Source organism: Mixophyes fleayi, chromosome 8 (genome assembly GCF_038048845.1).
Source record: "Mixophyes fleayi isolate aMixFle1 chromosome 8, aMixFle1.hap1, whole genome shotgun sequence".
NCBI lineage: Eukaryota > Metazoa > Chordata > Amphibia > Anura > Limnodynastidae > Mixophyes > Mixophyes fleayi.
The window spans coordinates 17,701,776-17,773,864 of NC_134409.1; the positions used below are offsets into that span (position 1 = coordinate 17,701,776).

The following is a 72,089-nucleotide window of genomic DNA, read 5'->3' on the forward strand; positions in this document are numbered from 1 at the left end:
CCTGTTAGATTTAAATATGTTTCTAATAAGTTGTTCTAAGAGAAAACTAGAAGATACACAGGGATAACATGATGGTATTTAAAATGAACCACTCACCTTGTAATTATAAAAAGGTGCTTTCTGCACATCATCCCACAATCTGCCGCTCATGGAACCGTTGACCTGCTTCATAATTGCGCTGTACGATGCCTGGAAGCTCCCAACAATACTGCGTTCAGCCCCTCGGAAGGCCCAGTTCTCCAGTTTGCATCGGTTATCCTGAAGGGAAAGCGACGGAGACATCATAAGTCCAAAATGACAAATTCACTTTTAACCATAACTGTTGGTGAGATGTCAAAGTGTGTATGAAGAATACATGTTTGCTTCTAAAAGAATGAAACAACTTTCTTACAGTGGCGAAAAAAAGTTTTTGCCCCCCTTTCTGATTTCTTCTATTTTTGCATATTGGTCACACTTATTTGTTTCAGATCTTCAAACAAACATGAATACAAGACAAAGACAACTTGAGTAAAAACAAGATACAGTTTTGGAATGGTCATTTAATTTATTAAAAGGAAAATAGTTATCCAACACCAACTGGTCCTGTGTGAGATAGTAATTGACCCCTTAAATAGGTGATGATGATTACCTCTGACAAATGTACACAGGTATAATCATAGCCGTACCAGGGGACACCCATTACAAGCTTCTTAGGATTGATCTTCAAGTTAATGAACTGCTCATAACCTGAAAAATAAATTAGGTTTATTTTAAAAAAATAAATGAAAATCACAGAAGAAACGTAATGATGTTACATTATATCTAAGTTGTTAGTAGTGGGTGAAGAGTGATAGAAATAGAGACACAAAACCTAAAACACACTATTTTTTTTTAACCTTATTAGCAATTCTCTTAAATCCACATTTCCCCACTTATTACATTTACTCCTTATTTTCTGATTGTTTTTACAACGTTTTTATAACGTCTGCATTAATATATGTAATGAATAGTTATGCCACTAGATGGCAATAAAATCACATTCCACCAATGCTCCCATAAGACAGTGTTATTCTTGCACTTATCACTGGCGGATCCACTATTCATCGGATGCTGCATACTCACTGATCAGTGGATGGTCATTGATCTAGACTAGTAGTTAGCATTCCGTTTTTGAATTGCACAGTGATTTGTAAACATTTCGATTTGAAAATGCAGAGATTCAGAAATGTTTTGCAAACTGACCAGTTATGGTGTTATTAAACGGTGCATTTGCTCCAGCAAATCCATCTGTCCACATATGGGATGGTTCGTCATAGGACATAACAAACAGGAAGTCACACAGGTCTGCTATACCAGTGTAGTTATAGCAACGATGATAGATGCAGTTGGGAGAAAAGGGAGCATCAAATGTAACCTAAAAGTGATACAGTGTGGAATGATCAGATTATCAGTCAATAAAATGAAAAAAATATATATTCCTAGACATCTTTAAAATAAATAGTATTGCATCTGGTAAGATTATTGTGCTCAAGAAAATTGATGCTTCAGACAGGTATTCATGATTTATAATTCTGTTTAGTGTCAGAGATTACCATGGCAACCACAGTCACATATCACATAATGTTAAGAGCAGAAAGACGTTGGAACATCTGTCTGCACTGTGACATCCTCCTACTCCCTCCTCTCCCATCACATGCTGATAGCTCTGAGCCTGCGTAGCAACCTGACTGTGTCTGCAACCTGCTCTCCAGAGAGATTTTGAAAAGGAGATAATGATGTTGAAGAACAGCTAAGAAAAATGCCCATCAGATACATGCTAAAAGGAAAAAAAATGTGGGATTGCATCTTTAACATTATTTTCTTGTGTATCACGTAAGCCATTTCTGTGCAGATGATCCAATATGATTCCTTCCAACACTCCTGCTCCTGAATTTCCCACTTCATGTACTATTGCAGCCAGGGGCATTTCACGAAATCACTGGGTCCCATAGCAAATATTTTTTGAGGGCTCGGCGATACAGGTCAATACCCCTGCTCTGCTCTTTTACAGTTGAAAGCCCCAACGTGGCTTCACTGTGCAAGCTCTATCCTCAGAGAGAGACCGGCTTAGTGGCTGGACTCTGCAGCGCTAGGCCCCATCACCATCAGCTACATCAATAGTTCTGACCCTGTGTGCAGTAACATTTCTGAATTAACAAATGGATGAGAAGGGTTTTCTTTTAACATTAACATATTCAACACAGGTATCTGCAATAATAAATGAAGTGGGAAATTTGATAGCAAATCCTTTAGTAGCCGATGGAAGGCACCATGTCGGAACGACACCATCGTTTTATATATTAAACGAGTGTCTGATTTTAAGAAAATTCTATGATTTTTATTATTCCACCATATATAAATATACAAGGTACCTATTTGTGGAATTAAGAAGCACCTGAATCACAGAACCCCCCCCCCCCCCCCCGCCACCACAGACCCCCTGCAGTCTGACCGGTCTATGGGGCCGACTCAATTAAAAGCGATGAGCTGGAAGACGTCACCGCTATGTCCAGCTGTGCACATTTCCGAGTACTACGGTACCCCAAAATCTCTATGGGGTGCGAGGGGAAATCTGCCATGTTGCTTAGCCACGGAGTGCCCTCGCGATCATTCCAGAGGCAACGACAAATCACCGACAATTGTAAATGTGCTCAAATGAAATTGTTATCGTGTAGTAAAAGTCTAGCCCTATTCAATGCTCGGCAAAATATGATTAAATGCTTAAATATTGACTCGAAGTATATGGATAATTTATTTATCTAATGTAACCGATAGGATTGTGCTCGTTAACTCCCCTTCATGGTCCTCTATTGTACCAATCTGGCTTCCTTTGGAATGCACTGTTTATTGTGGCCAATAATTGAATCGGATCCTTAGGCAATGTCATGCCTTGTATGTTACCTATAAACAGCTACAGCCTTCCCCTTAGGGAATACTAATGCAAACTGACCATCTAGTCAATTTTCTTTTTCACACCCTAGTGTCTGGGTCTCTGGAAGAAAGGACTTACTGTGTCCTGTCTTCTCTGTTCTTATTTATCAGAGCTCTCAGTATCAACTAGACACAGGGCCGTAACTAGGGCTGTGCCATAGGGGCGACCGCCCAGGGCGCAGCGCTGAAGGGGGGCGCAATTTAGGAATATTTTAGGTTAATTTGGTCAAAATTGAGGGCTAGGGGGGCGGCATTTGTCTTTCTCGCCCAGGGCACTAGAATTCTAAGTTACGGCTCTGACTAGACACAATTATAATTTAAACCCTAGACCAAGCTCCCTGTTCTTGTTATGTGAGCAGGACTCTACACACTGCATTCACAAGGGTAATAGGCAGAAATCTTTTGATCCTAGGGTATACAAAGACTGTTCCTGGGAATGGACATTAGGTATACTCAACGCTGACAGCCAGCTGTGCGCTGATTAGGAGTCCTGTGGTGGCGATTGTATCTCTGCCATTTCATGTTTATCTTACTAAAATCTCTATCAACCTTATTTGACCTTCTGGACATTGGAATTACTTTACCATTATTTATTTTCTACTTTATTAAAATGCACAAGGAATTCCAACTGCAAAAAAAACATCCATTTTTGACATGTCCATCTCCGACCATTGGATCTCTGCAAATAGATTGCATCTAACTAATGGTACTAGATAGGCATAGTGTTCTATTCGCTAAATAGATCCACGTGGTCACTAGCATTTATTTACTTTAAAACAAGGTCCACAAAGGTGGACTGTGCCTTTAAAATTGGCTTCAGTATCATTTCTATTTGGTCAAACAGAAGAGAACTTGATGCCAGGTTAAAAATGAGGTTATCATGTATTTTTCATTGTTAATAACCTTGTTACTGTATTGTAGAATCTGAACACTGGAAGCTGGGACATATTTATCTGGATTTGTGGCAAAAATGACACATTCTTGACCAGCTGTGAATGGGCACAAGTAAGACTTTTGTTCAATCTGCGGTTTGGCAAGAGCGAAGGACTGTACGTTCAGACGTTGTATCTCACCTGAGACCCGGGGATCTCCCTATGGAAAGCCTCTGCAGTTTCCTGCACCAAAGCAGTTAGAGCGTAATACTCTTCACTGTACTGACGCACCGACTCCTCAATGTCCAAATTAATTCCATCCATATATTGACTCTTTGCCAAATTCACATGCTGGGTCACCCATGCAGATCTCTTCTTTGGATCCACAATTTCCTTCAGTTGGACGTCTCCTAAAAAAAAAAAAGAGGAAGTTTTGTACAACTTAAATTGCACTTTCCAATTGCACACATAATTACACCTCTTACAGGTTACAAAAGGGGCAATTGGGGTATTTTATAACAAGCTGTATGGGCGATACCTTCAAGGTGTGATAATTATTAATGCACCACAAAGGGTCTGTGAAATGAGATAAAGTCTATTGGGTCATATTCAATTGTTGGCGTTTTCTGTTACTATGGTAATACTAAGCCGGTTTCAGCTCGAAGCTCCCTGAGCCGCGAGCTGAAATCCAGCGTGAAATGTATCATAATAACTGTATTTACGCGCACTATTACTGTAATGACAGTATTAGTGCGTGCGCTGCGTTACTTTAGGCAGTAACGCCAACAATTGAATATGGGTCATATTCAATTCACTGTGATGTCCGTCTGTTACGGTATCATCATCATCAATTTATATAGCGCCACTAATTCCGTAGCGCTGTACAGAGAACTCACTCACATCATTCCCTGCCCCATTGGAGCTTACAGTCTAAATTCCCTAACACACACACACAGACAGAGAGGCTAGGCTCAATTTTTGATAGCAGCCAATTTACCTACCAGTAAGCTTTTGGAGTGTGGGAGGAAACCAGAGCACCCGGAGGAAACCCACGCAAACACAGGGAGAACACACAAACTCCACACATATAAAGCCATGTTTGAGAAATTGAACTCATGACCCCAGTGCTGTGAGGCAGAAGTGCTAACCACTGAGCCACCGTGCTGCCCAACGGTAAGCAATCTTCGCTCATTGTTCTACGCACGCCTCCTTATGTTTCTGTGAACTGTTCCAGAGAAACAATCGCATTGAATTGAATCTCCGCCTCTGAGTACAAATATCTTACATGCATTACATCTGCTGTCAGTACAATAAGATAGCACATGGCTCATCACACAAACCCCTGGGTGGAGCTAAGAGCTGAGGGGCAAGTAAAATTGTCATATATTTGCCCTGTCACGGTGACTGTACTATAACTTGGTGGCAGTTTGAGACAGGTTTTGTTAATATCTCCGTAGTTGCTCTCCCTTTTCCAAGCAGTATTTCCTGGTCAAAATATTTTAGGAAGTTTGGTTTGCATTACTTTGGGAAATCCATACCTCCCAACATTTAGGTATCCTAAATTTGGATACGGCCACGTGTCCTCTGAAAAGGGTATGTTGGCATGTCACAATGGGCAAAGCCACATACCCTGGGGGCAAGTCCAGCGCCTCTGAAGCTCTAGGCCACCCATAACCATCCTCCCCTTACCTCCAAAACACCCTAGAATTGCTACAAGCACCCAAGACACCTGACATGGTGAGCAGGTGCCACCAAACTTCCCGAGAGTCGAACGAACATTGTTGGGACTAAATTAGAACAGTTGGGAGGTATGGGAAGCATCTCTTAGATTGTACGCTCCTTTGAGCAGGGTCACCCCTCCTCCTGTCTCACCACTGTTAACTCTGCTCTCCAGCTACCTGGTCGTCCTCCTCGAGGACCCTCTTCCCCCTGTCCCCTCCCTCCTCTCCCCCCCGGGGGTCTCCCTATTATCCGTGCCCTCCCTCTTGGGCTCCGTCGTACGAAGACCTTCCCCTCTCCCCTCCCCCGCCCTTGCTGTGCTTTGAGCTCACTGAGTTACTGTGCTTATTGTTTACTGTACTGTGCTGTCTCTCCTTGTATTGTAATTTCGTTTGTCCCTGTACGGCGCTACGGACACCTAGTGGCGCCTTATAAATAAAAAATAATAATAATAATAATAATCTCTTATGTCTTTCTGCTGTCACATTAGTTGCTCAACTAGTTTTTGAGACAATATCCTATATGGAATTCTTTAATTCCCTCCATTAATAACCATTCATGAATGGGGAAGGTTGACCGGAACGATGAGGAAGTATTGGTGTTTGGCGTTAGTGTTGCAGTCCAGAGTTTGTTTGTTTTGGTAATTACAGCTACTGGAGGAAGTCCATAAAATACATTTTATTTCCCTCAAGAAGCCCCCCAGTCCCCTCAATTATTAGAACCGTGGGTGTTCCCCCTGTCTGTGCCATGGCTCGTCCAATCAATTTCCAACTAACAACCTGGCACAAGTCAGAATATAAAACGTCTTAAGGTTCTAAATAGAGGCCGCGTATCTCATGTCCCACGGTTCTATTACTTGGGTAGTTGTTGGTGGGTTTTTATATTATATATATTTAGATTTATTTGAGAACATTTAACAGTGTTTATCTAGTGGCGATTCAGTATCTTAGATTAAGATCTACTTGCACTGTATAAAATGTATGAATTTTGTGTGAGCTTAACCACTTGCTGAAAGTGGTGGAACTACAGGGGGCACTCTTATTGTGGCTTGAATCACACAAGGATATTGTCTTTTCTTTAAATAGCAAAGTTAAGTAACTTTAAATAATGTATCATTTTATAGCTATCCTCCTACAATTCATTATCTCCTTTTCAAAAGATCTCTGGTTGGCAAACAAAATTGGCTGCTACAGAGACACAGGCTCACAGCTCTCAGCATGACATGTGATGCCGGAGGGGAGAAAAGAAGGATGTCACAGTGCAGACAGAGCTCAGGGGGCGTTCCAAAGCCTCTCTGCTTACATCATGTGCCATGTGACTGTGGTTGTTATGGTAGTCCAGAATACAAAACCATTAATAGCAGTCTGAAAAAAAAAACAAACAAACAAACAAGGGATCATCTGCCACACTGATTTATATAAACAAAAAAAGCCAAAACAGAAAAAAAAACACACAACACATCATGGGATTGCTGATTTAATGAAACTTGCTAATAGTCTTTATACATTCCCTGTATCCATCTAGCCACACTTTTACTCTGTGTAGTATGATGTGATGTGTATGTCACACCAGCAAAGCAGACTTACCTGTCAGAACGAATCTTACGCCTTTAGCGTGTGCAAAGCACATGAGCTCTGAGTCATAAGGCGCAAACAGCGCAATTGTCGTGACCTGGGACCAATCATAGTTCTTCCAGTTCTTGTCTCTGACATGAAAGACGTAGACCTGGAAACAACAATATCACAGTTCTAATCAGTTCTGTGGCATCAAATGGTTGTTACACAGGAATGCTAAACTACCAGCATTGTATGCTATCTGCAGGATACTAATGTGTAACATACAAAGAGATTATATATTTACATAATTATTTCTATTAACACACAATGTATTAGATAAATGATAGCTAGAACCTCATTGGTTGCTATGGGCGACGAAAAGAAACGAATATCCAGAAATTCAGGATATCAATTGTGCGCTAACCAAAAAAAATGCTCAAATCTCTCTTAAATGTTTATAATCATATATTATAAATAATATTAATAGTAATAATAATTCAATGCTGCTTCATACTGAGTGTTTGTGTACCACCCACCAATTATAAAGCAACCTTCATATATTCTAAAAAGCGCAGACAATCATTATAAAACACCACCATATATATACTCAGATAATAATAATATTTATTTTATTCACATAATAAAAGTATTAAAATTGCATATAGATCACCAAAAAACTAGTATTGCACAATGTGGACACTTGTAAACAAGATAACGTACTAGATCTATTGCTCTTTCCCTTTTGTGTGTACATGGGGAAATTAAACCAGCAGAAACCTGACATTCAGTCCTTCAGTCGTATGTCTGATCAAATTATTGATGACAGTAGCTGGTCACAAGCATAAAAATTAGAGGAAGTTAATTGTTCTTTAGCAGGGTTGTTCAGTGTTTAGCACTTCTGCCTCACAGCATTGGGGTCATGAGTTCAAGGACTTATCTGTGTGGAGTTTGTATGTTCTCCCTGTGTTTGCGTGGGTTTCCTCTGGGTGCTCCGGTTTCCTCCCACACTCCAAAAACATACTGGTAGGTTAATTGGCTGCTATCAAATTGACCCTAGTCTCTCTCTTTCTCTCTCTGTGTTAGAGAATTTAGACTGTAAGCTCCAATGGGGCAGGGACTGATGTGAGAGAGTTCTCTGTACAGCGATACGGAATTAGTGGCGCTATATGAATAAATGGTGATGATGATAAAAAGGCCACTCCTCAGGAGACCCGTTTATGATCGGGGTTTATACACTCTGTTTCAGTGGTTTGTTTCACCACTGACTACAGACAGATAGAGACTCCCCTCCAAAGTTACACTTATTTTGTAAGAAGATCAAGGACCAGCATACACTGAACTAAATAAGGAATACCAATGTAGATGAATGAAAGATTTCCATGTAGTGGTGTTACCATGCAGTGGTCTCCCAGACCGCTATGCAACTCTTGTTGTGATCGAAACTGCTGCTAGACCAAGCGAGGACCGCACGTTACAGTATGCCACGGGCAAGCTTGTAGGTGAATGCAGGAACAGAGAGTGCAAGTAATGTGGCCAGAAGACGGTAATACCAAAAAGCTAAATCTATGTGTTCAGCTTTGTACCAGACAAACAATAGGGCAGCACGGTGGCGTAGTGGTTAGCACACTTGCCTTACAGCACTGGGGTCATGAGTTCAATTCCCGACCATGGCCTTATCTGTGAGGAGTTTGTATGTTCTCCCTGTGTTTGCGTGGGTTTCCTCCGGGTGCTCCGGTTTCCTCCCACACTCCAAAAACATACTGGTAGGTTAATTGGCTGCTAACAAATTGACCCTAGACTGTGTGTGTGTGTGTGTGTGTGTTAGGGAATTTAGACTGTGAGCCCCAATGGGGCAGGGACTGATGTGAGTGCGTTCTCTGTACAGCGCTGCGGAATTAGTGGCGCTATATAAATAAATGATGATGATGATGATGATGAAGTACATCCAATAACTGGAATTTTTTGTTTTACTAGGTAAGATTCTATAGACAGATAGCTGTTACTTAGTAACCTGTCCTGTGTGTGCACTTCCTGATGACAGCAATAGTGATTGTTGATTCCAGAAGTTACATAGAGGGGTGAGAAGACATCAGACATAATATCATCACAGTCACACGGTGTTAGATCACTCATTTCCACCCTCCCCCGGATAAACTGTGTATGTATATAAGAAGAATGTTGATCCCTTCACTAACCCCTATAATGAAATTATTCACAAACAAGAAGTTACAAAGGAAAATAAAAATATACTCGAAACACATATTTGCAACATAAATATATATACACAAATACAAGCAAAGCTCTGCAATGTGACTCTACCACTAATGTACCCATACAGGATCACACACACACTTACACTCAGTCTGTACCTCAAAGTCCCGGGTGTCTCTGATTGGCTCACAGAGAGCAGGGTCTGAGCAGGGACAGGCAGCCGAAGAAACAATAATCCTGATTAACAGGAGGAGACCTAGGACCCAGCAGCCAGCACCAGAGACCTCCATCCTCTCTGCAGCGCAGCCAGCAGAAGACTGCAGCCCACACTCCCAGCTGGGAAGAGCATGAAGAGGAGGTGGGCGGGGTTATACATAAGATTGACAGCCCAGCTCTGATGCACAGGTTAGACAGGTAATGAAGACTTTCATGTTCAGAGCAAAGATCAGTAACAATCATAATAGACGAAGCTGAATTTAGCTTATTCACTTCTTACTTAGAAAACTTTCTCATCCAACTATACGTCGAGAAAGGGGATGCACCCAAACTTGAAAGCCAGCTACCCACCAAGGGCAAGACTCTAAAAAGGGACTCCCAAAATTAAGCTTTAAGAAGACAGTACTAAAGAACAGCACTAGTTTTATCATTCCCAGGTCACCTTCATGCTTTGGTTTGTATGTCACATTTCTCTTGATGACGTTCAACGTTTCCCTCATAACAACTGAAAGAGCAAGGAACTGACCTTGACACTTAGTTATTCTGGCAATAGACATACACTATATGAACTAAAGTATTTGGCCACACCTGTTAATTATTGAATTGAGGTGTTTCAATCAGACCCGTTGCCAGAGATGTATAAAATCAAGCACCTAGCCATGCAGTCTCCATTTGCAAACATTTGTGATACAATATGGGTCATTCTGAAGAGCTCAGTGACTTCAGGTGTGGTACTGTGATAGGATGCCACCTTTGCAATAAGATGGTTTGTGACATTTCATCCTTTCTGGATATTCCACGGTCAACTGTAAGTGATATTATTAGAAAGAAGAAGTGTTTAGGAACAACAGCAACTCAGTCATGAAGCGGAAGACCACGTAAAATCACAGACTAGGGTCAACGACTGCTAAGGCGCATGGTGCATAAAAGTTTCCAATGCTCTGCTGATTCCATAGCTGAAGAGTTCAGAACTTCCACTGGTATTAATGTAAGCACAAAAACTGTGCAGCGGGAGCTTAATAGAATGTGTTTCCTTGGTCAAGCAGATGCATGCAAGATTCACATCACCAAGACCAATGCCAAGCGTTGGATGGAGTGGTGTAAAGCACACAGACACTGGACTGTGGAGCATTGGAAACGTTTTCTGTTGAGTGACGAATTACACTTCTCTGTTTGACAGTCAGATGGGCTGGTCTGGGTTTGGCGAATCCCAGGAGAACATTGCCTACCTGCCCCCATTATGTCACTTGTGAAGTTTGGTGGAAGAGGGATAATGGTATGGGGCTGTTTTTTAGGGTTTGGGCTAGGACCCTTAACTCCAGTGAAGGGCAAACTTAATGCTTCAGCATACTAAGTCATTTTGGACAATGCAATGCTTCCAACTTTGTGGCAACAGTTTGGGGAAGGCCCTTTTCTATTACCACATGACTGTGCTCCAGTGCACAAAGCAAGGACTACAAAGACATGGTTTGATGAGTTTGGTGTGTAAGAACTTGACTGGCCCACACAGAGCCCTGACCTCAACCCCATCGACCTTTGGGATGAACTGAAACAGAGAATGCGAGCCAGGCCTTCTCGTCCAACATCAGGGCCTGACCTTATAAATGCTCTACAGAATGAATGGGCACAAATCCAACATCTTGTGGAAAGCCTTCCAAGAAGAGTGGAAGCTGTTATGGCTGCAAAAAAGGGACCAACTCCATATTAAAGTATATGTATTTGAATACAATGTCATTACAGTCCCTGTTGGTGTAATGGTCAAGCGTCTGAATACAGTTGTCCATATAGTGTATGCAACAGACATATAAAAAAAAAACCAAAAAACTGGGATCAAGTAAGTCTTGATCAAATCAACCCATTCTCTGTAGCACAGCTTCCACTTCTTCCAATTCTCCATCTTAGAGGAAGCATCTGCCAGTTTAAGAGTTTAACCTCTTGCCTGGCCTGAGGGAGGACATCTTGAAGGATAAACTACCAACCCTCGTCCCTAAACAAAGGTTTATCTCTGACCCTAAAGCTTTAGAATATTTGCAGATCACACTTTCAATGTTGTGCATGTGAGACAGGACGTCCAGGACATCATCAGCATACTTGCGTATCGGCTACCTTCAAGGGAACATCCACAGCCAGGTGCACTCCCCTCACTATACCGCTCTCAACCTTTCTGATAAAAAGGTCAAATCATGAATACATCGAAGAGGGGGCTCAAGGGGCAACCTTGTCTGACTCCAGATGACACCTGAAAAGTACGCCCAACCATTCACTAGAAGAAAGCTCTCGGCCTGTTTATAAATGGTATATTGCAAATCAACCACCCTCACTGGCAGACCATGCCTCTCAAGAAGGATCCTCAGGTATTCATGACTGACACCATCAAATGCCTTACATTGATCCAGCAACAAAAGGTACTGCTACATGGATGGAGGGAGTAATCCTCTACCCAAGCTCTCACTAAACACCTCCACCAGGTGTGAGGGAAGGAGGTCCACAAAGGTTTTATAAAACTTGAAGGTTAAACCATGCAGGCCTGGGGATTTCTTATTTGATAAACTATCAATTGCCCTCCTGTTATCTCCTTCATTATCTCAAAATCCAAGAGAAGCCTGACGGCCACCAAGCCCAGGCACACCAATCAGAAACCGCTCCATCTCAGACAAAGGGCCAGAATAGAAGGAGTGCCAAACTCACAAGATACCTCCTTGGTCTTTCTGGTGCAATTCTCTGTCACTGGGCAGTTTCCTCACCTTCTTTGCATTAAAGACCGACCTGATCAATGATGTCCTTCGAGAGTTCTAAGGCTGTTTTGTCATGGTATATCTGGATGACATCCTGATCTATTCATCATCTTTAGATCTGCATCACCTTCATGTTAAACAAGTCCTTTTGAAGCTCTGAGAGCATCAACTTTTTGCTAAATTGAAGAAGTGTGAATTTGAGGTCCAGAGGGTCTCGTTTTTAGGGAACATGATCTCAATGGATCCTAGCAAAGTCCAACCAATCTGAAGGCCATCCAAAGATTTCTGGGCTTTGCGAACTACTACCGGAGATTTATACATACCTTCTCAGACTTTGTAGCTCCGATTACTGCTCTAACCCACAAAGGAGCGGATACGGCCAACTGGACTCCTGAAGCGATAATTTCTTTCGAGGCCCTGAAGTGTTTGGCCCTGCTCCCGTCCTGAAACATCCTAATCCTGAGTTGCCTTTCATGGTTGAAGTGGATGCCTCCAATGTGGGTGCAGACGCTGTTCTATCTCAGAAGTATCTTATGGATCGCAAGATGCATCCATGTGCCTATTTCTCGCACAAATTCTCTTCTGCTGAAATTAATTATGACGTTGGTAACTGCGAACTCCAGGCCATAAAATGGGCATTTGAAGAGTGGCAACAATGGTTGGAAGGGGCAATGCATACTATTTCTGTCATTACAGATCACAAAAATTTGTCATTTATTGAGTCTGCCAAACGTCTGAATGCCAGACAGGCATGCTGGGCATTGTTTTCCACTCGTTTCAGATTCATTATCTCCTATAGACCTGGTTCAAAAAATATTAAAGCTGATGCTCTCTCTCGAAGCTTTGTTTCCTGCCATATTCCACCAGCTGATCCTCTGCCCATTATTCCTCCTTCCTCAATTCACACTGGTATACCTCAAGACCTTGGGGTCACACTCCGTCAATTTCAAAGAATTGCTCATTTTGAGACCCCTATGAATAGATTGTTTGTTCTTGTTTATCCTTGCTGAATGCCATGAAAACAAACTCGCTGGACATCAAGGGATCTCTAAGACCACGAGTTACTTTCACGCTGCACAAGCCGCAACTAAAGAAAGAAGCAGTCACAGGTGGTGAAAGTGAGAAAAACAGGTAGGAGAGAACAGCAGAGTGTGTGAAATGTTGTGATTCTAGTAGGGACAATGGCAATTTTTGGTGAGTGTTGTGCCCAATGTAATGTGCGGGCAAAGACTGAACTCTTTGTTTACACACTGCATTCTTTGTATACTACACTGTGGTGCTAGATGTCTTAAAAGTCAGGAGTGCTGGGACATATGTGACGCTCTGGTGAATTCAGGATGTAGTGATTATGATGTGCTAGCCACGCCCCAACTGTGCATTGCCACACCCCCAAATGTATGACCACACCCCAGTAATTTTTTGCGCCGCTGTTAGGCTAGCCATGCCCCAACGGCGCATTGCCATGCCCCTGAATGTATAACCACACCCCTGAATTTTTTTGCGGTGCAAATCTTTTTGGGGGCTTACTCGACTATGAGGGGGGGCCCATGAATTTGTTGTACCCGGGCCCTGAATTCCTCTTGGCAGCCCTGGGTACATGTTATTGGTGACCAGAACCCCGACATGCTTGACACCTACAAAAAAAAAATTACAATTTGAGAAAAAAAAATGAATACAATATACACAGACTTATCTGAAAACCAAAGATTCAGATTTCCGTTGGCAGCGGCATGCTGACAGGCTAAAGCTGGGTACACACTACACAGTTTTTCATAATCGGCTAAATCAGCCGACATACAACCGCTCGTTCAAAAGTTGTGTCAGTGTGTGCAGTGACACGATGGTCGAAAGTCTGCCCAAATGGACGATTGTCGCCTCATTTAGTTGGTCGTACCGTTTAATATTTTCGTTCCAATCTCGTTTCCGCTGTGTAGTGTGTATAAACTTCCAACCGATGCACAACAGTGAGTACGAAATTACAGTCATTGCTCACGACAACATGGCTGTAAAAAGTCGCTAAAGGGACGTCCGCTCTTCCCTTTATCATCCTAAACAAGGCTAGTGTGTATGCAGTCCATGGACCTAGCGATCGGACCATCGGTCGCATGTAAAATCGCTCGGCATAAAAAGTTGGTAGAAATTTCTGTAGTGTGTACCCAGCTTAAGTCTTTAAACACTTAACCTGCGGGGTCCAGACATTGCCGGTTTGAATTAACATTAATGTAGGGCGCACTAAGGTCAAACTGAAGAGCCAGACATCTGGGTCTTCGGAATGACTGCCTGTCAGCATGCAGCTGCCATCGGAAATCTGGATCTTCGATTTTCAGGTAAGTCTGTTTATATTGTATTTTTTAGTAGTTGTAGTTTTTTTCTTAAATCGTTATTGTTTTTTTTTATAGGTGTCAGGGTTGTCGTTACCGTTAAGACGATTACCACCGTTACTGCCAGCGCTAATTCAGGTTGGCAATAGAGAATCCACTAGAATAGTGACAAACATTTTGTTTCATTTTCTATACTAGAATATAAAAACGATAGAAAATGGTTACTAGTAAATCCACGTATACGGGTCTGAGGATGAAACTTATTGGTTACAATGATCTTATACCCACTTGCGTCTTTTGAAGACTACCTGCTCTATTTACTCACAGTAACTGCCTGTTAAATAGCTAAAATTCTGAAAAAGCATGGAAAAATTAATTTTATATATAGTTGGGAGACGGAACCTTCAGATCTGGGAGAACTGGAGCAGTTTGTACAAGAAGAGTGGACCAGACTGTCTGTAGAGAGGGGCAGGATGCTCATTCACGGCTATAGGAAGAGATTGTTTGCAGTTATTTTGATCAAAAGACTGCGCTATCAAATATTAAGCCCCAAGAAAACATAGTGAAAGAGGAGATGGGTATAGGTTTGGAATATAAAAGGGAAAAAATGCAAAATTTTGCCATCATTTGTGGGAAAATCAGGAGATTCTGGGACACTAACCAGAGAGTCTAGAATAGAGTTAAAAAGCACATTACCCGTAATTTCAAGAATTTAAAAAAAATGTAAAAAAAATGCCCCAAAACAAATTCGACGCTCATCCCAAAAATGCACCCACGTTTCAAAAGGTCACTACATGCCAGACCTGCCACTTGCTCCAAAATAAACACATATGTCCCTCACAGGCCTTAGAGGAAAGAGGGAGAGCATGTGGTCCAGAATGCGCTGCACAAACTCCTCCCCCTTCTCTGATTGGTTGTGCTGAGTGACCTCCCTGCAGAGATCACATGACACAGAAGCCAGCTGCTCCGTCCCATTCAGTCCTACTCTCCACTTTATAACAGAGGTAGAATGAAGCAGATCAGGAGCAGCTGGATGGAGGCCGAGGTGAAGGCTCCCCTGTTGCCCACCACTGAATGACTTGCACTAGTTGAATTTAGGTAACTTGTTATTGTTCTTGCAATATAACAATAGCTCATTAAATCTGTTAATTATACATAGTGATACTGGACCTGTGTGCAGTATTTGTATTAATGCAGTGGCTATATTCTGCTATCTGGTCAGTGAGTAATATATACAAACAGTATATACGATTGTTATATAAAAAACAACAACTTTATTTAATGGGGTTGAAAAAATGCAAAATAGATGAAAAAAAAAAAATCTTGCTCATGTTAATTCAATTTCCAGGCTGCCCAGCACAACTAAGACCTATGAGCAGAAAAATTATAGTCCGCAGTCTTCCTTCCAAATACCACCTCAGAAATCGTCTTGGACACCGGACCTAGAGAGTGGTCGTGGTATTAATGCCTTCCACATGTCTTTGGTTTGCTGCTGGGCTATAGTGTCGTTGGAGTAATCCAAGAGGTCTCCATTCCACATACCAATTCCCCTAAGAGCAAATGTCCTGATGTAGGCCGCCTTCAAAGCGATGCTCTCCGGGTCATCGTACCAGACCTGATGGATTTGCCCTTTTGAGTCCTGTTGCAATGATTTAGAAAAAATAAAATAAAAAAGTGTTTAATTCTACTAAGGGAAAACCAGACGCTAGACAGTGGTAACAAAAAATAGTTAAAAAGAACCACTAACCTTATAATTATAGTAAGGCGACTTCTGCACATCATCCCATAACCTCCCAGTCATTGAACTGTTGACCTGCTTCATAATGACACGGTATGGTACCTGTCTGCCCACGGCGTCACTACATTCAGCCCCTCGGAATGGACGTTTTTCAATTTTACATTGGTTAGTCTGAAGGAGATGAGATGGAGCCTTCATTAGTCCAAAAGGAACAACCAATTGCCTTTTAACCATAATTGTTGTTGAGGTGTCAACTTTTTTCTCATTGCAAGTATGAAGAATATTTGTATACCATTAAAACATCTTTCTTATATAACAATGTCAGCATGTACAAAACACATCTAGCACCAAAGATCAAAATAGTTGAACCTCAGACTATGAAATTCCATAAACCCCACTTTGCAAACTAACCCACCCACTACCATGGTCCAGTAAATGTTCCTTTAGCCCGGTTGTACTATTATACACATTGAATCAAAATGTGTGGGGAAAAAAACCCCACACACCACGTGTTTACTGTGTGAGAGTGTTGTACATAGAAGCCAATGTGTGTATGTGTAGCAAGATGATTACCTCCGACAACTGTAGACAGGTATAGTCATAGCCGTACCAGGGGACACCCATTACGAGCTTTTTAGGATCAATATTCAAATTAATGAACTGCATATAACCTGGAAAAAGAACGAGGTTTATTTATAAAGATGAATGAAAAAAAAAAATTTTTTTTATCACAAAAGAAGTTCCACAAAATGCTAGTTAAGAGTGGGTGAAGTGAGACAGCTTACTGCATGTGGTCTTCCTATTACGTAGTTTAAATAGCAATTCTTACAAATCCACATTTCCCCAATTATTACACTAATACCGGTTATTATTCCGCCCTCAGGAGTACGCAACTTCTGATTTAATACATGTAAATAGTTATTCAATTATAGGGCAATAAAATCACATTCTATCAATGCTTCCATAGACCAGTGTTGTTATTGCACTCATTAATGGTGGATCTATTACCATTTAGATGCTGCATGTTCACTCTTTAGTGGATGGTGATTGGTCTAGACCAGTAGTTAGCAATCTAGCAGAGCATGCTGGGAATTGCCAGAAAACCTCAAATGAAACCTGGGTCTTGTCCCTATAATATTGGTCATTAGAGCCTCAAAACACATGCGCTGCTGGTGAATCTTGTTAAGAGCACAGGAGGAATAGTTTTTAGCTTGGATTATATATCAAAGTGAACTGATTAATCGATCTGTGCCCCAGATAGGAGATCAGCAAAATATGCCCTACTAATAAAGCCTTAGGGGTATATTTACAAAACTGCGGGTTTGGTAAAGTAGAGATGTTGCCTATAGCAACCAATCAGATTCTAGATATCATTTATTTAATACACTCTAGAAAATGATAGCTAGAATCTGATTGGTTGCTATGGGCAACATCTCCACTTTTTCAAACCCGCAGTTTAGTAAATATACCCCTTTAGAGGAGAGGTCCTCAAACCTGCCTACCAAACTCAGGACAGCAGTTACAGCCATCTGAACATGGATTTCTTTGGGGAAGGACCACTGATTATTTATATGCTCTTATGACTTGAGATATATTTGGTTACCAGCAATGTACAAATACGCAGTAAGATGGATAGTATTGTTGCCTCACAGCACTGGGGTCATGGGTTTAATCCCGACCAGTGTCCTATCTGTGTGGATAGTCTTCCCAGGTTTGCATTGTTGTCTTCCTCTGTCCAAAAAAATACTGGTCGGTTAATTGGCTTCTGACAGCTTATCCCTAGTGTGGTTGTGTGTTAGGTCATTTAGTCTGCAAGTACCAATGTAGCAGGGACTGATTTAAATCATTAGATATTCTCTGTAGGCGCTATATAAAGAATAATAAATAAAAGTGACCATTAGCAGCCAATCAATAGTTTATATTTTTTGAATCGCAGGGAACAACGATTTGTACACACATTTAGTTTGAAATCTGCAGAGCCAAAAAAGATTTTGTAAACTGACCAGTTATGGTGGCGTTGAGCGCTGCGTTTGCTCCAGCGATACATTCACATTCTGTCCAGATCTGCGATCGTTCATCGTAGGACATAACGAACAGAAAGTCACACAGGTCTGCTATACCGGTGTAGTTATAGCAACGAAGATCAATGCAGTTGGGAGACCAGGCAACATCAAACGTAACCTACAAGCAAAGCAGTGTGGAATAATCAGATCATCAGTCTATAAAATTGAGGTACCCATTAGTCAGCCAATGGTTTTTGCTGGACACAATGACATTAATTATATCATCATCATCATCATCATCTATTTATATAGCGCCACTAATTCCACAGCGCTGTAGAGAGAACTCACATCAGTCCCTGCCTCATTGGAGCTTATAGTCTAAATTCCCTAACACACACAGACAGAGACTAGGGTCAATTTTTGTTGGCAGCCAATTAACCTACTGTATGTTTTTGGAGGGTGGGAGGAAACCGGAGCACCCGGAGGAAACCCACGCAAACACGGGGAAAACATACAAACTCCACACAGATAAGGCCATGGTCAGGAATTGAACTCATGACCCCAGTGCTGTAAGACAGAAGTGCTAACCACTTAGCCACCAGATTTATGATCTAATGAATAATTACTTTACAACACTGTCCACAAAGGACTAATAAATATTGACTTCAGTATAATTTCAGTCTATTTGGCACAACAGAATCCTCAATATCAGATTAAACTTAATGGTCCCATGTATTCTTCATGGTCAATAACCTTGTTGCACAATCTGAACACTGGAAGCTGAGCTGGAACAGATCTATTAGTATTTGAAACACAATGACACAAGGCGTTCTTTGACAACTGTGAATGTGTATCAAGTAAGACTTTTGTTCAAACAACAGCTTAGCAAAAGTGAAGAGTGAAGCTTAGGTTTTGTAACATTTGTACAAAGCAAAATTCAAATCAATAATAAAAAAAATAAAATATATTTAATAAGAGATAATTAGGAGGGCTGTTATAATAAAAGGAGAGCCACATGTATGTGCATTTTTCATGAGAACATTTCTTCTTTTGCATAAAATATGGACAGTGATATTTACAATTGATAGTTTATACAATCAGACGTTGTATCTCACCTGAGAGCCGGGGATTTCTCTATGAAAAGCTTCTGTAGTTTCCTGCACCAAAGCAGTTAGAGCTCGATACTCTTTAGTATGTTGGAGCACGGTCTCCTCAATATCCAAATTAATTCCATCCATATATTGACTCTTTGCCAAATTCACCTGCTGAGTTACCCATGCAGATCTCTGCTCTGGATCCACAATATCCTCCAGTTTGACAGCTCCTAAAATACAGAACAGAAGTAGCAGATTTATACCACTTAAAATGCACCTTCCACTTGCACACAATGGAGGAAGCCATTTTGCAGGCTGAACCAGTATTTATAAAAATGCAGCATAACAGTTTGCCAAGAACCAAGGGAGTCACTGAGACACTTCAAGACCAATATTCACAAAGCCTGACCTGGTTAATGGATAGACTACATGAATATTGGTTCGGCCCAAGATGGCTGCCTCCAGTGTAATTTTTGACACAAAACACATTGCATCAGATAACAGTACATGTAAAAAATGTTTTTGTTTTTTTTCAATGGAACCTGCTCCCCAATACAGTACACTCAGTGCCCATATCGGTCTAACCACAGTGCTGCATGACCGGACATGTGTGATCTTACCCTTCAGAACCAATCTTGCTCCTTTGGAATGTGCAAAGCACATGAGCTCTGGGTCATACTTCCCAAATAGCGCAACTGTCGTGACCTGGGTCCAATCATAGTTCTTCCAGTTACTGCCTCTGGTATAAAATACATAGACCTGGAAACAACAATTTCACAGTTATCAATAGTTCCATTGTATATATATATATATATATATATATGACTGCATTCACCGGCATGTCTACAACCGGGAACATTGAGTGCGTGCGGGACAAACTGCAGAGTTTTGCAAATGAAGAGTTGCCGGATAAGCCAGAGAGAGTTGACAATTGGGCCGGGACAAGAGATGGATTTTGAAACACTTGCAGGCGCTTGTGAGAGGTGCCAGTGGGAATAACAATGAGGCGACAGATCAGTGTTGGGGAAAGAGAGAGGGCAAGGGCCTACAGGCATCCTTCATACCATGCCGTGACTGAGCAACAGCCTAGTTGTCTGAGGACAGTGAGGTTCCCAGAAAGGAGTCTATCAGCAGAGGCCCAAGGAAGAAGAGAGACTTGTGTCGAAGTCAAATAATTGGATATGACAATATCTGTCAATATGATTGTCTATGTCTGAAATTATGCGAATAGCACGCTACGGCATGGAGGAGCGCAATTAACCGCAACACGTGCAGACACTAATACACGCACTTACACAAACACTTATTAGTTCATATTAAAATTAGTTGCAACACATAGTTATTTGTAATGAAATGTAGCAGAGTTTATGGTTAAATATTATAATGTTTTATACACATTAGTGAGATCTAAGGTTCAGGTCACAGGAAACATGTCATATCTGGTATCATTCTAATCCCCTATTTATCCGAAGACGTCTGGTTCAATCGCTTAAAGGATCACACCTTGCGTATGCTAGATATGGATTATAGGGAATAAATGATCATGTATGGTATTGTGTGTGTGTAATGTTAATAGACCAGTTTGAACTAATTCTTGGCGGGAAGATTAGCATGCATCTTCTGGAGAGTTGACACCCACCCTTGAATAACCTGCATTACATTGGACCTTTCTCAAGCCTGAACTTATGGAAACATGCCAAATCATCTGTATTGTTTTCACTGTATCACTCACTGTATATAAGCAGGGGCTCTGGGACCAGTAATCAGTCACTTTCACCACAGACATCTAGACTGAATGACTGTATGCTGGATCCAGGGCACCTGCAATAGTGACGGCTGTACTTATTTTATTTCAAATTGTTACTCTGCTGCTTTTCACTATTAAATCACATTGTGCTTTGGAACCACATAACTGGAAATGGCCAATCGTTATTGGATAGCGACTAGATGTACATAACACTGTTACAGACGCCCTTGTGTGGGAGCTTTATTAGGCAATATAAATTACCTAGTGCTATGGCCCCCGGACAACTGTGAAAGTCAGAAGCTTAAGAAAAATGATCGTCAATAGCAACTCAACGAAGTTCACATGGGCCAGCTTGACAAACCAGAACTACCAGTCACAGAAGTATAAAGAAAAGATATTACGAATAAGAGAAGGTATCTGGACAAAAGACCACATTATACCCCAAACAGGTGATTGGAATGAAAAAATCCCCCCAAAACATCCATGTGTCCAGTGATGATGAAATGATAGTACACATGTACAAATGTTGCTACAGAAAGTGCATACACTGTATCAGAAAACCTTATCAAACAAGCTGAATAAAAGCCAACATATACAGCACTACATAACAAATACCTTAGAAATGATAGAACACCGTGGGAATAAAACACTTCCATGTAGCAGTAGAAGTGGTCTCAAAGAGCTATTAAATGCTAACGACCACAAATGACAATAACTGACAGCAAGCTCAGGTTGGAATGTACCAAATATAAGCTGAAATTCGAGCACAAGCTATGTGCCTGGAGCAGAATCAGCACTAAAGACACAAGATTGGGTCTAAAAACTATAATCAGTGGTGCAATGTTTTGTATACAGGAAGTGTGGTCACTTTAAGGCGGATTGCAGACTTTGGCAATATATGAAATACTAAAAATTCTATAAAAGAGGATGACACTTCCAGTCTTGGGGCTGCCCTTAAAATCAGTGTGGGTGCATCACCAAAATCATGTACGGTGTACAGAATCTGGAACCAATGGCCCTATGACTAAAGTAAAATATTATTCTTTCACCTTGACGCCAGTAAGACTTCACAGACCATTCCCCATACACTATATAGAAAGATACCAGTAAACAGTGTACTCCACCTTGAAAGCAATCCAATACATTTTGAAAATGACATGTCCTTTATATGGTTGACCTGGATGTTCTACAAAATGTTTTATGTATTTCTGTGTAAGAGTGTAAAGTAGCTCATGTCACAATGCTTTAAAGAAAATAGTAATATCTATTTAGTAGTTGTATAGGTGACAATGGGAACGTGCATATAATAATTGTACATATTTGCTAGGTGAGGTGCTACAGACAGGTAGCTGTAAACACTGAATACTCTGCAATCTATTCTATGTGTGCACTTCCTGATAGCAGCAACGGTGATGATCGATCCCAGTTACAGGCACGGATGAGAAATCATCATCAATAATATTATATAATATAATCACAGTCACATAGTAACTCACCAGGTTAAAGATTTTATGAAATAATAAGATCATTTACTGCCCCCTAATGAGACTATTCATAACCAGGAAGTTGCACAAGCAAAAATAGAAAACTATACACAAAACACATATTTGCAACATAAATATATATACAAACAAATACAAGCAAAGCTCTGCAATGTGACTCTACCACTAATGTACCCATACAGGATCACACACACACTAACACTCAGTATGTACCTCAAAGTCCCGGGTGTCTCTGATTGGCTCACAGAGAGCAGGGTCTGAGCAGGGACAGGCAGCCGAAGACACAATAATCCTGATTAACATGAGGAGACCTAGGACCCAGCAGCCAGCACCAGAGACCTCCATCCTCTCTGCAGCGCAGCCAGCAGAAGACTGCAGCCCACACTCCCAGCTGGGAAGGGTAAGAGGAGGAGGTGGGCGGGGTTATACAGAAGATTGACAGCCGACACCTCCCTGCTAGGAAGAGTATGATGAGGAGGTGGGCGGGGTTATGCAGAAGATTGACAGCCGACACCTCCCTGCGAGGAAGAGTATGATGAGGAGGTGGGCGGGGTTATGCAGAAGATTGACAGTTGACACCTCCCTGCTAGGAAGAGTATGATGAGGAGGTGGGCGGGGTTATGCAGAAGACTGCAGCCGACACCTCCCTGCTAGGAAGAGTATGATGATGAGGTGGGCGGGGTCATGCAGAAGATTGACAGACTAGTTAGACAGATAATTAGAACTTTTATGTTGAGAACAAAGCTTTGTGAGAGTAACAATCACAATCATAGCAAGAATAGTCCATGCACCACACAGTAAGTTAGAAATCTACAATAGTACTGTATGTAGTAATAATCATGTAACTGTACATGTCAGGGATTGTCTAATCACCCTAATGGGGCTGAATATTTTGGTGATGTCTCACTGCTACATATTATATTAGATTTAACCCTTCCTCAAATGTACTTATTTTATTGGCTTCTCCAGCATTTTATTGTTTTGTGCATTCATAATTGATTTCCCACACATACATGTGGTCCATCAATAATTTGTTACTCCTGTTGAGATTCAACCCCACATACAATACATCAGTCTCCACTCCACATATAATGCTCATTCACTCTGAATTAGCGTTAATTGCACACTGAGATATAATGTGTCAATTTATGTTTATTTATTAATAGCTTATTTTATTTCATATTCAAGTCTCCTGTTTTAAATCTTCAACCTGTTTTATACATTGTATCTTATGCTAAATGTTGAGCTGGGCAGTGTTCACAGTTCAGATTAAACTCTGTTGGTGATTTTCTTCCTGCCTGCTAGTGTAATTACATTATGTCATGTATTACCATTTAAATTAACATAGTCTCACATTATTCACCTATCTATTCTGTCTGGGAACATTGTGTCATATCACAGTTCACACTGAGAAGAGTAAACATATTGAGACTGTCTGAGGTCTCTGTCTGATTGATTCTCTCTGACTGATTATGCTAAACATTGAGCAAGGATTGTTTGCAGCTCAAATTAAACCCAAACTGATTTTCTTCCTGCCCATCTAGTGTAATTGCATTGTGTCATGTGTCACTATTTGAACTAAATTGTCTCTGCCATCAGACTCTTAAATTATTCTATCTAGTCACAGTCTCTACTCACTAATTTTCAATTAAATGCTTTTTCAAATGTTAGGTTAAACAAAAAATAGATACCAATTTGTCAATCCAGAAAGCTTTCATAATTAGAATTTACATTGAGGCCTTTTGGTACCATCTCATGTAATAAAACCTACCTACTATCTTTCCTCAAAAGTTTAGCCCCGAAGAAAGCTATGGGAAGTATTTATAACGCCCTTAGCTCTGCAGAAACTGGGTATTTTTAGCGCATGTTTTAAGCATTTTTAAGTAAAATGTTATTTTAATAAAAATCTCCTGTAGTAGGCAAATGAGCAAATCACCAAATTAAAAGTTTTTTTGGAGCATGCCCCCGATTTCAATCCTATGGGGAGAGAGGGATCTTCAGATATTTTAAGTGCTAAAGCTGGGTACACACTACAGGATTTTGTCCAATAATTGGACAAATCAGCCGACAATCCGACCGTTTGGTCAGATATCGTATGAGTGTGTATAGTGACACGATGATCTAAAGTCGTCCCAAAGTGCCGATCATGGTTTCATTTGGTTGGTCGTACTGTTTAATATTTTCAGATCAATCACCTATCGATCACGTAGTGTGTATGCCAAGAGTCGGGCTCTTTTTAGCCGATGTTAGCACTGAATGTCAGAGTGAATAAATGTAGAGAGTGCTGTAGAAGGCATAATTCATTTGTTTGTTCTGAGACAGAATATTTAGTTTCAGAGTCACAGATGCTAACCAAAGACGTTAGGACATGTGGATAGCTATAACAAGATGGTTTTCATCAGTGTGACAATGTGACAGTAGTGAATGAATGAATATTGTGCTGTCATTCTCTGAAGACTAGAAGATAAGATGAAGGACCAGATGAAGAGCACAGATCTGAAGGTAAATCATGTCAGTGTGTGTGCATGAATCACTAGACTGATCGGACCTTCAGTCGTAGATATAATCGTTTGAGATAACACCTCGGTGGGAAAAATTCTTCAGTGTGTACCCAGCTTAAGAAAGGAATATTCTGTCTCATTAGTAAGTAATTGTTCACACCACCTAGTTACCTCAGTGTATGTATAGAGGATTAATTGTAAGAAAGACTAGCCACATACTTGCAGTGATATGATATTGTTAAAAGGTTTGGATACACATAGGTCTGATATGTTTTTAATTTAATCAAATATAAACATTTTCGTGAGGTGATATTTTTTCTTCTTCCATTTAGTTTATTTTACCTTTATTATTATCCAAAACATAGGAGAACATAATTTATCTAGTACATTCTAGAACGTGATAGCTAGAATCTGATTGGTTGCTACGGCAGCACTTCCACTATTCCTTTTTGAGGGTTTGTTAAATCTACCCCACAGTATGAATAAGTCATAGGACTTATCTGTAGACATGTGATGTGTACAGATAAGAAGCTGAGACCATGGTGGAGTCTTGAAATGTCTTGGTGCTACAAATTAAACAATCAGAACTTTGAGATGATCTTGGAAGTGGGTTAATAATTTAGGAATGTTAGATCCCAATTAAATATTGTATCGCTTGGGTCCCGCAAGTAGTACCTGTCCCGTTCCCCGCATTTCATTTATCTGGAAACTGCCATGTTCCAGCATCAGACTAACTTCATTCATTCATTCATTCAGCTATATTCAGATCTGTGCAGGTCTATTGCACTTCAGGGCCTCCTCCCTCTTTTTCATTGGCTGAGCACTTCTGGAGCACTATTTAAACCTCCTGGATTCACCTGTCTGATGCCTGTTCTTCAAGCTCACTTCCTGTAGCCTGTGGTTCTGCTCTCAGTTTGTGGCCTGTGTTGAACCATTGTTGCTCCACTACTACTATTACCATCTCCAGTGTACTTCATTGTGGCAGCTTCAGTTCTCTCATCGCTACCGCTCAGAGCCGCTACTACTGTTGTGACTCATCAGCTGTTACCCCGAGTTACCTCCGCTACTTCAGTCTGCTCTCAATGTCTGGCTGAGTTGAACTTTCGCTGCTCCAGTACTACTATTACCATCTTCAGTGTACTTCATTGTGACAGTTCCAGTTCTCTCACCGCTATCACTCAGAGCCGCTACTACTACTGTCTCTTCAGTTGTTGCTACGAGTTACCTCTGCCACTTCAGTTTGCTCTCAGTCTCCTGTTGTGTTGAACTTTTGCTGTTCCAGTACCACTATACTATCTTTGATGTACTTTATCGTGCCAGCTCCAGTTCTCTGACCGCTATCACTGTGAGCCGCAACTGCCTTGGTGACTCATTGGCTGTTATCCCCAGTTACCTCTGCTTCTTGTGTGGTCAGCATAACTCTAGTGCTGTACTCCAGCTGTTCCAGTATCTACACCTATCACCATTGGATACACCATTGTGACAGCCTCTGCTTTTCCTTGTTGTACCACAGGACATCTATTCTCCTTGTGCCTTATTAATCTCTACCCGTGTTACTTGGCTCCTTCACACCGTTCTGCTCTTCACCCTCTCACAGGATCCCGACCTGCAGGTTTGGTGCCGCTAAGTCCATACCTCCTTGCAGGGGTTCCTGGTTTAAACCCCCTGCCTGTTAAACTCCGCGCCTGTGGGTGGGCTAAGCCATGTCCAGCAGAGCCTAGGGATCAATTTCCTATAAGCCAACCGTGACAAATATATTATTACAAATAGGATATACCCCTGTAAAGGATTTAGGGACCTCAGTGTTTAAACACTTTCGAATTACACTATTTCACTTTTTTCTATCTACACTCACACTGTATTTAATATTTTGATCAGTGCTATGAATATTTTAATAATATAAATAAAATATGGAATTTTAACTTATAAATCATGTTGGATTTTTTATTACCTCTGATGTGGAAGCCAATCAGATTGACACAATATTGACTGTTTATGGTCAATTATTGTATCAATTTAGCAATACATTATACTAATATTTTTGCAAGGTAAAACAAGTGTTTCCAACACTGTTCTTTTCAGAAATCAGTTTGAGGAGGTCAAAAATCGATATGGTCTGACCAGATGTTTTCTTAGTGACTGCTGCACAAACTTCATGTTTAGTTTTAAAAAAGCATAGGCAAACTGAGGGGAGGGGGAGGGGGAGGGGGAGGGGGGGAGATTCCTAGTGCCTGGAAACCCCTCTCCAAGGCTGGGGCACTGTATAATTGAGGTGGCTGGACTCTGCTCCTGCTTCACACAGCTCTGCTTGAAAAGGGAGAGCTGCGTGCACCTAACAGTAGTGCAGGCAGCATTGCCCATGTATATTATGGGGATAGGAAGAGTTGGAGAGCAGCCAAGCACTGTCTAAAATTATAGCCACACCCCCATGCATGCTGGTCACGCCCACTGGCGGCGTGGGGTGTGGAAACCCCTCTCTACAAAACCTGTGTTTGCCCCTGAAAAGGACAATGAGAAAGGTCAGGCAAAGTAAGGTGCAGTCAGATTTACAATGCAAACGCATAAACTTTAAACAACTTTGATGTGTGTTGTTCTTAATCTCAGGGTAGCCAATGTGAATTAGAAACTTGTTTACCATATTAAGAAATTGTAAATAAGAGTAAAGGTCAGTACACTGTGTAAAAACACAGGGTGTCTCCTATGCGCTGATAATAGCTTTGAAACACTATACAGAATCCAGAGTCCATACACCTGTTCAATCGGTCTCTATATGTCAAAGATCTGCTGGGTGCATGACCAGGAGTACATTGTGTCCCACTCTCAGATAATGATGAGTTGTTGGAACGATATAAGTAAATCTTGATGGAATGTTCATTTACTTCATATATCACACGGGAATTAAGATGGAACCTCAGGAGAAATACATCAAAAAACGGAATCAGGGATCAATATGTATAACTGAATCACTACATGTATCAAGTTAAGATATTGCGGGTCAAGGCAGGTGCTCTGACATAAAGTAACTAGTCTACTAAAGGAGTGAAATAATTTGTGTCAGTAAACTGAATACAATGCAGATATAGTTAAAATAGACTTTATTGTAAAAACAAGGGGGATAACATATAACGCTGTAACATACCACGTGAGGAGCAGGACTCACAACATTGTGATAATCCAGACCTCAGGAACAAGTACAGATCAAAATACATTACAAACTTGCAGTGACACAATCAATATTACTCAATAGCAAGAGTGGATGTAAACGATATTAACGGTTCTGTTTTAAAGAACGGCTCACTGTGAGCGTTTCAACACGATCGGCTGGCTGTAAACTTATCCCCTATCCAGATAGGTTTTATTCTATGTTTAGAGCCAACTGGACTTTACAAACATTGTTTCCTTGGTTGTTCATTACAATATAAGCATTGCATTTATGAAGATAACAATTTCTGTATAGTGTTTCAAGGCTATTATCAGAGCAAAGGAGACACCCTGGGCTAGATTTACTAAACTCTGGGTTTTAAAAAGAGGAGATGTTGCTTATAGCAAACAATCAGATTCTAGTTATCATTTATTTAGTGCATTCTACAAAATGACAGCTAGAATCTGATTGGTTGCCATAGGCAACATCTCCACTTTTTCAAACCCGCAGTTTAGTAAATATACCCCCCCTGTGTTTTTGTATTTTGTATTTAAGGAGTGATACCTTAGTCCCATTGCTGCTGTAAATAGCTCATGCAGCCTGGTCTGGTTGAGCGTGGTGCATAAGTTTGCTTCACAGTACACTGTGTACCCTATGTTGTTGAAAGTTTTAAAAGCTTGTAATCGTCTGCACAAGGACACAGTTCTCTCTGATTGAGAGGTGAGAAAGACAAATGGCACCCCACTAGCCCTCAATTTTAACCAAATTAACCTAAAATATTACTAAATTGCGCCCCCCCTTCAACTTTGCGCCCTGGGCGGTAGCCCCTGTCTCACAGCCCTAGTTACGGCCCTGGGTGTCCATGCCTGATGTGAATGCAATAAAGACTTCATATTTACATTATTGCAGTACACTTGAATGTAATGTACTATTTGTTTGTATTGTGTATCTATAAACAAATAAAGTTACTTTGTTTCAATAAAAAAAATACTTCATATTTAGTTCAGAAGACTTTGTAAGACTTTGGGGGGATTTCAATTGGCCGCGATATTGTAAAAAGTAACGCGACCTGCGCACTATTACCGTTATTAAGGTAATAGGGCGCTTAAATACCGTTATTGCGGTAATTTCAACGCCGGCTCTATTGCAGCGAGCAGAAAGCCAGGTTAAGTTTACCGTAATAACGGTAGTAGAATTAACGCTGAGTTAATTTGGGGTGACTTGAATTTCCTCCTTCATCATCATCACCATTTATTTATATAGCGCCACTAATTCCGCAGCGCTGTACAGAGAACTCATTCACATCAGTCCCTGCCCCACTGGGGCTTACGGTCTAATTTCCCTAACACACACACACACACAGACACACACACACAGACACAGATGAGACTAGGGTCAATTTTTTAGCAGCCAATCAACCTACTAGTATGTTTTTGGAGTGTGGGAGGAAACTGGAGCACCCAGAGGAAACCCACGCAAACACGGGGAGAACATGCAAACTCCTCACAGATAAGGCCATGGTCGGGAATTGAACTCATGACCCTAGTGCTGTAAGGCATTATTGCTAACCACTAAGCCACCTCCAATAAGGAACATTCTGTTTTTCTTCTGTTTTGATTTAAGCATAGCTAATATTCTGGATGAGCACCCCCTACATTGTATTAGATTATCATATAGATTGGGATTTTACAGAATAGTTTATAATCCATTTCTTTCTGGTTCTTACAAACATCCAAAACTAGCCAGTAACAAACATGGCTGCCATATCTCACACTCTTTATGGACATAGGATATATGTGTATATAACCATGTGACAATATCTCCTCTGGTCAAAGAAGAAATTCTAAGAAGGCTGACAACATGTGGAAACAGACTTGTGAAGAATGCTGTAACACCTCTTTATGGAATCAGTTTTTAATGTATCTGTGTTTTACTTGTCCAGTGCATATATAGAGCCTAGCAGGCCTGATTGTATGTGATTCTATTACAGCACCCGTGCATTATAAAATATTCTGGTTGGTTTGATGATGGGCTTGATCGATGATCTGGCTTGAGTTCCCAGTCAGGTAGAAGAATCGGGGCTATAATCTTAATCTCAAGGCATATTTAATGGAGTTGACAAAGGAAACCCTTCAATTAGCCCAGGGTGCCTTGTTTACGTACCCCAGAGGGTGTATTGGATCATTAAAGATTTAAAACACTTGGATGTTGTCCTAAGTAAGTTTGAGTCTTGGGGGTAAATTTATCAAGCTGCAGGTTTGAAAAAGTGGAGATGTTGCTTATAGCAACCAATCAGATTCTAGTTATCATTTATTTAGCACATTCTACAAAATGACAGCTGGAATCTGATTGGCTGCTATAGGCAACATCTCCACTTTTTCAAACCCTCAGCTTGATAAATTTACCCCATGGGCTCAGGGATGTTTTTTAATGTGCAGTTTACTTGGGTTAGACCATATTTTTGTTATCAGTCTTCATCTCCCGTACATCTGTGTGTCTCCAGTTTTGTAGTGGGGGTGGGGATAGTACTATTTGTAGCCAGTCAGATCATTGGGAAATATTCACAGCAGCACAGAATATTTCAGCAGGTAACTGTTGATCTTATGGGAGGATATCCTATTACATGTAGATTTGGAATAAAAGAGATTCTTGCTATCTAACAAAAAAAAATAATCAGGTATTTAAAGCAAAGACATGTAAAAATAAAATAAAACGCGTTACAAAAGATTATTTTGTGGATGCAAATATTTATTGAAAATTTCAGTGTTTACAGTGAAGAACTATACACTTGGTTTGGAAATGCGATTGGGTTGATTGGGGCTGCCATTACAGCTCATTGTTGTGTTATTTTAACTTTTTAACATATCTAGATATAAACAAGATGTTCCAGTGACAGGAACGGTGAGGGGTAATTACGCTGCACATTGGAGGGATCCACAAGAGCAGGCAGTGTGAGCTTCTAATGTCTCTGTAAAATCTTCCGGCTTGTCCATCAGGGTCTGTCCTTCTGCCAGATCTGTGGGTGAAGGAGAGGGTTAAAAATATGGCAATGGCATACAGCTAAGGGGGGGGGGGCACTTTATGAATATTTTAGGTTCATTTGGTTAAAAATTGAAGGCTAGGGGGGGGGCAATTTTCCTCTAAAGTTTCAAGCTAAGGCTCTGACTTCGACCACTGTGTGTGTGTATGTGTGTGTGTATATATATATATATATATATATATATAAAACATACACATTTCTACATGGAATGAAGGTATAGCCAGCCTGTATTGCTACTTAGTAGATCGGTAATCATTGTTGGAGACTCACCGGTAGAGAGGCAGTGGAAGCCGACAGAGACAGGGGCGGTGGCTGTCGCAGTGCAGCCTTTAGCACAGCGCAGGACTGGATGTAGGGAATAACATTTGCTTTCCTCATTTTCTGGCTTTTCTATCTTCACCACAGAACGCTCAAGTTTACAGGCTGCAAAAAATGGTATAAAGCATAATTAAATATACATTATTTTGTATCTCGGCTATATAAGCAATAACTGGAAAAATACAGAATTTCAAAGTGGGTAAAACAAGTTAATATGCCAAATATTGGTCCTAGTGTTGGCGTAATGTTTTCATTAATGAAGGTCTTGTTCCAGGTGGCTCAGTTTGCTCTCCATTCTATACAATTTTTTTTTTTATTTATTTGCTTTTGATAACAAGGTGGGCGTACTACACATAAAAAGGTCTATTGTTCATTATACCCGGGGATATATATGTAAACTGTTCTACAGATAACTGAGTAGACACTTACAACCTGAGCAGGCTTCGTCAGACAGGATCCAGGAATGTCCGAAACTTGCTTCATCCTTAGCCACTGATCCGTCTGGAATCCTGAACTCCGATTCTCTCTCATCGTCATGGTGACCACAGATTCCGCAGGTCTGACCTCTCATCCATACTGCAGTGAGGACCTACGTAGGCAGTGACACGTTAATGGCACTTTAAACACCGACTCATCCGCAATCCTATTAAAATGTGTCTGTTGATTTCCATTGATTAACCAATATATGCTCACCAAAACATTTGTTTTTAGAATATAGCCAGTTGACTGTTTTTCAGGGGAGGATGAAAAACACTAAGGCAAACTTGCCTTTACAAGCCAGCGCCGCTTTAAGTTTTAGCTGTAAACTCGCCGCTTTCCGGCGAGTTGAAAAAAACCGGACCATGATACATTTACCCCCAAGTGGGTGAGTGGAGCATCAAGCTTACCGCCCAATTGGCAATTTATTCGGTTAATTTAATTTTATCACTTTGTCCATTCTAATAACCAGTGATTGCTGAGAACAATACACATTGATTGGAATTCTATCTTAAAGTTTGGAAAACATGAATAGTCAATGACTACAATCTACATGTGCCTTTGATCACTGGCCAGCTGGTGCCCTATGTGATCAAGCCATTTGGGTCAATCAACAAATTTAAACACCCATATGAGTGGCCAAACTGAACAGAGACCCATTTGCCCAGTAATGTGCGGTCAGCTTTGTAATTACCTCACTTGACTTCCCATCATAATACAGCTTCTCGATACCAAACTCTGGGGCAGAGAAGACAAGATTTCCTTCTGTCGCCTCAATACGCACAGCGGGATCTAAAAATGGATTATAGCATCGATCAGTGCAATAATGTTTCTGATGGCGTGGGCAGGCCACCTAATAATGCCAGACAGAGTTCTATCTGCTCTCCAACTCTTCCTATCCCAATATACATGGACAATGCTGCGAGGACTATTGTTAGGTGCACGCAGCTCTCTCTTTTCAAGCAGAGCCGTGTGAAGCGGGGGCAGGGTCCAGCCACCTCAATTATACAGTGCCCCAGCCTTGGAGGGGGGTTTTCAGGCACTAGGAAACCCCCTATCGGTTTGCCTATGACTTCCTAGCCATTACACAGGGACGTACCTGTACTACTGGTATACAAAGGGCTTAATATACATGGTGAATTGTACCCCTGTACTGTAAATGAAATAAAGATTATAAAAAACTAATTAAAAGACTAATACCCTTATAGCTAACAGTAGACAGTTGTTTACTCCCTATAACTCAGAAGTGTAGCTAATGTATAATAAAATAGAGATGTCAGCACTCCTGATTATAATAATTACATTTAATCTTTTATATTAATACTACTTACAGGACTTTTTACATTTATCATTATCAGTATATAATCTAGATGTTTCATTGTATGGCCCCTAAAAATATCTGATGGTCATTTTAATCTGCTTGCAATAGAATATCTCAGACCTTCCATGTGTCTTTAATCTTTTGACTTTGTCTGTTCTTTGGTTCTAAATTGGAACGCCACTTACCCTGACTGGGTTCATATGGAAGCTTGTCCTTGGAAATTTCAATTTTATTAACTTTCAACTTGGGCTCTCCGGATATGGTATACATCTCGATATCACTGGGAAAAGAGGAAAGTGTAAAGGAAACCATTTATCTTGTGGCTAAGGAATGGACTGGCACAACCGTCTAATATTATTTATCCTAAAATATCTGTAACATAATAAAACTTTAATGTATTACTAGTATAATGTATAATTCATTTAACGCGTAAATTACTGTACTATGTAATAATGTAATATTTAACAAGTATAATACAGTATTAACATCATATATAGAAAAAATAATATAATAATATAATAAATAAATTGTGTAATAATATCATATAGTTCTAAAATAATCAATAGTTTAAAATAGTAATAAAATAACAAATATGACATTATAATAAACATTCACCAGTATAAAGAGAAAGGATTTAATATACTACTTATAAAGTATAGTAGTAATATTCTGCAAACATAGAAACGTAATAGATCACTAAGATAGGCTTGTTACTTACAACTCTCCCAGCTTAATATTAATATCTTTGTATTCTGGTTTCTCCAGAGAATTCCTTGCCATAACCACAAATTTATACTCGTTAGTACGATCCTGAGCAAGAACGTGGTAGCAGTTTCCAGGCATTGTGTAGTTATATTTCACATCGTTGAATGTTTGTATCATGTTGTCGGCTATTGTGCAATGTCCTGGAATATAGATTGAAAATTATAAGTAGAGATAAAAAATACTTTTAGCTTGTACAGCAAAGTTCTTAGAGGATGAATGTTCTCTCTCTCTCTCTCTCTCTCTCTCTATATATATATATATATATATTAGTCCCAGGTTTCTAACCTATATGTTTTAAACCTCCAGAGAGGGTGATTATATTCAGGAAATGCTTCCCAGAGAGATGTTCAGCTTTAGGGAAAAGCTGGTAAAGGGCCCCTGGGGTTGTAGATGGAGAGAGAAGGGTGGGCTCCATTTACAAGGCCCAGTCCAGGTCTTCTCTTCTGTTGTTCCTGATCTTTGCTGGGAGAAAACCATGCAGGAACTTCTTATGTTTTGTTTTAGTTTGCTAGTCAGGAGTGACTTGTATTTAGTTAGTGCTTGACAGGCAAGGTGTTTTATTTTGAATTTTCTTTTCTTGCTTAATAAAACTGTCTGAGGCCAGTTGTACCCAAAGCCTTGGACTTATGTGATCTCCTGGCTGCTTCATACTACCATCTACCCCAGGAGAAGACACCTGCCCCGGTCACAATATATATGTATATATACATAGTGTATGTTCATATATAAAACTTCAATATAGGAATTTAAATACATAAAAGTCAGTCACATCACCACTCCTGACCTTGAAATTTGTTGGCTATGTTGTTGGGAACGTCAGCGAAGATATTCCAAGTAGGGACCTGAATGTCAGCGGGGCGAGCATGCCAGGCGGCGGTGATTGCGATCGGGAGGTGGAGGCCTTGGTTGTAGAGAGTCACCTGCATTACAGTTAACACAGATTCAGCCGGGAATACACACGAAAACAAAATGTGAACAAAGAAACGACACAAAATGTAAACCCATAACTAGAATATTAACATAATGCTTGGCAAAGGCCAGCTCGGTCGTCTCCTGAAATATGTGCTGCTGTGACCATTCTGATTGGCTGCCGGTTGTTCTAGCCCCACCCACCTCAAAACTGTGGACACCCGCTATTGGCAAGAAATGAAGATAATGCAATAAAATGTTTAGAAACTATTCAAACGTACCTTAAAAAAGCCTCTTACTAGTGACTAAATTAGGAATACTCCCATGTAGGAGACATTCGCCGTTTCAAGTTATTGCCCAGTAAATTATAAATGAGCAGTCCCCCCATTTTGGACAATATGAATATAATCTTGTGTGTGAATGGGGCAGTTACCCGTGGTAATTTAAGGACAATATTCATGATCCTAGGGCTGCTGAGAGACAGGATGATCTTTGCTTGCGAGGATGGGTTTTTCTGTGACTGTTCAGAGAATCCTAACAGGAAGGCAGCTCCCGGGATATACCAGCCAACTCTGAAATAATAGATTCACGACAATTATAAATCATGTTCTGACAGATATCAAATGACGTTATGCAGTAAAAAAATAATAATATGAATTGTATACTAGGGAAATGCTATTCCCTGCTATTCCTTAGAACAGTGATTGCTTATAAATCCTCCTTTGACATAGACATACCTCCCAACATTTAAAAATGCAAAATCAGGGCAAAACAAGCCACACCCCATCCTCCCAAATCTGACCAGTCCCAACTACAATCTTATGAAGCCACGCCCACTTTTTCAAAGGCCCGGCCCCTTTCAATGTCCGGCAGTTCAACCATAATCTCTTATGAGCATGGAATAGTGCACCCCCTAGTGTTTGATATGTTTTTATGTCCTAACCCTGGGTGGATTAAGGTTAGCGTAATCTCTGGCTGTAGTAACCCTACTGTAAAATATAAGAATATTAGGAGCCATTAAGGAGTTCTGTGACTGTATCATTTTATGCTGGTCACCGATGTACTAGGTAACGTCTAATATCCTTTTTATTACATTATTCCTTGTAATAAACAAGTTCCTGTTCATTTGATAAAGCAAATTACTTGTATGAGGTGATCCCATTATAGAGTTGTGTTTTAACGTTACTGACAGTTATAAATTCCAAGAATGAACAAAGTGAAATTATTGTCTTACAGTTGCCCGATGGACTTCAGTTTGGATGGGATTCTTGGCCATGCAACCCTTAGCCTTAACGCTGGCTGGTTACCCAAGCGTCCAGTCTCAGCCTCGACAGAAATCTTGTACTGTTGACAGTTCACACCCCATTTCAAGTCAGCCTAAGCCACAAAGAGATATGTGCAATTGGGGTTAGCTTGTTTCCATCATTACTCAGAATTTTTATGGTGCACACTGATAGATCAACGACCAGTACGGATGTGTGGAATACAATATGAACCAATACCTGGGCTTCATGTTGGCTTTCAACTTGAGCATTCAAACAGGCCCTCCAGCGGCTCTCACCAGTGATGTCCACCACGTAGGCCTGTAACTTGGGCTTGGACGAATGATAGTCGTAATACACGATCATCTGGTAACCCTGCTTCTTCCTGTCGGATCTAATGGCCTGAGCGGTGACCACCAAGCTGGGGGATTTCTTTTCTCCAAGGAATCCGGACTAAAATGACAGTTTCGTACATTACAATTTGAAGCCATGGGTAAACTTTCTCTTACCGGGAGTGTCATGTTATGTGAATTTGAGACCTATACACTGAGGTAAAATTGGAAGGAGAATAACTAATTTTATTGATCAGTCAAAAACTGTCCACTGATTTCCCTTTTAACTTTTTTATTTTCATGGATATGGATAAAGGATTTTGGTTGCAATATAATATTCCACGAGTATTGTGTTTATTCAAAGTTCAACTAAACGTGTCTGCTGTGATGCGTTTATTAAAATAAGTGATGACATGTATTTTGATACGTGACATAGTGACTCTCTTAAAGTTAGCCGACGAAACTCCACCATTGTATGTCAGGTCTCCATTATTATGGTCTAGCAAGGGGCGGCCCTGGCACTGACTAGGAACGCCTCCCAATTTATAACGCCCCTGGCCCCCAACCGACAGACGACTTACACGTGGTTGCGGTCTTCTGGAAGAATCGCTGCTGCTTCTGCTGCTGCTGCTGCTGCTGCTACTGCTGCTGCTGCTTTCAGAACTAGAACTAGACTCTGTTGACCGAACGCGCCCAGAAGCCGTTTGTATACGCTGAAACAGAGAAGAAGTACATGTCGTCAGGAGATTAGTGCATACACATATGAAGTCTAGTATCCAGAATGCTCGTGACTTGTTTTTTTGTGAATAAGCGGCAGCACGGTGGCTTAGTGGTTAGCACTTCTGCCTCACAGCGCTGGGGTCATGAGTTCGATTCCCGACCATTGCCTTATCTGTGTGGAGTTTGTATGTTCTCCCCGTGTTTGCCTGGGTTTCCTCCAGGTGCTCCGGTTTCCTCCCACACTCCAAAAACATACTAGTAGGTTAATTGACTGCTATCAAAATAGACCCTAGTCTCTTTCTCTCTCTGTCTGTGTGTGTGTATGTTAGAGAATTTAGACTGTAAGCTCCAATGGGGCAGGGACTGATGTGAGTGAGTTCTCTGTACAGCGTTGCAGAATTAGGGGCGCTATATAAATAGCTGAAGATGATGATAAGGGATTTTTCAGTCACTTGCCTATAAAATACTAAACCATAACTTAAAATTGACTCCTTTCTTTTCACACACTGCCCCTGACACTACCCTCCTCACTGAATTGTTTAACAGAGCTCCTCCTAGTAACTACAGGAAGAAACACTTTGGAGCTGATTTAGAGTCAGGAACAAATCCAGCTACCTGGTATAAACTCTGAACCTGAAAAATATACCCTGATTTTGGGACATGTGTGTGTGTGTTGGGGGGAAGGGGGAGGGGGGGGGGGGCACAGCCTAGCTGAATACTAAAATACAGTGCAAAAATAGAGCCGGACAGAACAAATGTTTGCACATACACTCCTGGTGGTGTGACATGGTACTTTCTGGATAAATGGTTTCTGAACATTGTAGCACCTGCTGTTCATTATAAGGATATTAAAGGATATATTATTACAATTCTCTGGTAATAAAAATATAATTTACAGTGCAAGGCAGGCACAGGATTTTGCAGAGGTGACTGCAAAGTTAAAAGATATAATGGGAGCTACAACAAGATAACAAGTCTTTTTTTTTTTAACCCTATCTGGCCATTTTAAAGTAAATTAAATAAGTCCAATTGAAGATCTGTGCATTAGCTGGTGGTCAGGTGCGGTACTGTAGATTTGGCGTTGTTTTTTTTTTGGTCATTTGGATTGTATTTTGTTCCTTGTACAAACGGCATGTCATTGGCAACTACTCATCACAGGCTGACTTTATTTTTGCACTGCCTCATACTTGCTACAAATCTACACTATATTATATAGTAATGATAAGCAAAAAATCCTTACCTGTCTATAAGGTCTTTTAAAATGCAGTTCGTAGATTTCGCCAAGAAACTTGAAAAACATCCAAAGAAAGAGTTAGAACTAAGCAACTTAACTGGTCACAAAACAAAATGTTTAATGTTCTTTTTTTTCTTTTAGAATTACGTTAATCATGTATGCTTTTGTGTACCGTTAAAGCAAAATAAATCAGCTACCTTATTGCATATCACAGTAGCTTTAATTTTGCGATATAGCTAAATAAAAAATGGGCGCTATTCTATGTATAGAAGTTACTTTAAAACATTTAGTGCACTGAACAGTGTATAACAAATGTCATCGTATTCTATTGGCATTTTATAAAAAACAAGCGATAGTCTTGATACCTTTTCATCGTAACCGTCTCGACCTCGTTGCTTGATATGTTGATGCTTGGTTTGGTGTTGTTGTTTTGTGTTTTTGTTTTGTTGGCTTGAGCTGCTGCTGCTACTGCTTTGGCTGGAGCTGCTACTGCTGCTTGAATCACCTTGATTCTGACCTTTTCTATGCTTGTTGCTGCTTCTATCTTGACTTTGACCTTTTCCAGAACTGCTGCTGCTGCTACTGCTACTGCTGCTGCTCTGGCCTTTATGTAGCTGATTCTTGTTTTTGTGTCTTTGATCTTGATCTTCCCTTGATTTCTGTGTGTATCCTTTTTTTCTCCAGTCGTCTTGTTGTTCACTGCTGGATGACGGTGACTGAGATGACTGAGATGATTGAGACTGAGATGATTGTGACGATTGTCCAGACGAACTACTACTGCTGCTACTACTTTGTTGTTTCTTGGTCTTTGCTGCCTCGGTAATATGTTTGCCTTTCCAGTGTGACTTCTTTTTACTTATATGTATGCTTCGATTTTCGGCCTTTAACTGTAATGTCACAATGAACAATTCTAAAGTTTGTCAACATATCCCAAGATATTCCAAAACCATCCAAAATCACCACCCAATAACAGGGCAGCTCAAAGACGCGTGCAACCAAAGTAAGCCAGAGGAGAATACTCACCAGATCGTCAATGCCAAGGATTGTTCTCAGCCTCTTGTGGATCTCGGATTCCTCGAGCTGTTCGCCAGCCTTCTCCTCGAGGTCAGCCATGGCGAATATTTTAGAGGCAGATTTGGGTCCCGCTGTTATTTCCAGTTGTAGTTTTTCAATAGGGGCATCTTTCTGACTTGTGACTGTAAAAAAAAAAGTGGAGGTTACACAATCTGGGGACGTCAAGTTACTCAATGAGATGAAATGGATCCACTAAGGGTCATTTACTTGGTTTCACTGATAATTTGGTCTCATGTTCTCCAGCGATCTGATATAAAAGGCTGTGTTTGCGTCCTGCTGCGTTTCGCTTTTTGTGTTGTAGGCAGATATGGAAAGGAAGTTTTGGTATTCTAACACAGAGGTGAAACAACTCAGAAGGTGAATATTGATGTTGTCCAGTCTCTCCTGGATAAGCGTATTTTTTGGCCACTATTTCTGAAGATCCTTCCTAAACAGAGAAAAAAACCAAAAACATTTTACAAAGGCTTATTATTTTTGACCGCCTCCTTGTTGTATGGACTTTCTGATATTACAATAAACTCTCAATGTTCAATAGAAGATTTAAGTTTTTTGGTAAAGCAAATATTTCAGTACTGGTAAAAAGAATATTTATTTGTAAAGGACCTTTGATAATCCCATGATTGTTATTTGAGAACTTCTCAACTAGCATCCAAGTTCTCAACCAAGTATCAAAGTGGTCAGTGGGCTCTTTTGGAAAACCTGAAGGACTGGGAAAGCGGGAACACTGGGAAAACATATACAATTCTTTGTCAGGAACTGAACTCATGACCCCAGCGCTGTGAGTCAAGAGTGCTAACCACTGCCCTGTCAATAAGGGATTCTTAAGATTAATGTAAAGAGATGGATGTTTGCTTTACATACCTATGCACCTCAACAGACTTTTAGATACAAAGTAACAAAAAAACAAACATTTCTATGCTCATCTACAAAAACCACAAAGCCAAAATACATAATTTAATTGTTATTATATTGGACTTAAGAGCTACATGTAATTTTGAGAACCAATAGATCAGATCCAAAATTAGTACAATGGTGGAAGGGAACAGACAAAGGGATTCAGATCTAAAAAATAAGCTATCCCTATGAAGAGGGCCAGTTTGGATTTGGGTATTTTTTTTTTATACACTTTCAGAATAGCCTATGAATAAAACAGGGATAGTCAATTAATTCTGCTGTATGGAGTGGCTGTGTTAGGGCTGAAAACACCTAAGACCAACTTTTGTGGGTGAAACGTTGAAAATTTCAGGCCCAAGTATGGAACGAGGCAAATATTATGCAGAATAGATTTGAACAATGTTCCCCACATTACCATGATGCTGGTGCCCTCTACTGACGCCTTGTCAGACTTCTCAAAATGTTTCTTCAAAATGTCCTGCTCAGCTCCCTTGGGCACGATTGGTGTCTTCTTCGATGACTCCAATTCTTCCAGGTTTCTGGACACAGCAAACACCTGAATTCTGTAGTAAAAAGAAAAAGCAAATCTGTAACCAATATGATTGTCTATAGTTCTCAGTATCCACTGTCCACTATTTGATATGAATTGTTATGGTTTATGAGTGTCATCTAATACAATTGATTTATTATCTGATTTTTTTATGTAATGGGGAATCGCACCTTTCATTTGTTGAGTTGTGCATAGCATCCTGTTTGCAAAAAATGATGTGATCTATTATTCGTTGCACACCTCATACTCTTTGTTTTACTATGATATATGTTTTGGGAAATGGAGCTGACCCGTGTCTAAGTGAAATGTGTTGTAGACACATTACTTGTTATTAATCCCCATACTAACTACCCCATATACTAAATCATATGAAATGGATATGAGAAGTGACGGCATAATTTGCGTATCTATTTAATCCTCTATACCATACTACATTCATCCACTATATGATGTTGTTTTGTAAAAATGTGAAATGCGTTGTAAACACATTACTTGTTATTAATCCCCTTACTAACTGCCCAATATACTAAATAGTATGAAATGGATATGAGAAGTAACTACATCATTTTCTATCTACTTAATCCCCTATACTGTACTACATTCATCCTCTATATGATAGGTTGTTTTGTAACAATGTGAAATGCATTGTGACACATTACCATGCTGTTATTATTCCCCATACTAGCTACCCAATACACTAAATCATATCAAATGGATATGAGAAGTCACAGCATAATCTGTGTATCTACTTAATCCTATATACCATACTACATTCATCCACTATATGATGTTGTTTTGTAAAAAAATGTGAAATGCGTTGTTAACACATTACTTGTTATTAATCCCCTTACGAACTGCCCAATATACTAAATAGTATGAAATGGATATGAGAAATAACTACATCATTTTCTATCTGCTTAATCCCCTATACTATACTACATTCATCCGCTATATGATATGTTGTTTTGTAACAATGTGAAATGCCTTGTACACACATTACCATGCTGTTATTAATTCCCTTCCTAGCTACCCATTATACGAAATAGCCTGAAATGGATTCGAGAAGTAATTAGTTCTCTATATGTTATGCCACTTTTAGTTGTGGCTATATTATGAAGTACAACTCACATGTAACAATGCAAAATGCGTTGCACGCACATTACCTTGCTGTTACAAGATCTTTCTCCTGCTGGCTTGGTTCAGTTTCAATCTTGACATTTCTCTCTTTAGCGTCAATTTTTGCTGTGAACTTTGCAGGGGTGACTGCTTGGACTTTTGCATGAACTTCAATTCCGGACTGTACTAAATGTGTATTGATGCCCATCGTTGCCACAGTATGCATGGTAATACTGTAAATAAAAAAAAACAGTGATTAGGCTGTCAATTCAGATCTGACAAAAACTTTGCATTTTAATTTGTAAACAAAATGGAAATTAACCCTGATCAAAATGAATATTATTTATTTAATGTGTTATAACATCCAATCAAACATTTGCTTTCATTTTCTAAATTGCACTGCAAAAGCAGAAATTAGAAGCTGCTTTAGTTTTGCCGCTATGTCTCTAGGAAATATGTTTTCATGAGTATCTGTAAATTCTGAAAGTATTCTGGAATGAGACATATCTACTTACCTGGGAGTGATATCAGCATGTAATTGGATACTGGACTGAAGCAGCTGAGCGATACTCAGGTCATTGGAAGGGGATGGATTTGCCTTCATATCGACTGAAAAATACACACACACACATTATTTATTTACAATGAAAAAACAAATGGAAAAACAGAAATATTAAGAGCAACAATTAATATAATAATATTGCTAACATTATCTGAAAGAAAGCTATGGATGGGCCATTTAGGTATCCATCTGGTCATTGGTATATTGCTAACATTTTCTGAAAAAAAGCCATGGATGGGCCATTTAGGTATCCATCTGATCATTGTTTTTGTGCTCCACCGATAGCGACATCAAACTTGCAGATGGAAATAAGCAAGGCCAGAGACTTACTGCGTATTTCTATAAAGAAATGTAATGTTTCTTACTATTAAGAGCAGCGTTGCCTACAGCGGCAGAGTGTAGACTCAATTCAAGAGGAAGTCCGACGGAAGTAGGCACCATGTGTCTTGCTTCGGCTATCAGTACCGGATGAACCCACTGTCCTAGAAGTCCATGGAGAAGGTGCTTAATAATTGTCTTAACTATTGAGTGTCGGGATGCAGCCTCCGTCACTAGCTAAATACAATGAAAGATATAAAAAAAATTACCTCATGGAGCAAGGCAAAAGTGTTCTGAATATGCCAGACGAATAGGAACAATCTTACCTTAAATGCATTTTGAATGACTTCTTGCGTTGCCTCATGATAGTGAACCTCTTGACCAAACAGCTTTACATTAGCAGAAACCAGAGGCACCTCAGAACGAACAGATTTAAATCCCATCAGCTAAGGGACAAAGCAGAAGTAACATATTAATGCTTGAAAGATTCCAAACCAAACAGTTTCAAAAGACGAGTTTTGGCAAAATCTAAAATACCCACTGCTTTGATAATCTTGATAATAACTTTACTAATAGAATATTCAGAAAATGGAATGTTTTGCCTCCTGAGAACTTCTTGTAGTCCTTCGGCCCGTAGAGCGACCTGCACAAAACATGCAAATTACAAATTACTAATGCAGACACAATCCTGTAATTGCGCGCCAGAATGTAATGTAGCTTAGATCGTCTTTACCTCAGCTATATCTGTGGTTGCACCAGCTGTGTAGCCCCGGATTTTAAGGATGAGGGCAACTGGCAGTGTGGTGGTGGGACTGTTCATAACGATAAGATTGGCTATGGCACCAGACATCATTGGGTCTTTAGGAACAAAAACAGGGATAGATTGCTAGTGCACTAAAATAATTATTATTATTATTACCATTTATTTATCTATAGCGCCACTAATTCCGCAGCGCTGTACAGAGAACTCGCTCACATCAGTCCCTGCCCCATTGGGGCTTACAGTCTAAATTCCCTAACACACACACACACACACACACACAGGCAGAAACACCGACTAGGGTCAATTTGTTAGCAGCCAATTAACCTATCAGTATGTTTTTGGAGTGTGGGAGGAAACCGGAGCACCCGGAGGAAACCCACGCAAACACGGGGAGAACATACAAACTCCTCACAGATAAGGCCATGGTCGGGAATTGAACGCATGACCCCAGTGATGGAAGGCAGAAGTGCTAACCACTTATGCAATTACCGAATGTTGCGGATTGTGTAATATCGTTAATCACATCTTCATTAGACAAATGAAAAGACTGCTTGCTGAAGTTTTATATATCATTTTGTATTATAATGATATAGCCATATAAAATATGACACCACTGGTAAAATCAAACGAGCTGGGAATACTTTTACGCCAGAAAATTTTCTTTCATTTGAAACTAAATATGGTACACCTATCAAAAATAGTGCACACATAACAACTTCTCAAGAATGGTGTTTGTACGCTACGCCAATCAAACCATCATTTCCCTATAACTGCTTATAAAATGTTTACGCAGTTACATTTGTAACGGTCCCTCAATGCTGTTGCTTACAATTGAAAGTGTCCAGGTGAATCACTTTGCTGTAGCGCATGCTCAATTTGTCAAGGACTGGATTCAGAAGCTTTAGGGCCAGATTGCAAGCTGCATTCCTAAATGTAGAAAAACAAACAAAAACAAAAACATTGAATGAGTAAATCATTTAAAAAATAAAAATAAAAAAATGTGACAGACAAAATCCGGGGCGCTATTCCTTTCACGCTTACAGTTCAAGGTACTCTGGCACTGTGGACCGCGTCAAGGATTTCATGTAGGAGTATACGAAACTAGACAGCTGCAAGTTCGTTTTGCTCTCTTTCTGTACGGCAAGAGCCATAGTAATCACAGTGGCTGGTGGTGGTCTGGTCTCCAATAGGACTGCGGCTGCCATCATTCGGACCTCAGTATGAACGCTACGGTCCATTAAGACACTGAGTAAAATTTCTTGAACCTAGAAAAAAAGAAAGCAATTTATGATTAAAAGCTATAACAGAGTGGGGAAGGCACTTTCTATACAAGCTGACTTATACATGTTTACAAGTCTTCAATACCAATATTATATTGATCGTACAAGGTAAATCAAATGATACACAGGTGAAACGAACAGGTATTTTCTTTTGTGCTTGCAACCAACGAATAGTATAGATCAGCGGATTCTAAACTTTCACAGTTCAAGGCACCCTTAGGGTCTCCAAAATATTTTCAAGGCACCCCTAAGCCAAAATAACTACCAAGTAGCCCCCCGCCTTGCTTACCACTGGCCCTGGCTGAGGCACCCCCTTGAGATATCCGAGGCACCCCAGGGAGCCTAGGCACACAGTTTGGGAACCACTGGTATAGATTGTAATTCAATAAGTGACAGTGAGGTTAGTGACAAACAAGGAATAGTTGACTCTGGGCTGCGTAATCTCCAAAGCATGGGAAAAATGGCTTTATTGTCCTGTGATATCTCAGCGTCATTTAAGAGTCTCTAATCATATTTTTTATTTTCTCGGAAAGAAATATTAATATGAATATTAATCTCAAAAGATCTCCTGGCATTCTTAGCAAGCGGTGATAATCCTCTCGGGATACAATTGTTTTGGGTTGTAGTCTAAAATTCAGGGCTATATGTGACATCATTTGGAATAAGTGTGATGTCATTGGGGTCTGGACCGTAATGGGAAAGAACCAAAAAATAGGACAGAGAGCAGACACAACCCCTGAGTTTGCTCATAGCCTGAACAGAGGTATAACATAAAACTAAGTCCATATTGTATGTTATTGAGTATTCCTGGTATAAGTAATGTGTTTTTCATAGCTAATATTATTTTCTCTTCTGCATTGGACCCCATTATAAATGCATTTCCTTCTGAACCCTGCATGCCTTGGTATAATGTGGAATTGTGAAAAACTGCAATATCCCATAATTTCACCTTTTGTAAGGCACTTACTCTTTTGGGATCATCTTTGGCTATGTTCCTCAGAGATGCTACGGCATCGACCTGGACCCTGACTGGTAGTTGGGAGGCACTAGCGGAAAATCCTGGTATGAATTTCTGGATACGCTTGATACTTGGAACTTGCCCGGCATTGCCTAGAGCTTTCAAAGCCAGAATGATATCCTCAACGCGGGCCTTGTTGGCTGCCTCAGCCGCATAATCATGGAGGGGCTGAAAGACGAAGCAAAGCATATATAGAATATGTCGAATATTTGTCAACCAATAACAAAAATGGCAGTTAGGTAACATACTTATAAGATAATGTGCAGAAACCCATAACAGCCAATCATGTGTTTGCTTTCAAAATCTAACATGGGCTGGATCAATCTAAGCTCATTCCTGATTGGTTGCTATGGGTTACTGCACATTTACACATTTTTAAAGCAGCCAATGAGCTTAGAAACAATGATGAATTCATGTTCAATAAATTATGTCGTACTGTAGCGTGGCACACACAGCTTCACTGTATTAAATGCTTACCTGCAGAGCCGACTCTGGACAAGCTTCAATAGCTGCACAGAATTTGTTAATCAGTGTGCCATAGCCCAACATGGCCGCCTTGAGTAGCATCGGTGAATTCTGTACTCTGGAATCCTGCAGTATATCCTTTTGAGGAAAAAAAAACATACAGCTTTAATAAATAATTGCTTTAAAAAAATTTTGGGCTCTTTACAATAATAAAGATTTTGTTAATAAAAATATATACTGAATTCCTAACAAACTCTATATCATGAAATAATTTTAAGCAGTTACTAGAAATGATGGTTTCCGAAAAATGACTTCCTCATTGTAATTTTACCTCAGAAATACTGTTATTAGAGCACAGTTGTTGCCTACTCTTGGTGTAGGCAGCCATTTTTAGAATGCCTCAATTCACTAGGAGTCCGCAACATTGGTTCCTAGTAGAGATGCTCACTGACCGCCGTGAACTGGTTTTGGATCTGGATTAGCTTTGTGTTTTGTTTTTTTGTTTTGGCAAAACCGCCCTCATGTGTTTTGGTTTTGGTTTAGAGTTTGGATTTTTTAGAGAAAATCCTAAAATATGGTAAAATCACATAATTTTGCACTTTTTTTGTTCCTACATTATTATTAACCTTAATAACACTAATTTCAAGTCATTTGCAGTCAATTTTGACCACCACACAGATCACAATATTATTTTCATACACTTTGGGACAAATACTGCAGCTGCCTGGCTGGATGGTAAGCGACAGAGCAATGACACAAACACACGGCAGTTCCTAGCACATCTAGGACACATTGCCACACAGCAGTGGCAGAAAAGAAAAAGGGGGGTCCGCCCTCCCTCCCACCCCTCGCTATGTTGGATCTTAAAAAGGAATCCAAAGCTTGCGAGATCCGACGATGTAACAATGACGTTTTGCCTCATTTTCAATTCCGAGGGCGTGCGACAGCACCGAGCTGGCTCGGCTCGGCACTCGATCTGCTAAGTTCGGGTATGTTCAGTTCTCGTGGACCGAGCTCAAGCATCTCTAGTTCCTAGTGAACTGATGTGGCTACATTCTAATGCATAATGGCTTAGCCCACCTCCAGTGTTGGTAGTTAAGGTGTACACTTTAAGGTGTAATTAGAACGTAATGTTAAATAAACAGACACTGTTTACATTTGCATTCTAATTAAAGTTTGCTTCCTACATTAAAGACTATAGAAATAACACGATAATGTCTCCAGCGTGCATTTACCGTATATGGAGAAGGATAAGGGACTAAAGCCAGAGGAGATGGCTTCTAATATCTGCATTATTCCTTACAATACATACATTCCGCCTCATGAATGAAAAAGTGATGACATCACAGATTAAAAGCAATGACACCAGAACTCACAATTTATACAAATATTATTTACAGGAATTTATGCTGATATTAGCAATACTTGTGTTTTTTGAAGAAAGTAGATTAATTATATTCAGTATTTCAGATAAATAATATTGTCTGGAGAGGGCATAATACTTACAACTGCAGCTTGTAGGACGCGCTGGCTGACCCTGGCGTGATGCATTGCAAGGGTGATAGACATGGCTGCTTGTTGTGTGCTTTGGTTTGGAATATTATGCTTGATAACCTTAAGAGCTTCAGGAGATCCTACTAGAGGGATTGCTTTTGACACCCATTCTCTGCAAAAAAAAATAAAAAAAAATGGAAATGTTTAGACTATATATATATTGAGATATTTAATATACTGTATATTGATATATTCAAAGCAATGTCAGAGACTGGGGGGTAGTTTTATCAAACCTTCTAAAAAGGAATAGTGAAGATATTGCCCATGGCAACCAATCAGATTCTAGCTCTATTCTAACATTTATATAATACATTCTAAGAGAATGATAGGTAGAATCTGATTGGTTGCTATGGGCAACATATTCGCTATTCCTTTTTAGAAGTTTTGATAAATCTACCCTTATATCAGAAAATGACCTTGTTAATTTGTGATCTACTCCAAGGAGCTAGTTCACAGACAATTAGTAAAGTACAGCCACTGTAGACCATTTACCTGTACTGAGGTCTTTCAGCATACTGCTGTATTAGGTTCGGTAAATTTTCAGGGGTTGCATCCCGCAGGAGCTGGATCAACTGTAAAAATTGAGCCGGGGCTTCTCCTTGTACCTGCTGCTGGTTGTTCTGTACCAGGTGCTGCAGAGTTTCTGAAATCTGGCAAAGGGGTAAAATAATCTTTAAAAACATAGCATAGGCAGAACACTAAGGCCCTCTCAACTATCCTATGATTGTAAAGAGCAATATAGGGGCATAGCGTAGGCAAATCGAGGGAGGGTTTCCTAGTGCCTGGAAACCCCCTCCAAGCCTGGGGCACTGTATAATTGAGGTGGCTGGACCCTGCCCCCGCTTCACACTACCTGAAAAGAGAGAGCTGCGTGCACCTAACAGTAGTTCTCGCAGCATTGCCCATGTATATTATGGGGATAGGAAGAGTTGGAGAGCAGCCAAGCACTCTCTAAAATTATAGGCACGCCCCCATGCATGCTCGTGCGATAATCCACCGTTCAACATCTGCCACCATCGAAGAAGTTGCCTCTCGATTTCTGCTACTTTAGACACTCTTCCTAGTACTAAATTTCCCCCGGGCCATGTTGATGCCATATGGGCCCTCAAACAACTGATATCCCTCTCTCATACAGCATGGCTCACGTTAGCTCACCTGTGACTCTATGTTCTTAGCCTTCAGTAGGTGGAGTGGCATCTGAAGGACTTCAGAGCCAAAGCGGTATTTTAGTCCCCCGCGGTTTTCCAGCTGCACACGTGGCTCGCTGACTGAGCTGGATTTTATATCCTTCAAGGTAAGGACTTGTCTGGAAGAGAAGAGACGTTTTTGGAGTTATTTTTTACGGTCTTAAAAGGGTGGCCGGAACAGCTGACTGTGTGGTAATGGGTAAAACCTATAACTATGACAGCAGATTCTGAAGTTCATGCAGATGTTTGCTGTCCTTATGAGTGTATAGTGATAAGTGCTCATCAATGTCATTTCCTGTTAAATTATTATCTTTTTGGAGTCTAATATAAGATGCATGGAGACACCAGCTTTAAGCAGACATATTTCTAGGTTTTCTTGGAGAAGCATGTTGGCTCAGTGGTTAGCATTTCTGCCTTACAGCACTCGGGTCATGAGTTTAATTCCTGATCATGGCCTTATCTGTGTGGAGTTTGTATGTTCTCCCCGTGTTTGTGTAGGTTTTCTCCGGGTGCTCCGGTTTCCTCCCACACTCCAAAAACATACTGGTAGGTTAATTTGCTGTTAACAAATAGACCTTAGTCTCTCTCTGTCTGTCTGTGTGTGTGTGTGTGTGTGTGTGTTAGAGAATTTAGACTGTAAGCTCCCACGGCGCAGGGACTGATGTTCTCTGAGTTCTCTGTACAGCGCTGCAGAATCAGTGGAGCTATATAAATAGCTGATGATGATGATGACTTTAAAGTGTACCCACACACAATAGAAGTAGCAATTTTGTGGTCCGAACCAGTATTCAATCTATCAAAACTCATTGGTTACTAGTGAGGAATGAACCAAGTGGTCAAGTGTGTGAGGTTGGCATTGCTGTAGTGGCCCTATTCTGTAGGTGGCCATAGACATCTGCCTTATCTGCCCAATTATGTATCTGGACTTGCTTATGATCATTTACCCATCTGTGATCATCAACCCACTGAGATTCCTAGGTCATTGTCCAGGAGATAAAATGCTTTGGAATATACTCTACCTGACTTCTGTTACTGCGACTCCATAAAGCTCATAGAATGGAGAGTACTGGAACACTTCCTTGGCCTTAACTTCTTCAATGATCAGCCCTTGTGCCTTGTTCTTTATCCTATATGTGGCTGTAAGTACTGCACGCAAGTGCTTGGATTTCTGAAGAAAGAAGCAATTGATGAGTGCACTAGATATCCAAACTGTATCTTGTCCAACAAATAGATCGGGCCATCTCCAGCCAGTCATCCAGCCAAAGGCTGTCTAAGACATACAAATTCACGTTTACCTGTTGGCATGCTCTGCAAGGTTCTAGGAAAACCATTCCTAGCCTCTTTACCGCACGGTCTTCACACCGGGTAAGGTCCCGTGATTTAATAAGAATCAGCGAATTAGACTTCCTGTTATCTTCCTGGGACACATATCTTGTAATACACTTTCCAGAAATAGAGTTCTGTATAATAAAAAAGGTTGTGAGTGCTATGGTGGATACGAGAGTACATTGGTTTGGCTGATGGATGGATAAAATACTTAGAACTGGCTAAGACATTCTCAGATGTACTTGCTCACTTTACCCTGAAAAGCATTGGTATTATCCCTACCACAAATCTTGTTCCTGTCTAGGAAGTAGTTACGGAATCTCTTGCATTAATGTTGTTGTTGTACAAACATGGAGTTTAGAGATCACTATGAATTCTAATGAACGTATAAAAAAAACTAAAATCCCAAATTACCATGGGGCCCACAAAAGGAAAATACTGCATGAGCGTGGCAGAGAGTGGCAGATTAATGTGCTCAAAAAATTGGTCCCTGCCACACTTACTTTTCCCATGCCTGGACCTCTTGTTGAGTGTAAATGTTTATTGGAACACCCAACGATCTCATAGCATTAAGTATATTTTAATATACACAGTAATCCTCATACTCCTAGGGCTAGATTTACTAAACTGCGGGTTTAAAAAAGTGGGGATGTTGCCTATAGCAACCAATCAGATTCTAGCTTTCATTTATTTAGTACCTTCTACAAAACCCGCAGCTTAGTAAATCTAGCCCTTAGTGTTTTGTAATAAACAGAGACATGATCTCCCAAAGTATATCACGGCTATGTTATGGGCTCCTCCTGCCGACAAATTACCTAAGAATATTCCATCACTGGTAGCAATGGCTGATCATAGTAAAAAGTAGGTTCAAGAATTCGAGAAAGGGCAATGGCATGTGTATGTCAGAATCGAACAAGACCAACCTCTTCCACGTCATAGACATTCTCGGACCTCTTGACATGAACTTGAAACAGATTGAGTATTCCTCTAATGATGTTGACCACTGTTCTCGAGACATCTTCTGCGGCATAGATGTCTCCAACCCGGCCATCGTGGTATTCAAACTTAAAGGGCTTCTTTATCTCGTCCGCAATGGTTTGCGTCAGTTTAGGGGATCGAGTAAAAGGATCTCTGGGCCACTGGCCATGATATTCCTTTATTTCAACTCTTTGGACCTATGGAAAGGAAAAGATCAGTGTTTGGAACATATACCAGTGCAGGGTTCTCATCAGGAAATGAAAAGGCACAATGTTTTGTATTGGTCTAATGGAAATATTATGGGGGAAAAAAAGCAGTCACAGTCCTTTTGTTGTGTTTTACCAAGCTTGCCATTAGCCATTGTTTTAGTCGTTACCCATAATCCTCTTATCTTCTCCCAAAGCTTTCCTGACAATCTTATTCATGGGGTTGCATATGACATAAGTAGGTGTTTTATTTAATGTCATTAAGGGTCTGGCCAGATGCAGTCCAACCAAACATGAGTGAGAGCACCAAGGGGAAACATAATCCTCTATGTTTTCTTATATTATGTACGGTCAGGTAGAACAATGCCTTACTGTTCACTCTCTTGTACTGGGCATAATTAAGCAAGGAAAATATTTGAGGATTTCCTGTCTTTAACAATGGTTCCTATAGGCACATGAAGCCGACCTCCCTCTAAATCCATTCATTATTCCTCTAAGCCCACTTAGGCAACAGACCAACCATTAGGGCTAGATTTACTAAGCTGCGGGTTTGAAAAAGTGGGGATGTTGCCTATAGCAACCAATCAGATTCTAGCTGTCATTTTGTAGAAAGTACTAAATAAATGAAAGCTAGAATCTGATTGGTTGCTATAGGCAACATCCCCACTTTTTCAAACCCGCAGCTTAGTAAATATATCCCTTAGTCTCTAACCTGTCTAGTATTCTTATATCCAGTCTTAGGGGACATAATTATAGACTACAAAGGTTCTTTTATTAGAGACACTTGCAATGACAATCAATTGTGTCCTACATCCAACTGTTCTGTAGCCAGCTTTGTAGACTACAATAAATTCAATAACAACTTTTCTAAAAAATAATAAGAAGAAAAGAGACACACCCCCCCAAAGGAAAGTTGAATTTTAAATGTCCATTGTTTTTTCTTTCATCAGCAACTATCTCTGTTACTCCAAATGATTCCAAACTAAGCCTCACATGATTAAAGTGGCTGGATACGCATCCTGAGAGAGGTAATTCAGTTAAATCCCACATACTGAAATGTACACTACAAACATCACATTGCAAGGATAAACAATGTATATGTGGCCGGCTTCTAAACTGGCATTTTGCAACAATCATTAATATATCTCTAAAAGTACCGTTAGAGGACATTACAAACTTGACATTGCATGCTGTATGTAATCTTTTTATCTAGTTGCATGATATCAGTGACCGAATCAGCCTGTAGCTAGGAAGTAGGGCCTTCTATCAAGATCACAAACTTTCAACAAATATATTGAGTTCTGATTAACTGAATATAAATACCTAAATATCTGCGCTACCGGAGACAGAACTGACATGCCTTATTTAGATTGTACGCTCCTCTGAGCAGGGCCATCTCTCCTCCTGTTTCCACCACTTCTAACTCTGCTCTCCAGCTACTTAGCCCTCCTCCTCGAGGGTCCTCCACCCCACTTCCACTCACGCTCCCTCCTCCCCCCTGGGGGTCTCCCTGTCTTCCGCGCCCTCCTTCTTGGGCCCCGTCATTTGCAGATCCTCCCTCCCCTTCCCCTCCCTCTCTAGCTGTGCATTGAGCTAACTGAGTTGCTGTGTTTACTGTACTGTGCTGTCTCCCATTGTATTGTAATTTTGTTTGTCTCTGTACGGCGCTGCGGACGCCTTGTGGCGCCTTATAAATAAATATTAATAATAATAATAATAATTTAGACGCCTGAATTTAACAAAAATCAAAGACACTAATATGGCGCATCACATAAGTCAATATATTATTTACATCAGAATAAAATAAAAATGCAATTATTTTACTAAATGGAGATGTGGAAAAACATAAAACAAACTAATGCTGGGCAGGGTATCTCCTGCTCTGTGAGAGGAAAGTGGAGGCTATTGAAGAAATATTAGGTTTGTGAAACAGGCAAGGCTTGGGTTGCCAACAGATTTATACCTACAAGCTCTACTGATATAAACCAGTGTTGGCTAACCTGCGACACTCCAGGTGTTGTGAAACTGCAAGCCCCAGCATGCTTTGCCAGCTATCAGCTAGTTATCTACTGGCAAAGCATGCTGGGGCTTGTAGTTTCACAACACCTGGAGTGTCGCAGGTTAGCCATCACTAATATAAACCCATCTCCGACATTACCTTTAGGATGAATGTTCTCTGAGCAAAGCCACTGATCTCGATGTCAAGGTTCAACTTAAGCCCGGCTTTGGACAACCCATTGTCTGGTAAGCCGCTCACCACTATTCCTTCATAACTGTACACATAGGACTTGGTTGGATTTAAAAGTTGCTCTGCAATTAAAGTAATATGAAGATGTTACTTGTATAATCTATATGTATGCACTAGAGAGACACAATGTGCTCTTTGTTTTGTTTGGTTTTAACCAAAGGAACAATTCCCAAAGACCTATTACTTGTGTGATGAACACATGGCATATGAGAGTTGTTGATCATTATGTTCCATTTTTGTGGCCTGAACCAATATTCATGAAGATACAGCCTATGAATTCACTAGAAACCAGTCCCCAGTGTTCGTGTTTCAGTGATGTCACTGGTTGCCGGGGAACGGTCATAAAATGGTTGCTGCATTTTCTTGAATATTGGTTCACGGCACAAAATGGCTGCCTCCACTCTATGCAGGTTACTGATGCTCTTTGAGCTTGCCTCCAAGTACTTACTGTTCTATGTGTTTTAAGCTTTTCTGTTTTATATCTATATAATGCATATTAAAAATGTAATGACAGGTTTTCCATCAACAAGGGTTGACGATGCAATTAACCCACCCATGAATGCTATAAGTTTCCCCTTAGAAACATATCCTAGATGCAATTTTTAATATGTTCATGGACTCAATCCTGAAGTCCAATAATGCCGTCAGGTCAGGAAAATCATTATAAACACCACAGACATGTTGAAGAAAACCGTCAAGATGACCAGGCGATTATTTTCTTTCATTAAATTCTATGTTTTTATGTTTAAGTTCAACTTTTTGTACATCAAATACAGATAATGACACACTTACCGTCTGATTTTTCACTACCTTTAAGAAAAAGACAAGAAAGAAGAAGACAAGTTAAGGATTGGCATTAAAAACAAAATGACTATATTATGATATAATATATATAAATGAGCATACACTGTACAATATATATGGCATATTTTAAGTGATGACCCTATACACAGGTAAGTTAAATAAAACATGAGTAAATTGTTAATTTAATTAATCTAATTGATATAACAAATATAATAAGATAGTCGTACTATAAAGTATCTAATGTATAATGAATAAGCTATAAGATAGAGCTTAATTCGGAGCGAACACTCACTCGCTAGTGCAAGCAGTACTGCTAGGATGATTCCCCTCATGATGATGGTGAATAGCAAACCACCAACAGCCTGGGAATATTTATACCAAAATATCCTGGAACACGTAATATTGGAACCTGTAACCACTAGTAAATAATCAACTTTTTTCCTAATATCCAAACTTGTTTGCACATCAAGGATAATTTATATTAATGCCACATTAAACATTAAAAAGTTGATCCTACAGAACGTTCATGTTAAAAGTTAAATTAGATACATTGATAGATATTACATCTTAACTACATTTTGTTTTTTTAATGCTATAATTTTATAGAAATGAAATAAAGGTGGTTAATTATTGGATGGGTCAAGTTGACCTGTTTGTTTTTTGGTCACGGTGACAGAATACAACAGATCTAATCTCACTGATAAGAACGGCGAATGATTCAGCTAAAACCGTCGCCAAAATCATGCCAGCAAACATAGTGTTTTTTTAACCTCCATCGTTTCATTTATTTTTTAAGTGTACCAGTTCCTGGCATACATTAGACAGCCATTTATTGAAAGAATGTTGTTGAGAATCTAAGGTACTATATAGATTCATAAAACCATCCATATTGGCCAGAAAGTATCTCCTGCCTCCAGAAAAGTGATGTCACTGCTTCTCAGTGAACTGATAGGTTACAAACTCATAAATATTGGTTGAGCGTACAAAATGGCTACCACCAGTGTGTACGTGACAGGCACACTAAGTGATTCTCCTTCATAGTTTAGCAAGAAATCCCAGTTGTCAATTCAGATTCACAAAATAGTAAACCAGAAAACGTTCAGTTGTCCTTTTTCCATTATAATGATTAATAGTAAAACTGTCCACAGACAAATGTTTTAATGTATGGTTTGTAAGTTCCTGGCTGGATATTTTTCTAATTAAACTGTGTTCAGATAAGCAAAAAATCAGATTGCCACAAACAACAACACTGGTTTTGACAGACATGAGTTATTTTCTGGTTATTATTATTATGTTTTTTTTTATTTATAAAGCACCAACAATGCACTCAGCTATGTAACTTGAGGGGATCATGGTGCAAACAAATAACATAAAATTAGATAAAACAGAAGGTAAAGGTTATTCTGTCCAAATGGTCTTGTAATCTATGAGGTGAGGAAAACACTTCATACGTAAGGAAGCGGAATAACACTTGTAGCTGTTGGTATATTCATAGACACAGCCACTTGGCTCCGGGCAGTTGGTGGATACAGATACTGTGCTAATTCTTGGCTCCGGGCAGTTCGTGGATACAGATACTGTGCTAATTCTTGGCTCCGGGCAGTTGGTGGATACAGATACTGTGTTAGTTCATGGTTCCAGGCAGTTGGTATCTACAGGTACTGTGCTAGTTACTGGTTCCGGGCAGTTGGTGGATACAGATACTGTGCTAGTTCCTGGTTCCAGGCAGTTGGTGGATACAGATACTGTGCTAGTTCCTAGCTCCAGGCAGTTGGTGGATATAGATACTGTGCTAGTTACTGGTTCTGGGCAGTTGGTGGATACAGATACTGTGCTAGTTCCTAGCTCCAGGCAGTTGGTATCTACAGGTACTGTGCTAGTTACTGGTTCCAGGCAGTTGATAACCACAGGCAGAACAACGGGTCCTGGCAGTTGGTAACTACAGGTACATTGCAAATTTGGGACTCCAGCCAGTTGGTAATACCAGGAACAGCACTACTTCCTGGATTGGACAGTCGGTATTCACTATAAGGCTGGGCTCCAACTGCAAATTTTGCCACGCAACAAATCCTATAGGAAAATCACATGTAATTTGATGGATACATTGTTTCCTCATTTTCTAAAAACCTCACCTTTCTCTACTAAGCGCTCAATGTCTCTTTCTAGGATAACTGTTCTTTGACGCTTCCTCCTTTTTTGCGACTGCTCATCAGAAACACTGGTTTTATGTTATGTTTATTTATTAGCTTCTGTTCCTATTCTGTATATGTGGACAACTGCACAGTGCTACTTATTTTATTCATTATACTGGATATAAGTCTTAGCATCTGATTTTATTTCCTATGTATAGTAAGTTTACACTAACACCTCTCTTGTTCTGTAGGCTTTTCAGTACTTTGGATCTAATTCTCAATATCTGTTTGTTTTTACACATATGTACAATTGCATAATATCACTTTTCCTATGCTACATGCTGGATGCAATTCTCGGCATCTGTTCTTATTCTGTATGTATGGATGACAGCATAGTACCACTTCATCATCATCATCAACATTTATTTATATAGCGCCAGCAAATTCCGTAGCGCTTTACAATTGGGAACAAACATTAATAAAACCATACTGGGTAATACATACAGACAGAGAGGTAAGAGAACCCTGCTCGTAAGCTTACAATCTATGGGACAATGGGAGTTTGAAACACAAGGGCACGTGCTACATCATACTGCACACTGGAGCAGCTAGAATGCAAAGGTAGAAGTAATGAGTGGGCTGTGTGTGTAGCAATGTTGGTCAGAGGGTTCCTGTCTTGTGTTAGCTGTGTAGAGGGTGGTAATAGGGTAACCCAGGGACATCAAGATGATGGTTGAGGAATATTATAAGCTTGTCTGAAGAGGTGGGTCTTCAGAGAACGCTTGAAGGTTTGAAGACTAGAGGAACGTCTTACTCCGCGAGGGAGAATTGGGTGCAGCCCGAAAAAGTCCTTCAACCAAGAATGGGAGGATGGGATGAAAGTGTAAGAGAGACGCAGATCTTGTGCAGAACGGAGGTGTTGAGTAGGGAGATATTTTGAGACAAGTGTAAAATAACAAACAACCAGCAGATGGCAGTATAGGGCTTCTGTTTTAATCTTTACAACAGAAAACACAGCTTAAAATATCTGAGATTTTTTTTAAAAAATTCTCTCAGTGATCTTTCCTTGCGTTAGCATTTATTAATTGATTTGTTATTTTTTTTGTTCATATTGAGTAATATATATATTTTTTTCTATAAAAACTGTAAAACATAATTTTAAAATAATTTTAAAGTCATACAAGTTAAAAAGTGTTCCTGATGAGACAAAATTTATTTTATATCGAAACTGAATGCATAATTTTTTTTTTTATAGAATTGACATATATTTTAATTTAGAAAAACAATCGATGCCAAAAGAAATGCTCCATAATGCAAGTGATATTCACATTTGAAAGTGTTATATAAAATTCATCTATTTTTGGTAGATAGAGAAAAATAAGCAAAAACATGTTTCGAACAAAAATATTGTTTTGGTTGGAAAAACATATTTTAAAATTATTTTTTTTTAAATTATAATTTCTTTTAATACCTTGAAAAAATAAGTCTAAACTTTTACAAAATAACTTTTTTTTATAATAAACACATTTTAAAATTTCTTTTTACTGTAAGCCATTTTTGATCTTTTTTATAGAATTTAACATCTGTGACTGTTATTTTATGTTACTCCAAAAATTAGAACAAAAGCTCTTTACAGCATTTTTATAGGAAGTATGTGATTTTTATTCCCTCAAACAATTGTACAAATATAAAGTTGGACTTATGTAATAAACAATGAGAATGAAAACTAATACAAACTATGAAAAGTGAAAAATGTCTTGAAGGTAAGGAAAGTAGTCAGAAAAGTCAGGAATGATGTAATCTAAGTCTCAATAAAGTTATTCTATGATATAAAAAATTAAGGTTCTCAAACTTTGAAAGACTTTGTGATACTGATATTAAGGAGACTTGTAAGGTAACCAAAGTTATATACAATTAATTAGTGATATTAAATTTGTTAATTTAAAATCTCGAAACATTGGTAATGTACATTATGTGAAAGTTGCATTCACCATATAAAATGTAAGTAAATACAAAATGCAAATACACAATACAAATACATTTTAAAATCTTGTTCTCCTCTTCTTTCCTAGCACAGTCCAACTGAAAATATCAATTAAGTAATATAAATTGATGGCTACAATTTCATATAATATAGCAGCCCAAATATTGATTTAAGTACTATCATCGAGAGAGGTAAATCCGCAATCAGCCAACGAGAAGCGAATAACTAGGGCTGCTCATTGCCATCATCATCATTGATTATCAGCACTCATAAGAGGTGTATCTGCATCCAGGTCTAAATAGTGAGTTGTAACATCAATATGTATATATGGTTGCAAAGGGCCTTAGGGTGTAGTCATTATGGCCCTAGGGTATAACCATTAGGGTGTAAAACTTAGTTTGCAGAAAGCTGTGTATCCAGCCCAACAAACCTTAACTGAGTGGCATGTAGGAAGATGCACATATATTTTGCAGACTTGTGTGAGGGAGCATTGTAAAGTATAAGTGGTCCAGCTTTTACAACCAAGCAACACGTGAGGATCTGCTGCAATACCAGCTACAGATGACAGGTGACAGTGCACTGTCAACACTAACAACTGCAACATGTGAGGATCAACCGTAATATCAGCTACATACATTAGGTGACAGTGCACTGTCAACTCTCACAGAACTGCACATTCCTTTTCACTTACTGCAATCAACACTTTGCTAAAGGTCAAGTCAATAAGGGTTTAAAGACATCGGGCCTGATTCATTAAAGAAAGTTATGCACAAAATTGAGCAAGCTTTCTTACTCACGTTTTCTGGACAAAACCATGTTGCAAAGCAAGGGGTGCAAATGAGTTTTTTGTTTTGCACATAAGGAAAATACTGGTTGTTTTTTTCATGTAGCACACAAATACTTGATAGCTTATTTGTACACTGAAATGTAAAGTTGATCTAGGACATGCCCTATCCAAAATATAAATCTGCCATCACATTTAAAATGTACCTCCCCCTCCAATGCAACATGGTTTTGCTTTACTTACTTTTGATTAACGTTCCTTAATGAATGAGGTCCCTCATCTTTATACAGATATTATAAGGCCCTCAATCCTACCAATCTTTTCACGAGTCTTGTTGTGTTTGCCTGTTTATAGACGTTGGCTTTGTCCCTCACAATTCTACATTCAACCCATCAACTTCAGCTTCATCCGTCATGACCCATCCACTCAGGTATAAGCAGCATACCTGCTCATGTTGTGTCTCTGCTAGCGACACATTGTGGCCTGCATATCTGTTTTTTAATTAAAATAATCATGCATCCATGCATTTTACAATGGAATTTAATATGTCAGGTGAATAATTTTAAGATCCTCACATTCTTCTTTATTAAATTCCATTGCTTTATGTAAATATTTCATATCTTGATTTAAAGTGGTTTGGTCTTGAAATATTTTCATAATTTTGTTTTCTACCCCATGACATTGCCACCTACTTCAAAGATAAAATCAACTCCATTCAACAGGATTTCTCCTCATGCCAGACCCCACACACTCCACTCACCTTCTCCTGCACTCCCCAATCCACCCTCAGGTTATTCTGTCAAGGACAAGGCCAAGGACAAGTCCTCTGCACTCCCCTCGTCGTTTAACCCCGCAACCTGTCCCCTTGAACCTATTTCCTCTCAACTTCTCTGATCCATTTCCCCAACTGTATGTTGGTTAGCCACCGTTTCAACCTGCCCTCACAACAGTGGCCAACAATCTACATACAGCAAAGTTTAATGGTCACTAACTCGTACTCATTCTCTTAGATCTCTCAGTTGTTTTTGACTCCATGGATCACCCTTTAGTCCTGAACATCCCTCACTTCATTAGCCTTTGTGACATAGTTCTCGCCTGGTTCGCTACCCACCTATCGAACCATTCCATCACTCTATCTACATTGTCCCTTCCACTCCCACTATGTTTTGGGGTCTGAGAAGACTCTGTGCTCAGCCTTGTGCCTTTCTCACTGTACATCTTGTTTTTTGGTGAACTAATTTATTCATTCAGTCTCCAATACCACCTTTATGCCAAGGACACCCAAATCTACCATTCTCTACTATCCCATGTTACCAGACTTTCTGCTACCTCCATATGGATGTCCCAATGCTATCTAAAGCTCACCATGTCCAAAACAGAGCTGACCATCTTCCCAGTCACCACCATTCCTCAAATCTCCCTAACCATTAATAAACCCGCAATTTCCCCAGCTTGCTGCCCTCTCTGCTCCTCACATCCAGTCTGTCTTACATTCCTGTCACCTCCACCTTTGAAATATTGCTAAAATCCTCTCCTCTCCTTTCTTAAGTAAGTTGCTACTAAATCTCCTGCTTTGCCTACTGTAATCTTCTCCTATCTGGCAATCTACTCAGCCGTCTCTCCCTGCTTCAATCCATCCTAAATGCTGTGGGAAGACTGATTTTCCTCTCTCACCACTCAAAGTCCTTAGTATCACTCTGCAAATCACTACACTGGCTCCTCGTATCTTCCAGATTCCAATTCAAATTGCTGACACTCATGTACAAAGCCCTCAATAACAACACCTCTTCATACATCTTAAACCTCATTTTAAAGTACTCTTCCTCATGCCCTCTTAGACCTGCCTCTGACCTTCATCTCCTCGCTGATAACCACCTCTCACTCCCATCTACAAGACCTCTCCCATGCTCCTATATACTGCAATTCTCTACCACACCTGAGAAGACTCCCCAAAGCCTTCAAATATTTAAACTTTCTTTGAAAACCCATTCTGTAATAAAAGATTGCAAGACCCAGATTCTCTTACAAGCAACAACACTAGGTCCCTGGTCTTGCTTGCTGTTGCTTGCTTGCAGACCAGGGACCTAGTGCAAGTACTGTGATATCAGACATTTGGTACAAAACAGTAATATGATATAAAATCATGGTTCTGGTGCAAGATCGCTGATCTGGTACAAGTTCAGGGACATGGTCTACTGTTATTGATAATGTACAAGATGAAGGATCATTTGCAAGGGCACTGATGTGGTAGTAGATCAAGGATCTACTGCAAGTATAATGATATGGAACCATTCAGGAATCTAGGACAAATGTGGAAATATGGTACAAGATCAGGGATCTGGTGGGAGGACACTAATATGGTAAAATCAAGGCGTCTATTGCAAATGAAATTATATCATACAAGATCAGGGACCTGGTACAAGTGAGCTAATATCATAAGAGATCAGGGACCTGATACAAGAGATAATATGATACAAGATTAGGGATCTGGTGCAAATTAGACAGTAAAGCATCATCATATATTCTCAACCTGCAACATAGTAAACGTGAATTTACCATTGTATTTTATGTAGATGTGCAATTTTCTGTTTCTACAAGATGATGAGTATTGTGTAATCCCTAGGACATTGGATTAGTGACAACATTGCCATATACTCTACATAGCCAGTTATTCATACGTCTATTTATAACCATATTTTTGCAGATACTTTTAAAAAGCTTGCAAATTCCTATAACCAGCTGTATGTTTGTGCACAGGATTGTTCCTGGCAGGTTCATATGCTTGTTTATGACATGACTGAGGGACAGAATGACCTGGGAACTGATGTAATGTGCCGTTTGTCTTGGCTTCAAAATTAAGAGGTGAGGTGAAGGACAAATACACTTAGCCACTAGGGGGCAGTGGGCATTAATGAGTGAATTACATCAAATCACCAATTAAATGTATTAGTTAGAGAACTAACTAACAGGCTTGGACTGACCCATTGGGGTATCAGGAAAATCCTGCTGGGCCCCATTGCCTAAAGCCCCCGATCCCCCCTTTCCTGCAGGTTCACCCTTGGCATTGAGAATGCAGAACCGATGAGGCGGGTCTCCTGCGGCACACAGGTGCACCTTTACCCGCTGAAGAAGAGCTTATAACATGATCAATATAAACATCCACAGTCCACATTAAATCTATATCCAGTATATATGGTATAAAGCAGTGGAAAAAGTCTAACAAACACATCTGTGCCATGGTAATCTTTGATGCCTCCTCAATGGGGTGGCCACTCCTCTCCATGGGCTGACCACACACCCTCCAGTGGCTTGCCGCCAACTGATTATGTGCATCATTTAGAGTTAGGAGTATATCCAACTAGTTGTGCTGCAGAGTGAGGGTGAAAATGTAAAATGCAGATGTAGAATTGGAAGGTGAGCATGTCCTAGGATTACTCATTTAAAATATGCTTAAAGATTTGGGGGTATATTTACTAAGGTGCATGTTTCAAAAAGTGGAGATGTTGCCTATAGCAACCAATCAGATTCTAGCTATCATTTGGTAGAATGTACTAAATAAATGATAACTAGAATCTGATTGGTTGCTAAAGGCAACACCTCCACTCTTTCAAACCCGCACCTTAGTAAACCCTTAGGGCTAGATTTACTAAGCTGCGGGTTTGAAAAAGTGGGGATGTTGCCTATGGCAACCAATCAGATTCTAGCCGTCATTTTGTAGAAGGTACTAAATAAATGAAAGCTAGAATCTGATTGGTTGCTATAGGCAACATCCCCACTTTTTCAAACCTACAGCTTAGTAAATCTAGCCCTTAGTGTTACTTCGTAAATATACCCTTAGTGTTGGAAGGGAGTGTTCTACCTCAACTCAGTGTCATAATAATGTGTGTGCAGCAGGAATATGCAGAGAGTATTTTCCATGCAGCTAATATGGTTGTTTCGGGAGCAAATTTGTTTTTTGCTTTGGTTGTAACTTTAATTGAACCCCATAGTGAATTTCTTTGCTATGCAATCATCACACACCTCCAGCCTGGTCGGTGAAAAGGTAATCCCTGGACAGCTAAGTTGATAAATGTAGAAGTAGAGGGTGGCAGGTATGAGAGAACTTTAGAACCAACTATTTCATTAAATTATACCTTTCCATTTTTCTCCTAAAATGCCACAAGGGGAAACATATATTATATAAATAACACTACAGTGTATGTATGAGATACCGGCACTGCTGAAGTGGACCAGGGTCATCTTCTTGTTAAGTTTCTGGAATGTCTGATAATTTTTCCTCCTGTCCTTTACTTGCATAGATTTCCACTGGTACTGGAATTCTCTGCAAGAGGTGGTGATAAAAGTCATAATGCAAAAACTTAGTATTTCTGTAATATGGCCACTGTATTAGGTACACTTGTACCCTTGCTTATTAATGCAAATATCCAATCAGCCAATCATGTGGCAGCTACTCAGCGAATAAAGCATGCATACATGGTCAAGACGTTCAGTTGTTGTTTGGACCAAACACCAGAATGGTGAAGAAATGAGATCTAAGTGAGTTTGTCTGTGGAATGATTGTTGGCGACAGATGAGTTGTTTTGAGCATCTCACAAATCTGCTGAACTCCTGGGATTTTTACACACATCAGTCTCTAAAGTTTACAGAGAATGGTGCACAAAACAAAAAACATCCAGCGAGCGACAGTTCTGTAGGTGAAAATGCTCGTTAATGTGGGCGGTCAGAGGAGACTGGGCAGACTGGTTCAAACTGACAGGAAGGCGACATTAATGCAGATAGCCATGTGTTACAACAATATCACGCAGAAGAGCATCTCTGAATACACAGGATGTCGAGCCATGAAGTGGATAGGCTACAGAAGCTGACGACCGCACCAGGTTCCACTACTGTTATCTAAGAACAAGAAACTGAGGCTACAGTGGGGACAGGCTCTCCAAAAACTGCTCAGGAAGAGATTGAAAAAAACGTCCCCTGTTTTGGCAAAACTTGATTTCTGCTGCAGAATTTGGTGTAAACAACATGAATCCATGGAACCATCCTTGCTTTGTGTCCACCGTGTAGGCTGATTGTGGTGGTGTAATGGTATGGGGAATATTCTCTTGGAACACATTAGGCCCCTTAATACCGGTTGAGCATTATTTATGTTTATTTTATTTTATTATTTATCTGAGTATTATTGCTGACCGTGTGCATCCCTTTATGGCCACAGTACTGGGTATACTAGAAAGGTGTACCTAATAAAGTGACCACTAAGTGCATAGGCAAACTGAGAGGGGGGGGTTTCTAGTGCCTAGAAACCCCCCTCTAAACCTGGGGCACTGTATAATTGAAGTGGCTGGACCCTGCCCCCTGTTTGCACGGCTCTGCTTGAAAAACAAGAGCTGCATGCACCTTACAGTAGAGCACGTAACATTGCCCATGTATATTATGGGGATAGGAAGAGTTGGAGAGCAGCCAAGCACTGTCTAAAATTATAGCCATGCCCCAATGCATGCTGGTCATGCCCACTGGCGGCGTGGTGTGGAAACCCCCCTCTACAAATCCTGCGTTTGTCCCTGAAGTGTATGTATATGCATGTGTTACTGTGTGTGTGCCTGTGTGTGTGTACTTGTATTCCTATACTTGTGGGAACATTTACCTGTTTACACAATAATGGTAGTCTTACACTGAGCTTTTATTAGTAATCTTTAAAATTGTTTCAAATTAAAAGTGAAATATAAGACATTAAAATACTATGAGCAAAAACAAAGGGGAGATGTAACACTTTTGCTATGCCTTGTGACGGGAATATTTTATATCGGGTTCAGATAAACTATATGAACTTCATCATTTGTAAACAAATTATAATTATAGGGCCGAATTCATTAAGGCATGCAAAACGAACATAATGTCACCTGTTAATAATATAGGGCCTGATTCATTAAGGAACTTAGGCAAGAAATTGAGTAAGTTTTCTAGGCAAAACCATGTTACAATGCAAGGGGTGTAAATTAGTTTATTATTTTTCACATAAGTTAAATACTGGCTGTTTCTTCATGTAGCACACAAATACTTGATAGCTTATTTGCACACTGAACTTTAAAGTTAACATTTGTGTGCTACATGGAAAAACAGTCAGTATTTAACTTATGTGCAAAATAAACTAATTTACACCCCTTGCATTGTAACATGGTTTTGTCCAGAAAACTTAAGTAAGAAAACTTACTCAAATTCTTGCCTAAGTTCCTTAAAGAATCAGGCCCATAGTCCTTAATGGCAGGACATAAAAACAAAAAAGTTGTTTATTTTTTTATTCCCCATGAACAAACATTTATTAGGATATAATTAATATATTATTATTATTATTATTATTATTATTATTATTATTATTATTATTAATAATAATAATAATAATAATATTATTACTATACATAAAAAAACATTTTTACAGTTGCTCCTGAATGCAAACACATGTCCTAGCTGTATACATTAGGGATGTGCACCGGCCACTTTTGGTGTCTCGTGTTTTGTGTTTTGGATTCGGATTTGCTTGAGGTTTTGGGTTCGGATTTGTTTCGCAAAACACCTGACGAAAGGTTTTGGTTCGGATTTAAGGTTTTGGATTCGGATTTATTTTGAAAAAAACATAAAAAATGCTAAAAACCAGTTTTGTGGGTTTTTTTTTCACTCCTACGCTATTATTAACCTCAATAACATTCAATAACAATCATTTCCACTAATTTACAGTCTATTCTGAACACCTCACAATATTGTTTTTAGGCCAAAAGGTTGCACCGAGGTAGCTTGAGCACATAATGCAAAAAAAGAGGTACAAGATGGAATTGTTCTGGGCCCTCCCTCCCACCCCTCGCGAGATTCGACGCGAGACTTGGACGACAGAGCCTCGTTTTCATTTTTTTGCCCCCCGGAAATATCCGAACAGTGCTCGGATCCCGTTCGGATCTGCACTGTTCGGGTGAGCTCGGATTCGCAGAATCCGAGCCCGCTCATCTCTAGTATACACAGCCGTCATCACTAGTAATCAGCACTTACATCCGACCTGTAGCTGGAGCAAGAGATAGGGCTGAAAAACAAGTACCTAAGAGATGCCCAGAACATGACTTGGACAATGCTGCGTGTGGTCAAGCTTGGCACACCCTTACTGTGACAATGGGCAAACACCTCTTCCACACCCCATTTTCTCCCTGAAATCAAGACTGCAGTAAGTGTCCTTTACGCTCAAAGATGACTTGGAAGTTGCTGCTTTCTGTGGTGTATGTCCAGTTTCGGGCATACGCAGAGTAATTATGCTCATTATACGCAAAAAAAAATCACAATTACGCTCCTTAACGAATCGGACCAATAGGGACTTTTTAATTTGGTATGTGTGAGTTAGAGATGATTACCATAATTTACAGTTATATTGACAGTTCAATATTAGTTCCTGAAAATGTCCTTCAGTTAATTGGTCGGGTCTAAGTTGTGATTACCCCTGTACCACACTACTGCTTAATTATCATTATTATTATTACCTATGACTTATAAGGCGCCACAAAGGGTCCGCAGCGCCGTACATTACATATACAGAAAACAGAGAACCAAGACACAACATTATACAGAAAGAACAAAATATATACAAACACAGGTGACAGGGTAAAGCAAATCAGATTATTTCTGGGACAGATAGTGAAAGGGAAGGTAGAAATCAGCGAGAAATAGGCCGAAGCTTAAAAAACAGGGAAAACAGGGCTAGGGAAGCAGGCCAAGAGGTACAGAGGGTGATGGAACAGTAGAAGGAGCACACAAGGAAAGAGGGCCCTGCTCCTGAGAGTTTACATCCTAAAGGGAAGGGGGAGACACAAATAGGGTGGTACTAACTGGGGGAGAGATTTAGGAGGAGGACTGATAGACTTGAATAAAGAAATGAGTCTTAAGGGCACGCTTGAAGATTTTGAGAGTAGATGCAAACCTGATGGAACGTGGAAGATCGTTCCACAGCTGGGGAGCAGCCTAGGCAAAGTCCTGAAGACGAGAGTGACCATCTGGTTGAATTGTATTGTACTAGAAAGAAGTGTGATATTAGCCACACTAGTGATAAATTTGGCAGATTATAAACTCTTTATAATAAGGGTTTATTGATTTATTCCAGGTACTACACAGTATGCCTATTAGATGTGCAACCTTCAACTAGGATTCAGGACAAATAACAAAAAGAAAAGGAAGAAGGTTGGATACATTAGTGCACACTGTAGTCTGACTACATAATAATTATATGGTGTTTTACACCCTGATATTAATTAATTAAAAAATAGAAGTTATTAGTAACAATATTAAAATCAATTTTGGAATCAATAAAAGCAGCGAAATTTGTGAATGATATGTGAAATAAAGTGATTTTAAACATAATGTGCGTGACTCCAGACTCTTTATTATTCAATTATGGAGGGGGCAACATGAATATTCTCCTTGGTATTTAGTTTGGCGGATCTCTAGTGAAAGTAGTAATACCTACACCGACGCGCGTTTCGCTGTGTATAGCTTCCTCCAGGCATTTTTTTTTTACCTATGATCCTAGTGTGGATAGGTAGTTTTATTGTATGTGTGTTTCAACTAGCAGCTGCCATTATAACTTTGTGCCCAATCGTAGGTATTACTACTTTCACTAGTGATCCGCCAATCAACTAAATACCTCGGAGAATCAATCACAGTATTTTTTTAATAATTTTTTTTTCACGTATCATTCAAAAATTTCTCTGCTTTTAGTGATGCAAAAAAATTGTTTTAACATTGTTACTAATAAATGATATTTTTTAATTTATTGATATCGGGGTGTACAAAACCATATAATTATTATGTAGTCAGACTATAGTGTGCACTAATGTATCCAACCTTCTTCCTTCACTTTGAATCACATTGTACATAAGACTTGTACTTTTATTTTAATCTTTGCCACGAGGTGGAGTGTCCATACACCAATTGAACCAATAGGAGTAGCACTTTGAAAAAGCTATTTAGTGGGTGACATATGGATTCTCAACTATATCCCCATATAAGACACCTTCATAATTACCATAGGAATGCCTCATATGAATAGTTTTGTTTTCTTTTTATTCAAAACATTAGTAAGGTCTCCTGCATTGACTAGTAGTCGTCAGTCTCGCTACTTTGAAAGGACCTAAGTATATTTTTAAGGACACACGCTCTACATATATACTTAAGGGTTATTACAGATCAATAATCTTTTCCCTGCACTAGGTTCTCCCCCCTGTATTCACATAAGATCTTTGCTAATGTACGTAGCATCAAAATCTTGCATGTCCAAATTAGTCACTTTGTTGGACCTTAAGTCTGTGTGTGTTTATGTCATGGAAGGGATAGTGTGTGTACTCCACACCTGTCTGTCAGAGGAACACTAGTCTCATGTAATCAACCGCGTGTGCTGGAACGTCGGAATGGAAGGACATTGCAGCTTTCCCTTCTTTTTATAATAATGGGAATAAGAGAGAGACTATAACAGCCTCTTCTTTCTACTACAGCCTGGAGAGCAAAGGAGACAGGTATGTCCCTGACTCTCCAGAGGACAGTGATTCAGATACCAGCAAGACCAGCAGTGATGTAATATTGCGGGGTATTGGAACAAAGTGAAGGAACACAGAGACTCTTAACCTGATGGCAACGGTATTTTAAACACAGAAGGACAAAAAGTGATGGCTCGAGAGTGTATAACTGCCTGTACTGTTAAAACCTCTCTCAAAATTACCCCGGCATATCGAGCAGGTTCATCGTAATGAGACTGAAGTTTTCTGCTCCATGCAATATCCCAAGCACTCGAAGGTAAGGTGAATGCAATTTGCACATCTTCGGAATAGAGGCAACTTTGCAGACAATTCCGAGTTGATAAGGACAGGATGCGGTGTTCTGATTCCATGCAAACTACCAGAAAAAGACATGGTTCTCAAAGGTTCCATGCACTGTGCTGCTTGTCAAGGTGTGTTTGCAAGAAAATACCTGTGGCAAGAGACACCAACTAAACCAACGGTGCGACAAACCCAAACTGGCAAAATCAGAGTCCAGTCTCTCTGTGTGGTATTTGCTCAGAGACTGACATCTATGGTGGTTTTGGAAGTATTTGAGTGCTATGACCCAAGATGAAATTTTGCTCACGGTCAAAAATGACAGGCGACAGATGCAGATGGGGTAGCATCTCTTCATCGGGGTCAGATCAGATGTCGGCATGCACGAGTACATCCATCATAAACTTTGAGAAATGGGAAGACTACTGTCACCTGCCAGAAGAGATACCCCTTTGGAGAAGATGGAAGATTTTACCATTCCATCAATCTTTATGTAGTAGACGCAGTGAAGTTGAAGCTAGGGCAAGGAAACCGTTACATTAAAGACATCCTTGCTGGCACTGAAGGTTGGACATCTTCGAGCATCGTGGAATGCCGAGCAATGATGGAGGGCTACACTGCTGTCGTAGAAAATTCACGCAACTTTAGGAAGATCTTTGAGGCATGATAGAACAAGCTGATCTCATTGGCTGCCTTAAAAACGCTGAAGGAGTTGAAATGGAAGACGCCTCGGCTCTTACCTTTCACTGAAGATGTGAAAAAGATCCACTTGTATCTCAATGAGAAACAGCAGGCGTACCACAGCAATTAATCCACGGAGCCTTCGCTTAAAAACCGGGCATTGTTTGCAAAGGTCACCCAGGCACAGGGGACCTTATTCAATTGAAAAAGGGTAGAGGAAGTTTCTAAGATGCTGTTGACTACTTTCTCTTTGAGAGATACTTCGGATCTTCATGGAGATGTTTCCAAGCTTGAGAAGAAGCTCTTCTGGCACTACGCACGGATTCCAATCCAAGGAAAGTGAAGGAGAAAAGTTCCAATCCTGCTGACACTAGCAATGCAAAGTGTAATGAAACTTCATGCAAAGACTTGTAAAGAATGTGGAGTGGCCACCAAAAATATCTATATGTTTCCCAGACCAGCGTTGTTACTTTTTAAAGGCTCCGATTGCATGCGCCTCTTTGCCTGAAAATATGGAGGTAGGAATACCCAAACACTGTCTTCCACTAAGCTTTGAAAGCATGTTGCCACTGTTTCTCAACCTAAAGGACACATAATTGGATCAATTGACAAACTTCCTTAGTGTCGACATTAGAGTCGACTGACAGTATTATTGCCTCCCAGAATTTACCCTCCAACTCACCAAAATCTAATGGCTCTCGAGAGTGGAAGATTGGCTGAACGCAAAGGCAGTTTGTAAGAGGTGGACATTGATCCAGAGGTAATTCGGAAATCTCGTATCTGATATATGGTTTTGACTTTAACATATCTGTTATTTTTTAGAACCGGTCCAGCTACAGAGTGCAAAGTTAGAGGACGAGCAATCCCCTCAACCAGAGAGACCAGTGGGCATGCATTCGGTTGACACTTGCCTGTCAGAAAGGAGACGGTGTATGGATTTAGCAACACAGGACCAAAGCCCATCCAAGGCTTCCAAAGGTTGCTGTCACGCACGGTTTTGTTTAGCAGATTCGTAATGGACAATTTTGCTTCCCTTCGGGTCTTGGAGAAGTGCGGAAAAAGACCTGTAACAGAGATGAGATCCAAGCTGTGGAGAATCACATGATTAAGTTTATTCAGACATGCCAGGTATCCATACCATGTGTGCATCGCTTGTATCATGGCTGAACCATCAGCACTGAGATTTCAAAATTGGTTAGCTGTGAAATTCTACATAAAAAAATGGACAACAACTGTAAAGAGAAATAAAAACAGTTGGAATGATAGGCAGTGGTTGTCCATAACTATAGCCTGTTTTTCTATGGCTGCCCTCTGATGGGATTCTGGGAGAAGACGGCCATTTTGAACCTCACTTTTTGAAGTGTGATGATTTTCAAAGTATTTTTTCATCAAGGGTCTAATTTAACGTAGAATGTGTTTTCTGTGAAAATTCTGTCACAAAAAGCTTATTTACAAGTGTCTGTTGAGTCACACTGCCCTTAAGAAACATCCCACTAAAAAAGAGCAGTATTTCTGTGTCAATCGTACATTACGTATACACTTAGGCCCTGAGTCATTAAGGAAAGTAAGGCAAAAAAAGGAGTAAATGTTCTTCGGGACAGACCATGTTACAATGCAAGGGGTGCTAATTAGTTTATTATTTTGCCCA

At 39.9% G+C, this 72,089-nt stretch overlaps 3 protein-coding genes across 3 annotated transcripts in view; all 3 read right to left on the reverse strand.

Annotated features, from left to right (window-relative positions):
* LOC142098979 (di-N-acetylchitobiase-like) overlaps positions 1 to 11,001 on the reverse strand; it is an 11,797-nt gene extending 796 nt beyond the window's left edge. The window contains exons 1-7 of the mRNA XM_075182003.1: positions 9,466 to 11,001; positions 7,127 to 7,265; positions 4,023 to 4,231; positions 1,222 to 1,393; positions 629 to 726; positions 97 to 258; position 1 (exon numbers count right to left, since the gene is read on the reverse strand). The exon at position 1 is cut by the window's left edge and continues 796 nt beyond it. Of these exons, the coding sequence (XP_075038104.1) occupies position 1; positions 97 to 258; positions 629 to 726; positions 1,222 to 1,393; positions 4,023 to 4,231; positions 7,127 to 7,265; positions 9,466 to 9,597 (913 nt within the window). The 5' untranslated portion in view covers positions 9,598 to 11,001. The remainder of the gene's footprint in view (positions 2 to 96; positions 259 to 628; positions 727 to 1,221; positions 1,394 to 4,022; positions 4,232 to 7,126; positions 7,266 to 9,465) is intronic.
* Positions 11,002 to 15,840: 4,839 nt separating this feature from the next.
* On the reverse strand, positions 15,841 to 23,054 carry LOC142100010 (di-N-acetylchitobiase-like). The gene is made up of 7 exons (XM_075184011.1): positions 22,877 to 23,054; positions 20,035 to 20,173; positions 19,436 to 19,644; positions 18,321 to 18,498; positions 16,891 to 16,988; positions 16,327 to 16,488; positions 15,841 to 16,218 (listed from the first exon to the last, which is right to left on the reverse strand). Exons 1-7 carry the CDS (start codon positions 23,006 to 23,008, stop codon positions 15,997 to 15,999), a joined length of 1,140 nt encoding a protein of 379 aa, XP_075040112.1. The 5' UTR covers positions 23,009 to 23,054; the 3' UTR covers positions 15,841 to 15,996.
* Positions 23,055 to 31,033: 7,979 nt separating this feature from the next.
* Positions 31,034 to 55,359, reverse strand: LOC142099980 (vitellogenin-A2-like). The gene is made up of 35 exons (XM_075183987.1): positions 55,320 to 55,359; positions 55,016 to 55,033; positions 54,134 to 54,285; positions 51,715 to 51,966; positions 50,761 to 50,925; positions 50,485 to 50,633; positions 49,434 to 49,584; positions 48,771 to 48,928; positions 48,231 to 48,390; positions 46,737 to 46,862; positions 46,209 to 46,427; positions 45,003 to 45,226; positions 44,791 to 44,888; positions 43,932 to 44,056; positions 43,740 to 43,841; positions 43,525 to 43,644; positions 43,246 to 43,435; positions 42,834 to 42,927; positions 42,366 to 42,551; positions 41,068 to 41,215; positions 39,966 to 40,185; positions 39,708 to 39,880; positions 39,128 to 39,571; positions 38,691 to 38,738; positions 37,312 to 37,443; positions 36,639 to 36,851; positions 36,371 to 36,513; positions 35,570 to 35,708; positions 35,012 to 35,147; positions 34,181 to 34,367; positions 33,648 to 33,742; positions 32,836 to 32,933; positions 32,094 to 32,253; positions 31,617 to 31,769; positions 31,034 to 31,322 (listed from the first exon to the last, which is right to left on the reverse strand). The coding sequence occupies exons 1-35, from the start codon at positions 55,357 to 55,359 to the stop codon at positions 31,219 to 31,221; spliced, it is 5,322 nt and encodes a 1,773-aa protein (XP_075040088.1). The 3' UTR covers positions 31,034 to 31,218.
* Positions 55,360 to 72,089: the final 16,730 nt, after the last annotated feature.

Bases quoted from the DNA above. Each gene is read 5' to 3' on its own strand.
- LOC142100010 (XM_075184011.1), bottom strand. From the start codon at position 23,008: ATGGAGGTCTCTGGTGCTGGCTGCTGGGTCCTAGGTCTCCTCATGTTA. The intron at 19,645-20,034 runs GTAAGATCACAC...TCTGTATTTTAG, and splicing joins AGCAAGATTGGTTCTGAAGG to GAGCTGTCAAACTGGAGGAT. The intron at 16,219-16,326 runs GTTAGTGGTTCT...TCATTGCAACAG, and splicing joins CGCCTTACTATAATTATAAG to GACTCAAAAGGGCAAATCCA.
- LOC142099980 (XM_075183987.1), bottom strand. From the start codon at position 55,359: ATGAGGGGAATCATCCTAGCAGTACTGCTTGCACTAGCGA. The intron at 43,842-43,931 runs GTAAAGACGATC...TGTTTTGTGCAG, and splicing joins CAACCACAGATATAGCTGAG to GTCGCTCTACGGGCCGAAGG. The intron at 36,514-36,638 runs GTATTGGTTCAT...TTTGTGGCTTAG, and splicing joins AAAGCCAACATGAAGCCCAG to GCTGACTTGAAATGGGGTGT.